The 72,089-nt window shown below is 40.1% G+C and overlaps 2 protein-coding genes and 1 non-coding gene across 8 annotated transcripts in view; 2 read left to right on the forward strand and 1 right to left on the reverse strand.

Moving 5' to 3' along the window:
* Positions 1 to 888: 888 nt before the first annotated feature.
* On the reverse strand, positions 889 to 52,789 carry PCGF2 (polycomb group ring finger 2). 5 transcript variants are annotated; one of them, XM_026686116.2, is made up of 11 exons: positions 52,567 to 52,780; positions 33,505 to 33,640; positions 31,544 to 31,640; positions 24,955 to 25,010; positions 24,600 to 24,650; positions 24,393 to 24,501; positions 19,424 to 19,472; positions 18,405 to 18,503; positions 15,981 to 16,061; positions 12,673 to 12,897; positions 889 to 3,024 (listed from the first exon to the last, which is right to left on the reverse strand). In XM_026686116.2, exons 2-11 carry the CDS (start codon positions 33,614 to 33,616, stop codon positions 3,010 to 3,012), a joined length of 894 nt encoding a protein of 297 aa, XP_026541901.1. In that variant the 5' UTR covers positions 33,617 to 33,640; positions 52,567 to 52,780; the 3' UTR covers positions 889 to 3,009. The 5 variants fall into 5 exon arrangements, with proteins under 5 accessions (XP_026541901.1, XP_026541900.1, XP_026541895.1 ...); XM_026686115.2 differs by lacking the exon at positions 889 to 3,024 and adding an exon at positions 8,164 to 11,453 and having other exon boundaries at positions 52,567 to 52,779; XM_026686110.2 differs by lacking the exon at positions 889 to 3,024 and having other exon boundaries at positions 8,164 to 12,897; positions 52,567 to 52,789.
* Positions 52,790 to 60,259: 7,470 nt separating this feature from the next.
* TRNAN-GUU (transfer RNA asparagine (anticodon GUU)) lies at positions 60,260 to 60,333 on the forward strand. The gene has a single exon. It is a non-coding gene; the product is annotated as a tRNA-Asn (tRNA).
* Positions 60,334 to 69,217: 8,884 nt separating this feature from the next.
* Positions 69,218 to 72,089, forward strand: part of PSMB3 (proteasome 20S subunit beta 3) — a 7,609-nt gene continuing 4,737 nt past the window's right edge. The window contains exon 1 of one of the 2 annotated variants that reach the window (XM_087945973.1): positions 69,218 to 69,402. Coding sequence is in view for 1 of the 2 variants with exons in the window: in XM_026686117.2 (XP_026541902.1) it covers positions 70,418 to 70,420 (3 nt within the window). In the remaining variant the exon portion in view is untranslated. Of the gene's footprint in view, positions 69,403 to 70,281; positions 70,421 to 72,089 lie in introns of those variants that run through there. The other variant, XM_026686117.2, reaches the window with a different exon arrangement.

Raw genomic sequence — 72,089 nt, forward strand, 5'->3', positions numbered from 1 at the left:
AGTGTGACAAATAGACATAAGTCACTTTTTTCAGTGTCATTGTAATTACAAACCATCACTAAATTGAATGGTTGTAATTGAGATTTATTTGTATGGATATAATCTGGCATACTTTACAAAGTTATTTATTTATTCAAACTTGATTACAGAAAGTATGACTTCTGCAACAGAGTGGTCAATGCCTGGAATGCACTACCTGACTCTGTTGTTACGTTCTCTAACCCCCACTCCTTTAACCTCAAACTAACCACTATTGACCTCACCCAATTCCTAAGAGGTCTGTAAGGGGCGCGCATAAGTGCACCATCGTGCCTACCGTCCCTTCTTATTGTCCCCATACCTATTTCCTGTATTCTCACTTATATCTATTATCTTATAAGCAATTGACAAATCAAATAAATAAAAATAAATAAGTCTAGTTTCTATCAATCATTTTAGGCTGTTGTGTGCTGCTGCGAGCATATTCTCCCTTATGGCGACTGGACATAATCTTCCAGAGCAATTGTGTCATTTGAGTTGCAGGAGAGAGGAGTCATCTGTATTCAGCAGAGGCATCAACCCAAATAAGGCCTGGTCATTGCTGTTCTTGTAAACAGGGATAGTGTTAGATATGGGCTGGATTGAAGAGGCAGGACAACGGTAGAAGGAAAAGATTTCTTTATTTAGCTCTGAACAAAAGACTGCTGCCTGGTGTGCCTGCTGTTCTTTTTACAGGTTGCTGTCCACAATTTCAGCCACTGATGGCTGTTCATTTTCCCTCCTGGAAAATGAACCAATGGGGAAAGTCTGACATCACTGATGTTTCCCCATTGAATATCTAACAGATAGTGTTCAGAAGCAACTGTTGGTTGAATTAGGATAGGTATTTAAGTCACACTACAAAAATGGTATAGTGAGGATATATTTATTTATCTGCTACAACACACTCTAAAATAACTCTAATCAGCTTACACATTTGGATTAAAACAAAGCTGTACAAAGTATAAACAAAAAATAGTACATAGCCATATATTAGGAGGATAACCAACTCAGAAGAATTAAACTATCAGAATAAGCTACCAGAGAATAAAGCATAACATCTAGGAACAGGGTTTTCAGAACATTATAAAAAACTGACTAGGATTGGAGCTATTCACACTTAGAAGGAATGGTATTCTGTTTGGCAGATGGAGCTACAAAGAAGGTGAAGTCCCACAAGGTGACCATACTTTATCGAAGGGACCTAGAATGCATTAAATCTATTAGAATTTACAAGATGGGCACAAACAACAGCAGAAAGACAGGATATAAATCATGTTGGATTATGTAAGTGATAACCACACTTTAACCATGCATCTCATAGAGCAAAGATGTTACTGCAGGAAAAGCAAAAGACATCTTTAATTACTTAGGTGGTCATATTTTTGATCAATTATATCTTTAAGTAGTTTTTTAAGAGTAGCTCATATCGAGCATGTTGCCATAGTCCACGTAAGAGGTGACTAAGGCATGAATGACTGCGAGACTGCCTCCAATCCAAGAAAGGATGTAACTACGATACAAAATGTTTTTGTGCAAAGGTCCTTCCTGGCCATAGTTTCCACTTGTGCATGGAACAAGAACTAGAGTCCATGAGGAACCTCAAATTATGTATATGTTCTATTTTGGGAAGCATGCCCTATTGTAATTGCTTGGAAGGAAATTTCCAATAAATCTTATGATATGCTATAATATAACTTAACACTACAAATATTGATATGCCTATCTTTTTTTAATTTGCCCAGGAAACTTAATCAGCTAATCAACTATTGCCACCTTTCAGTAGATACAATAAGTAGCTTTGTAGGCTGCTTGCAAGGCCTAACCCTCCTCCTGGGAATTGGATTATGGATGAGCTCAAATTTCTTCATTCCTTCATCCACATGAAAAGTATAAAAAGTAACTTCCTAATATTTTTGTCTCCTCAGCCCATGTTATACCATGTACATTTATATATCTTTGTGATGTGGTTTGCAAATAATAATTGCTTTCTAAAGATTGACTCTCTGAAATGTTCAAAAGTTTTGCTGAGAGTGACTGTGATTGAGATGACATGACAGCAAACCTGCATTCAAAAGCTGTTCAGAATACAGTGATGGCAGCAGAAAACCTGCTTAGAAATACATGAATGAACTGAAGAATATGGAGTTCACTTCCTTGATAAGATGATAAACCTCAAGAGAAACAGAGCGAGAAGTGATACAATATTTTTCCTGATTTCTGACAGAAATTCTATACTGTACAGGGTTGATGCTGAATGCATGATCTGGAAAGTAGAGGGTATAGTGGTGAGAAATCCTTGCCTCGGAAAATGGTCTCCTTTATGGGCTGCAGAATTAGCATGATAGGAGAATGTCAGCAGTGTGTTTTTCAAACAGAATTGCATCTAATCTCTGATGGGCAATCCAATCAAGGAAGATTAAAAAGACGATAATTTTGAAGGAGTTAAGCAAAAGTTTTCAGCTGCTAGCCCATTACAAAAGATGTTTGGATGAGAATTTTCCTTTTTAATTCTTGAGAAAACAGTATTCGGAGACAAAATATTAGTATGTTGATTATAGCTGTAAGCACTCAGATCAAATAATATTTTTGGATGTTCTGCTTGAGGGAAAACATTTGTGAATTAAATTAGAAAGTATTATATTGGATCAATATTTATTTCTGCCATTATACTCAATGTTTTGAATGCCATGGAAACATGGGGCAAAAATATAGTCTTGTTAGCTTTGCTATCCATGATTTAATGAAGGTATGGGGGAGGGGGCTGGATTATAATTGTGGCTCAATTAAATACAAAGGAGCAATATTGACAGATTTGGCAACTACCGGTACTTAAAAAGTGTAAAAAGACTTAGTTTTGCAGACCCTGACAACCTCTCCAACTATCTCATTGCTTATATTGTTGTGTGTTAATAGGAATGAGGGGATCTGCAGATATTTCATAACTGGAAGTGGTCAGGGCATTTAGATGGTTTGGATTCTTCTGTGCAATCATCTCAAGCATGTCTGGAAAAAAGAGAAAGAAGTATTCAGTTCAGTGTTTGCCTGGAACTAAACAACAAACAAGCTAAAAGCTCTTTTCAAGAGCGGCTCCCTTACTAAATTAAGCCCTGCTGCTCCCAAGAACAGGCATGTATAAAAGAGATAGGGATTGTGTATTGTATGTGCATGTGTGTGTGTGTGTGTGTGTGTGTATAGCTTTTTATTAAATGTATACAACTCTCAGCAATAAGATGACTCTGGACGATTGTATAGCCCTTTACATCTGTCTGAAGATCAGTTCCCAGCAGTTCTTACTTTTGTTCAGACTAGCGAGGATTACTGGGAACAGTTATATTGGCAACATCTGGAAGAATGTTGGTTGCCTCCTGTTGTTTCAAACCTCTGGAATGCTCTGAAGTGTTAGGCTTTGTTGCCATCATGTGGCCATAACTTGATATAAACTATTGTAGCTCTTTGTGTTGCAATTCCTAAGGCCTACATAGTTTTCCAGATCTGAATGGGACAGATCTTTTTTTTCCCTTCCTTCAACTGATTTCTTCACACGTGTTTTTGCCAAGATCTCCAGAACGAAAAAGTAACATGTGGCTGGGGAAGTGGGTAGTAGCAAGTTCTTGGAGGCAAGTCACTCAAAATAAGAAGGCAGCTCCTTCCATCCGGCTAGGGGCCCGGATAAGGGGCGTGCATAAGTACACCATTGTGCCTCCCGTCCCTGTCCTGTTGTCCCCATTTAATCGTACCTATTTTCTGTATTCTTACTCATGTTTATACTTATATCTATTAGCTTGTAAGCGATTGACAAATCAAATAAATAAATAAAATAAAATAAATAGGAAATAAGAGCTGGGCTGAGTCTCAGAGGGTATATGATGCCCCTTATTAAAGCCTAGGGCCAGCTGAGAGCAGTGAGGGGAGCAACTCCGCCTGCTCCCATTCTCAGCCCGGGGCACACAGAACCCAGTCTCCTGAGGGAACCAGTGAGAAAGCTGGTCTTCTGAGAGAGCCAATGAAGGGCCCTCTTTGAGAGGGAAGCAGGGCCAATTTTTTTTTTGCACACTTACCCCCAACTCTTCAGGTTAGAGAATATCATCTCACAGGGGGTGAGACACAAAAACCAGCCCCCCCCCTAGCATTTTAAGGCATGGGAACCTGCACTCTGTTTGGAGATAGCAGGAAGACACAGTTGTTCATTGTTGGCAATTTCGCAGGACTTGGTCTCTGTTGCCCTGAAGGGGAACTACAGGCTTGAGAGAAGATAACCCCTCCCCATCTCCCATTAAAATGCAAGTGAACTTCATTATTAATTGCACCCAGTAATCGTTTTAGCTTTGCTTTAATGCCTATCCTAGCGGAGGGCAATTGGGGACAAGGTTTTCCTGTTCCCAGCCTTTCAGGAGGTGGCCATCGCCTGTTGTGTTCCGCCTGGCTCTGCTCTGCACCCAGTTCTGTCCCAGTTCTGGTTTGGCTGTGGTTGGGGACCCCACAATGAAGTGGGTGTGGCCAGGCTGCCATGTTTAATTGTCCTAGGCCATTCCTTGGCAAGCTTTCTGTGTTGAAAATCCTTGGAAGGTGACCTAAACCTAAATTCTAAAACTTAGGATGCAAACAGTATTTTTCTCACTATCATGATCTTCCGAAAACAATGTGATATTCAATTTAGCCTTGATAAAGGTACAGCACATCAAATTGGAAGGGTTATTTATATCTAATTAATGTTTAAGAAAAAGGTATTATTCAGTCCCTGACAGAAACAGAAAGGTCATCACCATTTATTGCATATTTCCTGAAGCAACTGATTACCAGCCTCTAACATGGCAAGCAACTGAATCTTAAATAAAATAGATAAATGGTTTAGTGAATAGGAAGTAGTCAAAGAAAATGGCATTGCATATAGAAAAGGGGTGGGTCCCCGATCATAGTCACAACTGCCACCTTGACTCCCCCTTTCCATCCACAGACATCCCTAAACCTGTGGGGTCTTTTTGCTATGTCTTAGCAGACATAATAATTTGGCAAGGCAGACTTTTGGTGAAGTAACGTCACCCAGTGTACCTCTGATTCATGATTTATGAGGCCTGCCTTATGGATCAGCCAGCCTCCCCAAGACACGGTTGAAGACCTTACTGAACTTTAGAAATCGATGAAGTCTTGGCTTTTGTTAAGTATGAGGCATGGGTTTAGAAACGGAGACGAAACTGCTTCTCGTGAACTTCAGCTCTTTATTTGCAGCATGATAACAGAGACAAAAAAACCCGGATAGCAGCCGCCCTTTTATAGAGTGAACTGCTATCCGGATGACCAATGGATGTTGTTATAGGGTTTGAACCTCGTCCAATGGGACTCGGCCCGCTAATAGCCAATCAGATTGCTCGGAATGAACCAATCATAACTTGCCATTAAATGGGCCAATAGGAAGAGCAGGATTACGATCCTGCTATGCAAATGAATCTTTATTAATTACATTTCTTTAGTTCACAACAGCTTTTCCCCAGGCAATGGAGTACAGATGTTGATAGAACTGGCATAGGGTGATTAGTGGGTGGATGTGGATTTTATTTGAGTCTCCAAATTTTGTTTCCGTTTTTGTTGTACAGTATTGTGCTTTTATTTTGTTCGCCACCCAAAGTATCTTCTGATAGATGGGTGACCACACAAATTTGTTTCATAAATAAATCCTGTCTCTTTTTATATTTTAATAGTTTTGTTACAATAACTCTTTTAACCATCTTTTCTTTAGAGTTAGGCAAGAGGAATCTTACTACACTCGTTAGTACATGCTCCCAGAGAATGTATCCTATTGATCCACCATTGTTCTCCTTGCCATCGAGCCCCACGCTAAACTCAATGTCATCCCAAACACTCAACTGGACAGATATTGAATCTGTCTTTCCAGGTTAATCGAGATAAATAGGGAGGAAATTGCTATATCCCACTCTCTTTTGGGATATAGACTTACTGGAGGAGAAACAAATGCTGATAAATATGATTAGCATTGTACTGCTGTTTTCATTGTGACAGTATTTTGCAGAAACAATTGCTTATATATCAATACTACCTTTCCTGTCCTGGTGGATACATCAATGGTCTTTGTATCATTTTATCTGAGGATGCAGATAGAATCTTGGACAAATGAGACAGACCTTATGTGTGCTTGACCCAATGATTCAATGTAGAGAAAAGTAAAGTCCTAACTTAGGCAAGAAAAACCAAAAGTACACATATAGACTGGGTGAAACCAGGCTCAATAGCAATAACTGTGAGAGGGATCTTGGAGTGTCAGTGGACAACCAGCTAAATATGAGCCAACAGTGTGCAGCAGCAGCCAAAAAAGCTAATGCAAAAGTTAAGTTGCATTAACGGAGGGATAAATCAATATCAAGTGAGATACTAACACCACTCTATAAAGCCTTAGTAAGACCACACTTAGAGTACTGCATCCAGTTTTGGTCACCACACTATAAAAAAGATGTTGAGACTTTAGAAAAAGTACAGAGAAGAGCAATCAGGATGATTAGGGTACTGGAGACTAAAACATACGAAGAACGGTTACAGGAACTGGGCATGGCTAGTCTAGTGAAGAGAAGGACCAGGAGAGACATAATAGCCGTCTTCCAATATTTGAGGGGCTGCCACAGAGAGGAGGGGGTCAAGCTATTTTCTAAAGCACCCGAAGGCCAGACAAGGAATAATGGATGGAAACTTAACTTAGAAATAAGGAGAAACTTTCTGACCGTGAGAACAATCAACCAATGGAACAGCTTGCCCTCGGAAGTTGTGGGAGTGCCATCACTTGAAACTTTCAAGAAGAGATTGGACTGCCATTTGTCAGAAATGGTATAGGGTCTCCTGCTTGGGCAGGGGTTGGACTAGATGACCTACAAGGTCCCTTCCAACTCTGACTATCTGTTATTTTACCCCCCCCCCCTTTTTTTTTTTTGAAGGACTGAGCAGCCACTTAGTGTCTAAAGGAGGTGAATGTTTCTTGAGGCCAAAGTCTGAATCTCTTATGCAGCATGAGAAAGCAGTGAGAATTTGCTTAAAGAACCTTTAATTTTGGGATGCTTTCCAGCTGGTCACCCATCCCATTCCTCAATAAGATTCTGGAAAATGTGGCAACATCTCAGTTCCAGATTATCCAATTTTCCTAGGATTGGCTTTAAATCAATGCTGTCTGAAATTTCAGAAGTCTATGTCAGCAAGGTTGCTGAATTTGACCTCACAATATTAGATTTTGCGAAAGGAGTAATTATATCAGTTTGCAAATGTTCAACTCTCATTGGACTTCAATGTTGTTATAAATAGTAGCTTACCTTGAAAAGGTTCTAAGAGTAAACAGGATTTAGGAAGTATACCCAAGATCACAGTAGTAGGAACTCCATGCATTTTTATTGTCACCCTTAAAAAATACATTAACAGATACTAGAGGATATGACTTTTTAAAATCTGCATCCCATTAATTAGGCAGTGGGGAAAGGCCTTCTATGCTGTGGAGGAAGGGTCTATCTTTGAAAGGTATTTATATTGGGGCAAGTGCCTATTGCTGCCAAGGTGTGTTCTGCCCCTAGTCAAAATGTTGCATTACCTGCCTGTCCTGAGAAAGGCCTTTATCTTCCATAGCAACCACATGCATTATGTTTAAAATGTGCAGTTGAAAGAAGAAACACATTTATTACCATATTTAATTCAGTTCTCAAAAAAACAACACAACCAACCCATCCATATTATTTGAGCAACACATTAAAAAGGCAAATTGAGGTGCCAGGGATTATGAGGATAAAATATGAATATTAAATAGAGGATATCCAAATATGACAATGTTAAGTGGTCAAATCACAGTTTAAATTGCTACTTTTTATCGTCTTCCTGTTCCTAGTACCCTTCAGATTTAATGACATAACAACTTTTATAATGAAAAGGAATTATACTCATTACAAAGTACCAGACTAGGGGGTCATAATACCATGATCAGCACTTTAGATTCTACCACCACTTCTAAAATAATACCCATCCATCACCATTTTGCCTTTAATGAGCTTTTCCTCTATAAGTGCAATAGCTTATGATTCTTTTGCATAATTTGGAATCTGAGGAAAAAGCGAAATTTGCAACACACAACAAGCCATCAGAATATTCCAGACCACAGACTGAAGGACAAAATTGTATCATTTATTACCATTTACAAACTGCTTTATTGATACAAATGTTTTAACCAATAACAATATATGAATATCAGAATATATTACAGCACATTAAAACATCATATACGTTTGCAAACATACATAGCAATTTGGTTTGTACCATATTAAAAAAAATACAAAAAAGAGGAAGTAGTGAAGGGGAAGAAAACATTAGGCATCTTAATTGCCTTGGTCAGTTTATTCAGTATATACAAAGACAGAAAAACTTTCCCAATGTCCAAGTCCAGCAACGTTTTAACATGCCCTAATGCCCTGGAAGTACCAAATTCACTCTCAGCCAATAGGATAAGAAGAAAGGATCACTAGAATAAGCAAAATGTTGGCTGGGGACAATATAATCCAATGCACTGGGTTCAGGAAAACGGCTATAGTATTACCTTACCGCTTCTGAGTCTTCAGTACCTTGATTTGACAAAACATTAATGAATATATAGGACAGCAACTAGAAGCCCCAGGACTAAATGCAGCCCAATGAGAGACAGTGCCTTTTCCAGTTTACCAACTCAGCGGCAAGAGATGCAAAACAATTTGCCAGCAAGTTATGCTAGGGTAACAAAAGGTGGTTCTTCTAAAAATATTTTAAAAAGGACTGGACTGGACTGGTGAACAGAATCATTTTAGAATCATCCTGCTCGGAAACCATTTCCCTAAATATCACATGGGACTTGCCACTTCCACAGTAACAGATTATGCCTGGCATTGTTATCATGTTTCCTCTGCATACATTTACACTTGACATTATGGCACTAACACAAATGATGCTGAAAGCACAAAACTTTGATTCCCCTCTTCTTTACACATTAAATTTTAAAAAGTCAAGAAAATTAATTCAAGGATAGCTACTGCTCAGCATTACTTGGAAGACAGAATAAGCAACAAGGAGACAATTAAGAGGAGCAGGTATGGAAAGAATCAGCTTGACAGCAAAGCAGCCATATAGTCTTGCCTCTGGAAGGGTCTGGTGGAAAAGAGAGAATTTGGGGGGTTCTTCTTAGGGCAGAGGGTCTTTCTTCTCATTCTTTGAGCAACCATAAAGAGACAGCCAAAAGGGAAAGAATACACTATACTTCAAACATCATGTTGTGCAAGATCCACCAGTTCTCTTAAAATAGTAGCTGGAGAGTAGGAGCAGGTTTAAAACTGCTTTTCTTGTGCTGGCAGTTGATCTGGCTCACAAGTATAGGTTAGAAAAGGAAAGGCCTGAAAGGAACCCACCACAGGCTGTTAACACACCTTTTCTTTTCCGACCCATTCCATCTTTTTGCCCCCATGGCAAGCTGCTTTCTAACACTTCTGGTACAACTGACTTATCCATGCAAATTTATTTCCAAACATGGATTGCACTTGTGCGAATAGCTGCTTTTCAGAGAAACAACTACAGGAAAACCAAACAAAATCCCTGGGATTTAACTTTCAAAAATACAAAATGTGCTTGTGTTTAGTTAGCCCTTCCTACTGGGAAGAGAAGGGAAAAGACGGGAAGAGAGAGAAGAGGAGTAATTATAGGTACCATGTTTTTCTCTAGTCTAAAGGAAAAGATTGAAAGTGGCGGAAGAAATCTCTTCTCTTTGGAAGCTGTGCATTTCCATCTGCTGTCTTAAAGCACAAATTAGCAAAAGCAAAGATTCCACCCACACATCCCCATCAATTTAAAACCACAAATCTCTTTTCACTACCTTAGCATATTAGTAAAATTTGTTTTGGAAAGGCACTGTATTTATTTTTCCAACCCAAATTTACAAGATTAAACAAACATTTAAAAAAAAATGCAGAATGGGTTTCTATAAAGACTACAAAAATATTTCTCATTCCAAGAACTTGGAATAAGATAATTCTGGCATTCCCCAAACACATCTGCTTGTTGAATCAATGATTATAACACAGTGACTACCAAGTGGATTAGAGCGGGGGAAGGGGGGGTGTTATACATTTCTGGATTGCCAAAAGGTGGAAAAGTAGGAAAGCTGGGAATGCAAAGACTGCAGAGCTCCAATTCCTAGGGAAAGCAGGAGGGGAGGAGTTATAACAAGCAGAGTGCATGACTGATGAGAAAACATGCACGGTCAGGGGCCCTCTTCAAGCCAAGAAGAGAATGCACCACTATACTCAGCGTTTTAGGTAGCTGCTAATAAAAATGATAGCTGCTTCCACCACCATTGATAATACAGGTAGTCCTCAACTTACAACAGTTTATTCAGTGACTGTTCGAAGTTACAAGACTGAAAAAAGTGATTTATTACCATTTGTTCACACTGATGACCATTGACGCATCATATGATCAAAATTCAGACGCTTGGCAACTGGTTCATATTTATGATGGCTGCAGTGTAACCAGGCTCATGGGATCCTCTTTTGCGACTTTGTGACAAGCAAAGTCAGTGGGGAAGCCAGATTTACTTAGAAATCATATTACTAACTTAACAACTGAAGTGATTCGTTTAACAACTGTGGCAAGAAACATCATAAAATGGGGCAAAACTCACAGTCTTGCTTAGCAACATAAATTTTGGGCTCAACTGTGGTCGTAGGTTGGGGACTACCTTATTGTGGAGAAGAGGAAATCCCATGAATTAATTATTTTAGGCAGTCAAAGGTCCACAGAATTTGAGAAATATCTATACTATACTATAAACTGAATGCTGAGAATTGCAGCAGGTATTTCATGAATTCAAATTGTGGAAATTAATATGGTAGTTCTACTACACTACAAATTTATACCACTATCAAGTATCATAACTCTAAAAGCAAGAATTATCAAGATTATAAAACTACTTTTCTAATAAAGGCCAAAGAGTTGTATGGATGAATCATTTGCCTATTACATTAGTCAGCCAAATCTGCTTAGGAAAGTCACATGGAAATAATCAATTTTCTGAATGGTCCCTAGCCCATTTCTAGCCAGGTCCTCAGAACTCTGCAAACAGCCAAGAGATTTCTGATAAAGAACTGCTAGTGTGCAAACTGTCCCCAAAACATTCGGTAGGGAAATGTAAGACTGAAAAGATTTAAAACCAGAGCAAAGATGTACTCTGAAAACAGTGACATCATGACACATGTAAGAAAGGGCATATAAATAAAAGGTGAAGCTTCAAGACATATTATTCCAGCAACTAAGTGCTTAGCCAAGGCCACCATATTGTGATTAATGATGTAAACTGCTCCACACGAAGGGCTAGTGATGTTATGCCAGTCGAAGGCACTGTATCCCTTCAGCTTTCAACTGCAATTCTGCATTTTCTGAACAGAAAAACAAGTGGAACATTAGAATTAATTAATTCCTAGACCAAGGCCTTTCCAGACATTGATAGGATCCCCTCTTGTAACTTATGTCTTCCAGCATCCTCCTCCATTGCTGTGGAGATGAAAAACCTACCCTCAATATTGTTGTTTTAATATAGGATCAATTGATGATTACAGAAGATGTGGTCTTAAACCATTAATGGGGAACCTGATGCCACCAAAGAGGTCGCTTTAGAATCTATTTCTAGGCTCCCATTTAAGAAAAGAACAAGTAATTATTATCATTAATGGGAACTAGAACAGTTCTCATCCTCATCTGCAATCCAACCACTAAGCACTGATGTTATGAGATTCTGCTTCTTGCCTTCACTCCTTTCCCTCTGCTTTTGCTGTTAACCCTTTTCCCCCCCAGGCCATGTTATTGTTCTGGATACAGTGCATATCTACAACGTCTAGCACAACATCGCAAAGAATTAGCACATTGTTGCCCCTTTCCAAGCACAAAAATGTCTATTACTGTTTAACGGTAGCTTGGTTCGACAAGTTGGAACTAATTTAGTTGGAACTAAGATCCTTAAAAGAGGGATAAAAATATAGGACTAAAAACTACATGATTGGAATGGAGATGCATAAAATGGACTGGGGATGGGCGGGGAAAGGAAATAATCAGTGTCCTGGCTCCTTTTGACAATCATCTGACAAAAGGAGCCAGGAAAGCCATATGTGCTTCTACAAGAGCCTGGTGGATTTGGGACTGTGCATTTTCTCTCTCCAAGGCTGTGCATCAAATCTCACTACAAATCAAGGACATAAATAATTATAATAAAAGAAATAATCATCATCCAGAAAGGGCTGCAGTTTTTATACAAATGCCACCATGCAGTTACAAGACCACAATTTTGATTTGAAAAATTAAAAAAGTGTTTGGATTTTTTTTTCTTACTTTTTGGATTTTTTCTTAAATTAAATCAGATCAGTTGATAGAAAATAAGTATGCATAATTTCCCCACTCCATCCACCACAGTCCTTATCTATACATAATATATATAAAACTCAGGACCCAATAAAAATGATACTCCTTTTAAGTCAAGGCGGACATGACTGGACTACCATTGACCATTGTTTTGCGCCCCCTACTGGCCAAAGGTTGCACCGGGTGGCAGTTCGAGGTGCCATTTAGCATGGCACCAGATGCAGGGTGGGTTGGAATGCTTACAGTGGTGATATTGGAGCTTGGGGAGCCATGGGAAGGTGTGACAGGACTTGGCAATGAGGAGGAAGTGGTAGCTGGCAAGGTGGCTGGACTATGAGCTTTGTCACTGACAGATTCACACTCTGAAGCCCCACTGGTGTTGGTACACTCTGAGTTGGGAGGCTGAGAAGACAGTTTTAACCTCTTGCAGGCAGGTTGAACACGATATTTCAGTGGGAGAGGGCCATTCTATTGAAGGAAAGAAACAGGATATATTAGCAACTTGCAACTTGCTGTTTCTCCAAAAGAAAAAAAAATGGCAAAGAAGCACAGTAAAACATCAGACATAATTTTAACATTATAAAACAAAAAAGGCATAAAACTGCAGCTGTACAACAGTTAAAACATTTGTCAGTATATTTTAATATTGACCTAGTAGTATGGTCCTCAGGCAGTTATTATAACAGTGTAAATAACCATGTACCATCTTATTAAATATGATCTTGCTACTGGTCCATTCACAGAGACGCCCTATTCCAAATTCCACCTCATGGAAGATAAGAAATCCAGAAGCCAAGCTTTCCCAATAGAGGTAGACCTTGACTTGCAACTATTCATTTAGCAACCATTCAAAATTATAATGGTCCAAACCAGTCCTTGCACTTACAACATTGAAACATCCCTATGGTCAAAGGATTAGAATTTGGGCATTTAGCAACTGGCATGTATTTACAATGGTTGCAGCATTCTGGACTCATGTGATTGCTATTTGTGGCCTTTCCAGCCAGCTTCTGGTGAAGAAAGTCAGTGGGGAAGCTGGATTCATTTAATAATCACATAATTCACTTAACAACTGCAATGCTTTGCTACATTCATGGTGAAAAGGTCATATAATCGTATACGACAACTGCCTTGATTAACAACACAAAATTCTGGTCCTAATTGTGATGTTAAACTGAAGGCTATCTTTACTGGCTCTTCATGAAATGCACTATTTGCAAAGATACTCCTGGACATTTTGCTGACTTTTAAAAACACTGAAAACACTTTTGTGTCAAGCAGGCCTTTGGCCTTTAGGAAGGATTGTGAGTGAACAACTATTTTTAATAAACATCATGATTTTATACAGTGCTTATCGCATCTACTGGATTGGGACAGTATATAAATATTGGTTGATCGGTTGATTAGCTGGCTGACAGTCAGATGGATGTCATAAGCTTTTGTTTAAAACCAGGAATTTTGAGAACTGGCTGTAGAGAGAGTCCCATAATCACCACCACCACCACTAAGAAGACACATCTCCAATGAGATTATTTATCCAGTTTGGTCCAGTTCATGCACCAGGTTTTAATTTTTTAATGTTTACCAAGGTGAGGAATACTAAGCTATTTGGTACTTTTCATACCTCACAAGATGACTCCCCACAAAAGATAGGATGCTTTTGCAAATCAGTGGGCAGCATACTTTATAGGTCAAAAAGGCAGCAGCATAGCTTCACAGAAAGATGCCTGACGATGCCATGGTTCAGACTAAATATGTGGCATTTGCCCTCCATTCCCCCAAAAACCAAGCAACAAAGAAGTCACTACAGTGAGAATTTATCTCTTGAAACTATGGGTCCCACAGTCCCACCTCCTATTGGATAGTTTACTCTACCTCTTACCTGCTCAGAAACCAAGTTATGGCCTAATTTGATTGATGCTATGTATCTACTCAGAACCACCACATACTAAGCCAAACTTGTGATCATACAAAAGCTTTCTCCAACTAAACCTAGAATATGTTTTGGAAGTATTAAATGCTCTTTTTACATATATAATTTTTTTTAAATAGCCAACAATTAATGTCTATAGAGATTCAGTCATCCAGGTCATAGTTGTCTCAAAGGTGTTCCACCCCCCACCCCCCAAAAGGCAACTGGAGTGCTTTTTCCTTGAGGAAGAAGAAAAAAATTATTTTGCTTTTCATCCAAGAAGCTTCACAAACTGATGAAGCTTCTTGGGTGAGAAGCTAAACGTCATATTCTTCTTTCTCAAGGAAAAAACAGTTTTTAAAAAGAAGCATCTTTGAGTTATATGTCAACTTATATGTTTTTTAGTTGAAAAGAGACAGTTTGATATTGTATTAAGGTGCTAGGCTAGAAACTGGGACACTGTGAGTTCCAGTCCTGCCTTAGATATAAAGCCATCTGGTGGCTTTGACCCACTCTTTCACTCCTAGGAAGGAGGCAATGCAACCACTTCCAAAATCTTTCCCAAAAAACTGCAAGGATTAGTCCAGGCAGTCATCAAGAACCGAGATTGACTTAAAGGCACAAACAAAACAAAACAAAATAAAAAAACAAAAGTAAAATTAGTTGAATCTTAATTATTTCCTTTCCCATTTCGGGATTTGTCTTTGAATGGAGAAAAAAGTGCAGTTTATATCTGGTATGTATTTAAAAAAGCTTCTTGAACCTGGCATCCATCAGACCTTTAATTCATGGAATTCGTATTTTCATTCCAAATAAGGCTAAAATTTCAGAGTTGTTGGATTTTTTTGGTATAATTTATATAAAAATAAATAAATTTCCCACCCCTTATTTTTCTCTTCTGAGAAAAGATAAGCCAAACACATGGACTGGCTTTGTTTTATTCTGTTAAAAAAACCCCCAGTAGATTATATTCTTCATGGACAAGTATCACTCTAAAACAATTCAGTGAAATATGATTGTATTTTACTATAATTGTAACAGAATCCTTAACAGACCCTGTGGACAAAGAGGATGCAGTAAGCCTGTTACTGAAAAGATCCCTCAGTCCAGAGGAAGGACAAAGTGTGCAAAAGAAATGTGAAGCGAGTAACTCCTTGGGTGTGAGCTGATATGGGGAAGTATTTTGGTAGGCTTCCGAAATTCTGTTATATTACCTTACTGTAATGAAAATCATTCAAGAAATCCAAGTGGTTCTTGTTTCTTGAGTTTGCCAGCTTTAAAAGGCTGGGCAATAGTCTATTTTATTGCAAAATCTTATGGAGTAGTTCAAAATTTTATTAGCCTTTTGATAGATTATGTGTAAGCAAGGTAACTAAAATTATAGGGTACAATGGGGAAATGGGGTTACCAACTTTCAAGAGGCTGACTAAGCTGTTATTTATCTTTCCCTTTCTCCATTAATGAACATGTTTTAATACAGTCCCAGATGTTTTTTTTTTAAATTCTAAGGCTTTTAATTCTCATGTTGAAAGTTTGAAATTTAAAAATCTTCCAAATTTTCTCATTAGTGTGATAATTAAATCTCATTAAGATGATTCAAGTTAATTTTTTCAAGTAGAGGATTTTTTTTCTTACTAACCCTTCGCCAAGGATAGATATAAGTTATGTCCATGAGAGTGTAATATTCTTTTAGAGGTTCATCTTCATAGAGAACTTCCACCTAATAAACAAAGTTTAAGACATGCAGAATTATATGACACAGGCATAAATTTAAATATTTGCCACAGATTTCAGTAATCTGAATACCTCTTTTTGGTGGTAAATTTATTTAAATTTACAACTACACAATAGAAGCAAAAAGAGAGAATTAAAAAAATAAAGGGTGCAGAAAAGAAAACAATAGAAAGAAAAAATAAAAAAGGACAAAGTAAGAATATAGAAAAAGAAAAGAAATATATATTTCCCACCTTCTTCACAAGTATAAACAACTTTAATAATTTATCACCTTTCCTTAAAATGCAACAAATGGTATCTTCTTCCCATATCCCATCTCTTATCTATAAATAAAACCTCATTATTTCGACTCTAATGTCAGCAAAAGTCCATTAAGTGTTAGTAGGAATAACATCTATTTTAACCTTGATAAAATAAACTAGCTTTATATCCCTTCCTTCTCCTATGTTCCAAGACATCTAAAAATCTCAATCTTTAGTCCCTTTAATTATCCTAGAAATTGATTTATTTTCATTTTGTCCTGTCTTACAAAATTTTTCAAAGTTTTAACAAGCTTCCTTGATAAATCAAGTGTAGGAAAATTATCCAGGTCACCCTCTTGTGTTGTATAGTGGAATTTGTAGCTGAAGTGAGGGGAGGAGTGAAAAGACTGGCTAGCCTTGAACTGTTGATGGATGGAAAGCAGATCTTTCCTAAATCTTGTATTGCTTATCGAGCAATTTCCATAGTGAGTGCATTATTCTAGCTAGATTCCTGTCAATAGAAAAATAGCAATAAATGTATCATTTTGATCCATTCATTGTGTTTTCCTGCTTCCTTGCACCTGTTAGGGTGCTATTTCTTTGATATATTTCTTTTAATTATTAATACATCTGCTGATTTCTGTTGTATGTCCAATGCACTACCTTTTTCTATGTCAATCATATTTGTTTTGAAATCCACTTGCATGTCACTTTCAATATTGTAATGTAAAACTTGTTCCTCTTTCATAACAACTTTTAAATACAGTCCAAATGTAAAGCCACTCAGTAAATCAATTTCTAGATTCATTGTCCAAAAATATCATTCAGAATGTTAAAATATTTTTGCTTAATTCTGAATTAATAAATTGAGTTTGTATGGTGTTCTCCTTTAAAGATCATTTTTAGTTTCTCCTAGTATCCCCTAGCATCCAATTTTTAAAGTTTTATTATGTTTTTTAAGCATTCAAAATAAAAGCTTTTTCCCACATTAAAGTCCCACTATAATTAATTCCAAAAACTTATTTCAAATTTAACTGGACCCCTAATATGTTTCTAAATTTCTAAAATCAAAATTTTAATCATTCTTTTACTGTTTATTACAAAATCCCTCAACTTATATGTAAAACTTCTTTTAATAATGATTGAAAGAAACTCATCTGTTGTTATTAAACATTGTAATGAAAATTTGTAAAGGCAGAAAACCAGTTACCAAACAGTGATTAGAAAAAGATCTATGCAATTTTAAAGACCAAATGTAATTTGACCAAGATGGCTATTCCTTTGCCTCCCACAGCTCTAAAAACACTGTTGTCTGCTGTCTTGAGGTCTCTTCACGAGAAGCAGCTTTGTGGGTGATCTCAACTCTCCTTGGCCAAGAATTAATAAAGAGGCAGGTTACTTGCCAACTCTTCATTCCGCTGCAATTGTCTCCGCTTTTTGGAAAGCTATCTTCAGTCCACCAGTCTTCCCAAGAAGTCCAATCCAGTAACCTGCATTTCTTAATGACTCTCTTTCCCCCTACTCCCTCCCCTCTCCTTGTCAAGCTGTGAAGATAAGGAAATCTGTAAGCCACCGTGTAGTTCTCAGCTTAATTTCATGTGGAGTTATAAAAAAAGAAATGTAGGTTGAGTTTGGGGGAAAAATGCATATACATATCTTGTCTGCACCACAATAATCTAGACAATGGGCTTAGTTCAGAGTGAATGGGATGTAATAATATTGATCCAATAGGAGAATAAATAAATTCTGGTTGATTCCATGTGCATGGAAATATTTAACCACATTATTTTAATAAATAATTAGGAAAATAATGTTGTATTAAGTTTTTGTTAAATCCTTAAAATAACAAATTTTATTCTACTTTTTTGAATTTGGGTGAAGGGAGAGATAGAGAATATACAAACTACAACTCTAGCATCTTGATTTTTGAGCTTAGCCAATTTAATATTTGTAGAAACTAGAAAGAGGAGCTGCTGATTTGTTTTTTGTTTTAACCTTTAGCTATGAAGAATTTTAAATATACAAAAGTCCAGCAGCAACCTCAGCCCTTGGACCAAGAAAATGGTGGGTGCTTGCCTGAAACTTACTTTGTATTTGGTGGGAACATCCATCTTGTTCCGGAGGAACTTTGCCAGGTGCATGATAGTCATAGCAGCGGGACATCGGAGGAATCTCATGCTGTTCTTCTACAGAGGAATGTGAGAAAAGCGAGAGATGGTTTTAATTGGAGAGGGCTGGACTGCACAGCAGGAGATTGAAGTTGAAATAGGTATGGAAGTCACTGTATATCTGCCAAAGGGTTAGGAAACTAAGGGGTGAAGGTTGGAGGAGGAGTGCAAGAAGTTCTCAGGCAAAAGCCACCAGATGTAATTTGGATGTCTTTGTGGTATACAGCAAAGGAAAAAAAAATGAAGCCTGGGAAGGAGAGAGAGTCTTCAAAGGAGGGGAGGGGAGGGAAAGGGAAAATATAAAGAAACAAAACTGAAAAAAAGGAAATATGGAAATAATATTGATGGAAGAGAAAGTAGCAGAAACAAAAGCAAACAATGCTGACGTTTGTATGCCTAGGAGTTCACTTAAGCCCAGATTCAGGATTCTTTTTAATAATATGATTTAAGCTTAAGTTTCTTATACATATTAGAGTTTTTTCCACATCTACTCCGTATCCTACAACTTGCTTCCAAATAATAAAATACTAAGGCTACCCAATCTGAGGGTGCAAATTGCCACTAGATGGTAACAATTATACATAGAAAACTCTAGCTGTTTGCTCCTTTAAAGGTCGTCAAACTTTTTGCAGGTGAGATATGGTCGCCTTTATTAATATTAAAAAAAGAGTAGGGTTGCATGAATTCATTGCATGCAATGAAATTAAATGCCATTTTGTATAGCCACTTGAACCTTACATAAAACAATTACTATGGTAAACAAGGATTCCAGCTTAAAGGTTTTAGACAAGTCCACCCAATTAAAAATAATTGCTGTCATAACACATAAACAATGAATGGGATTAGATAAAATGTATACATTTCTTGCCTATTCAAATAACATTAGAACAGATAGCTATTTAAATTTAATAAAGAACCCATACCATGATGTACCTCACCTTATCTTTTTCTGTGTTTCCATTTTCAACAGTCCCTCTATTTTCGTCTCTGAAGAATTAAGAAGATAAATGAGTTGGTATACATATTTATGTATACCAATACAGATACAGTGGTTGACTACCTTGATAGTCAACTGCTTTGAAACTCAACAGATTTGGTATTCAATATATTTTGATGTGGAATGTTGTCCCTGTACTCATCATTTGTTTAGTATTCAATGCACAAGCTAGAATCTGTCTTGTGATTCATTATATTGTTCCTTATGGGAAAAATTTGTTTGGTACTCATAGTTTTCAGTATTCATCGTGCCTCCCAGAATCAATTAGCAATAAGTACCGAGATACCACTGTAGAGATAAAGGGATAGCTAGGAAGTTAATTCATTTAGTATGTGAAATATACCCAGGTCACCCAGAATCCAGAAATATGATTATTTCTGCATGCATTTTAGTTATATAAGCTACAGAGCATACAATTTTTTCTAACTGTATATAAAAAAAAAACCCTTCCATATAATAAAGTATTATTAGGCAAAATAAAATAATTATTTGGAGGAAATGGGTTTGCATGTTGCAAAGGGCTGAAAAGATGATGATGCATTTTTACTTCCAGAGTGAGGCAATTTTATTAGACCAGTATTAGCTGGTCAATATTAAAGACTAAACACCTTGATTTGTGTGAGAACACTGTTTGTGATTGTGGCTTATGCAGCAAAATATCTTCCTTTAGTGTTAATGGCATATGACTTTACAAGAAGCAATCTCAGAAAATAGGGATCTATCCTTAGAAAAAGGAAGCAATGGGATATGCTATTGATGACTCTACCATTAGTATTGTCTTTTCACCCTAGTTAGTATTTCTGTTGTTCAATAAGAGCTAGCCAAATATATATCTCTACAAATCACTGTTTGCCAAATTGTGCCTGAGAGAAGCTGTATAACCTCCTATTAAATTAACTTGAAGGGGATATAAATTAGCCAACTCTCAATACAAACTGATACAAACTGAAGATAGGGAATAAGACATAATAAGAAGTAGGAAGAGGCCAAGAACTGTACTGAGAAAGGATATAACCTTCTACATTAATGCCTAAACGTTTGTGAACCCTTTTGAATTTTCAACATTTCTGCATAAATATGACTTAAAACATGATCTGTTATTCTCATGTCCTAAAATAGATTAAGAGAACCTAATTAAACAAATGAGTCAAAAACCAAAACATTATGTTTGTTCATTTATTTATTAAAGAAAATAATCCAATACTACATATCTATGTATGGTAAAAGTATGTGGATCTCTAGGATTATCAATTCATTTGAAGGGGTTATTAGAGACAGATGTTTCAGTCAATAAGATGGTAATCAGATGACAGTTTGGAAATCCTGCCTTATTTAAAGAACAGAATTCTAGGGTTTCACTTTCTTTGCAAAAGAGGTATGGCATGGCTTGAACAAAGGATATTTATGAGGAGCTCTGAAAAAGTTGTTTGTGCTCATCAAGCTGAAAAACATTACAATCTATTTCCAAGGAAATAGGAAGATTGTGTACAAATGGAAGTGATTCAATGACATTGTTACCCTCTCTAGGAGTTGTTGTCCAACCAAGATCACATCAAGAGCAAGGTATGTAATGGTCTAGAACAGGGGTGTCAAAATTGATTTCATTGAGGGCTGCATCAGAGTTGTGTTTGACTTCAGGGGCCCCAGGTGGGAATGGCAAGGGTGGGCGTAGCCAGCTTGATGTCACTCGTCGGGGGCACCTGTGGTGGCCCGAGTGTTCTGCCAGCAAAATCGAGTTCCTGAGCTCCATTTTTGGCTGTGATGTCCTCCTGCAACCCTCTGCCAATGAAAACGGAGCTCAGGATGGCTGCCAACAGAAGCACTGTGAGCCAGTCCTTCACTGTTTCCAGGGAAGCCCCGTGGGCCAGATCTAAGCACCCTGCGAGCTGCATCCAGCCCCTGGCCCTTGAGTTTGACACCCCTGGTCTAGGAGATCTCAAAGAACACCAAGTTAACATCTAAGGAACCAAAGATCGCTACTCCTTGTGAATGTCAGTGTTGATGAGATAAACATCAGGAGAACACTAAACAGTGATGGTGTACATGGCAGAAAGAAGAAAGCTACTGTTTTTCAAAACAAATAGTTGCTCAGCTAGTTTACAAAAGACCACATAGATAAGCCAGAAGACCACTGGAAGACTATTCTGTAGACCAGTAGTGGGATTCAATTTTTTTTTATTGCCGGTTCTGTGGGTGTGGCTTGGTGGGCATGGCAGGGGAAGGATACCGTAAAATCTCCTGTCAGAGGTGGTATTTGCTGGTTCTCTGAACTACTAAAAATTTCCACTATCAGTTCTCCAGAACTGGTCAGAACCTGCTGAGTACCACCACTGCTGTGGACAGTTGAGATCAATATTGAATCTTTTGGTTGGAATGATAAACTTCATGTCTGGCAAAAGGCCAAAACTACATTCCAGAAAATGAATCTTATTCCATCTATGAAACATGTAGCAGCGGCATCATGGTTTGGACCTGCTTTGCTCACCCTAACAAGGATGGTTTGCCATCACTGCTGGAACTATGAATTCTTAATTGTACAAGCAAATTCTACTAGAAAACATCAGGGTATCTGTCCATAAGCTCAAAATAAAGTGGATCGTGCAGCAAGAAAACAACTCAAAGCACACAAGCCAAAGAATGGTTAAGGCAGAAGAAAGTTAATGCTTTGGGATAAACAAGTCAAAGTCCTGACCTTAATATTATACACATGTTGTAAAAGGACCTGAAGTGGGCAGTTCATGTGAAGAAGTCCAGAAATATCCCTCAGCTGCAGCTGTTCTGTAAGAAGGAATGGACTAAAATTCCTCCTATTGATCAGAGCAAGACTGATCAAGAGATGTCAGAAATATATAGCTGCCATTATTCCCGCCCCCCAAGGGAGCATACCAGTTACTTAAAGTAAAGATTCACATAGTTTGCAATGCACAAATATGTACCATTGGATCATTTTCCTCAATAAATAAATGAACAATTACACTGTAATGTTTTTTCTCATTTGCTTAATTGAGTTATTTTTATTTAGTTTTAGGACTTGTGTGAAAAATAGATCATGTTTGATTCATATTTATGCAGGAATATTGAAAAACCAAAAGGGTTCATAAACCTTTAAGTATCACTGTATCTGGTAAATATAAATGTAATGATTATAAAGGTTTGGCCAGAATTACTTCATTTTTCTAAATCACTTCTTCACTATTTGCTAACTAGATATCCACATACAAAGAAAAAAAGGATAAAAACAAATTCAAAAAAATCCTGTTGTAAAACAGAAGTAAAGATTGTTTTAAATAGATTTTTTTATTTTTACAAAATAAAAAAGAGCAATAACTTCAATGTCTATGTAAACAGTGTTATTTGGCTACAGTTACTGTAATTTGATAAAGATTTTTAATTGTGGATGATGGATAGTTAGAAAAGCCTCTATATACAGAAGGTACTTAGTTCAGTAACCAAAATCTCCCCCCAAAAATGACAAGTATTCTTGAAACCCCAGGGAGATGATATCAGTCAGCATTGATAATACTGTGCTAAACGATCTAACGGTTTGAGGTGGACATGAAAACTTTCTCTGTTGCACAGGAGCAAATCCTCAGCAGTCTGAAGACTTATTTGTCCTTCGCTTGTGATCCTGTGTTCTAAAAGGATGTGAGAAGGAAATGAAAGCTTGTCCTTGTGTCATATGTTTTAGCCTTCAGCCCACTAATTATCTTTGTTTTCTCTGCAGACTTTTCAGAATCTATAACATTTTTTTTTATAATATGGTGAGCAAAACTGAATGCAGTATTCCAAGTGTGGTCTGCCCAAGGCCTTATAAAAAGGTACTAACACCACATTATCTTGATTCTATCCCTCTGTTAATGCAGCCTAGGATTGCCTTAGCTTTTTTGGTGGCTGCCACACACTGCTGGCTTATATTTATAAGTGACTGTTCACTAGGATTTCAAGATCCCTCTTGCAGTTACTGCTACTGAGCCAAGTTTTACTTAATACGTACCTATGCATTTGTTGTTTCTTGCCTAAGTGTAAAATCTTACTTTTTCTCCATTCAATTTCATTTTATTAGTTTCAAGTCTGTCGAAATCCATCTGGATCTTGAGCCTATCTTCTTGTGCACTGTGTCCACAGCTTTTCGCGGGTGCTCCATTTGCCCCTCCCCCCTTTAAAAATTATTCAGATTGTAACATTCCTGTTGCTTTGGCACTTTCTTTCTTGTTAAAACTAATTCTTTTCAACAAATGTAAGAATTCAATGTAAAAATTAAATCTTTCCCTTGGGTCTGCTTTTGTTTAGTTCTAAACCTATACATACGTATCACATTCTGAGATGAATACAGACAAAGATGATATACAGATAGTCCTCAACTTATTACCATAATTGACTTCTGAATTTCAGTTGTTAAGCAGTGTGGTCATTAAGTGAGTCATTATGCATCCATTATGCATGGTTTTTACAACTATTTTTACCATGATTGTTAAGCAAATCACATGGTCATTAAACAAATCACGATTGTTAAGCTAATCTGGCTTCCCTGGTTGACTTTGCTTGTCAGAAGCTGGCTGGGAAAATCATAAATCACGATCACACAATCGCAACATGCTTTAACCATTATAAATGTGAACTGTTTGCCAAACTCTGAATTGCAGTCCTGACCACAGGGGTGGCACAACAGTCATAACTTTGAGGGCAAGTTGAAAGTCATTTTTTTCTGAGCCATCATAGCTTCCAACCATTGTTAAATGAATGATCAGAAATTGAGGACTACTTGTACCAAAATGATGTGGGCAATTAAATGACCCTAAGCCACTTTTCAAGTAACAGAAAACAGATAAAAATATTAAAACTATAATGATGTAATGTCAGAAAAAAATGTCAGCAAAATATCATTTCTTTTATATTCCCTAAATGGTTACCTGATTCCTTCATAGAATTCTATGGATAAGCTGACAGTTTCATCATCAGTTAGATTCCCTTTCTCCTGTTCTGAAACTTCACCCCTGTCTTCATTGGATCCATTGGGAACTAAACAAGTAAAGAAAGGGAATGAAAATCACACATTTTTTAAAAAATGCATATTGCTGTTGACATACAACAGAAGACAAATGAAACAGACATCATACCATCTGCCAGGGGATATGCTGCATAAAAATCACGTCGCCTCTTCATTTCATCTACAAATGAAAGCAAAGGTAATTAATTTAGTGGCATCCTTCTCTTTAATTTTGTAAATATATTTATTATTCAGAAACAATTATCATTTATGAATTATAAAAAAAGAACGGCAATCTGGTTTGCATTAAGTCCAAAGATTCTTTTCAAAATTCTTTTATCCCACTTAATAATTATGTACTATTATTTATCAGCTCCACGTTAAAAATCAGGCAAAATCAAAATAAAGATTGCTGCCTTGTGCTATGTGAGCTAGGAAACTCTGTCCCAAATTCTATTAAATTCTCATCATTCACATATGCATACCTTTGAAGAGTCCTGGCACCAGCTTATATACTATATCCTGTAGAGTTTTATCTGATCTGAAATAAGATAAGCAGGCTGTCAACAAAAAAATTAACTGGAGGTAAATAGAAATATAAAACTATAATAAGCGAATATCTCTAGCTCAGGTATAGGATGATGGTGAAAGTTTGTTCTCTGAGCTTGTGGATTGGTTTCCGAAAGTTTCATTGCCAGGTAACATCTAGGTAACATCTAGTAACATCTGGGGTGTCAGAAATGACAACCAGAATCTTCCAACCCCTAAGAATAGCAATAAACCCACAGCCACACTCCATAGGAACTATCCAGAACCAACAAAAAAATACAGAGGGATGAAAGAAACAATGTAACTACAAAATCAGCGGTATCCCGTGCAACCTATATGGGGACAAACAATGTCAACTAAAAACCAGCATCTACAAACACCAGCTGGCAGTCAAACACCACAATCCCAAATCCTTAATCTCTACCCACACTGACACCAAACTGCACTAGCTTGATTGGAACAACACAAAAATCATCAGCCATGCTACCATCCACCCCGGTCATGAGTTCATCAAAGCCTGGCACTCTACAAGCAATTCCATCAAGACACACATTGACCTACAACCAGCCTATGAACCCTTCAAAATCCAAATCAACTGCACAGTCAACCAGAGACAGCACTGACCCTCAACCAACCCATGCAACCCCTACCAGCAGCAGTTCACCTCCCAATGACGCTAGCCTTATGTAGCCTCCTTATCACAAAACCTGTCACAAGACTCACTGATGATTCACATCTGACTCATCACAAGACCCTCATGACACACCACACCTGAAGCCCTTATAAATAGAAGTACACTGATATCCCCTAAACTCTGCTGGTGATGTTACCTAGGCTGGTAATGAAACATTTGGAAACCAACTTACAAATTGGAGAATGAACCTTCACTCTCATATAAAACTAAATTCCTCCAAAAGGAAAAAGAACCTGTTTTATTGTTGTACAAATACAAAAATGCATTTTTGTCCCTTGTGAGTAACACTCCATTTAAATGTAGAAAGCAAGCTTGCATTCCCCCTGTACTGTCCCTCCTCAATTAGGCCATACCATTTTAAGAAATTAAGAGAAAAGTCCTCAGACAAAACTATCTTATGCAAGGCTACATGGCTTAACATACTAACACTTTAAATGTCAGTTTAAAAACGCACTTTATTTCTTTAAAAAGATTTGGATTTGTGGGATCATCTAGATTTCTAATGATCAGAAGCAGTGCTAAGGTACAAACTCATAGATCTCTGCAGTAACGCACAAGATTCCCTTCCCAATCACTTGCCTATTTGTAAAACTCATTTATTTGCTGCCCCTCTCAAGGTGATTCCTGTAATTATATAGCACCTTATAGCAAAAGCACTTAGACTTATATGCAACCCCATAATTCTTTACAACACACTCTGGTTAGTTTATAATGTCAGCATATTGCCCCTAACAATTTGGGTCCTCATTTTACTGACCTTGGAAGAATGGCAGAGTTAGCCTGCAATACTGCAATGCTGCATACTGACCACTGCGCTACCAGGACATGTTTTCCCTACAATAGTTTGTTGTTTATTACACGTTTTGTTCAAACAGTATGAATCTAAGCAGCTTATAGAAAGAGCATAATTAACAATAAAGTTCCTAGTGTTACCAATGGTGACATTCACTGTCCCAGTGCCCCAATTATAGAATCCTTGTTCTTCTTTCCTGTTCCTATTGGCCTCTTCCATTGGGTTGCACTTCAGATTTGTTGAGTAGATCCATTTCCTTGCTTTTTTTTCTTAAAAGTTTTCTCTATAAACTAACAGTGACTCTGGTACTGCTATCTCTAATGTTTTAAAATTGGATCAGTTAAGAAAAGTGACTGGTTGGTTTTTCTGATTCCTTTGCCCTCCTTATCTGCATCATCTATTGACTCTTTAAAAATATAGAAACTGACAAGGAAATTTAAAGAGTATACAGAAATTGGAAGAATGGGAATAAAATTGGACTGGTGGACTTATATGCAAGTACAAAGAAGATATAAAAAAGATAGTGAGGAATTTGGAATAGGCAATGAACTACAAAAACTAGATAAAATTTTGATTGGCCCAGATGAGAAATTATTATCAAAGATATATAAGCATTTATTAGAATTTGATAGAGCAGAAGAAATTGTGAAAGGAACAATGATTGCATGGGGTAGAAATTTTGGACATGCTATTGATTTGGAAGAGTGGGAAAAGATTTGGAATATGAATTATAAAATAACAAAATCGGCGGCTTATAAGGAAAATCAACATAAAATGTTCTATGGTTGGTATATGACACCCTCAAGATTGGCTATGATCTATCCAAATTTAAAACCAAATTGCTGAAAGTGTGGACAACAACAAGGTACCTTCTTCCATTCTTGGTGGTTATGCCCCAAAGCGAAAAAAAATATTGAAAAGTGATTCAAATGTGGTTAGAAGAGTTAATTGAAAACAAAATTGATTTTGTCCTGGAATTATTCCTCTTAGGAATAATAAAAAGAAGTTATAACAGAAAGATAAAACATCTTATATTACATGTATTAACAGCAGCAAGAATTTCCTATGCGCAGTACTGGAAGAAAAACTCCACACCATCTGAAGGTTTAATAATGGAAAAAATCTTCAAAATGGATAAATTAACTATGGAACTAAAAGGAAAAGCAGACATGGAATACAATGCAAAATGGGAAACATGGTATATATGGATTGACAATAGACATAAGAATAGAAAATGAAAATAATATATATAATAGATATGAGGGTATGGAAATAGTATGTATTGAAAGTTTGGATAGGACACATAAATGTATATATAATGTCACAGCACTGTTTAATAAGTAATGGTACTATGTATAAATGAAAAACCCAATAAAGCATTGGGAATACACACACACACACACACACACACACACACACTTCGGCTTTGTGCTTCTTGGAGTAATGTGAGCTTGCAGCTGTTTTTTCTTTTAACTGCCAGTGGGAGTGCGGCTTGACTGGGTGGGGGCTTGGCTGTATCAACTAGTTCAAACTGATTCAATCCTCCAAACTGATTTCATCAAAGCCTCTGTTTACCTGCTCCCTCTGTTCTTTCCCATCTTCCCATTTTCTCTCTAACCTAGTAAAATAACCTTCTTAACTAACTCAGGGAATTATTCTGTTAAAACTCCTATTCTAAAAATCTTCCCAAAGACTAAAATATACAGTGCATGATAACTATCCATCTGATATTAGTTTATGTTGTGAGAAAGCAGGCAATGTAAGAATGGCTTCACAGATTATACTCAGCCATAATGTGGTTTGAGGAAGTATTTGTGCCCACCAGCTGCCACTTGTATTCCCTACTACTACAAAATAGTACTGAGGAAATCTAGTAGCAAAATAGCTCTACTTCAGTATCATTTTTTAATTTCCCTTTTCTTAAATAAATGTAGGAATGTCCAGTTAGAGTATCTGAAAAATCCATTGACATGTTTTCATTTTTTTTTCCTTTTGGCCCGTTTGTCTTCAGAGGTATCCCTATTCTATTATTATCCTTAAAATCACCACAACTGCTTCAAAACAGGTAAAAAAAAATAGGTTCTGCCCCTTTTGGGACACCTCTACACTATTATTATTGAAAGCCTCTTAAGGCCTTTTCAAGTTACCCTCTGTTGGCTTAGTGGAATATGGAAAGACACCAATAACAGGAAGGAAGGAAGGAAGGAAGGAAGGAAGGAAGGAAGGAAGGAAGGAAGGAACTTCCTGATAAATAATTCCTGTGGTGACCTGTCATTATTGTTAGGATTTTTTTCTAACCACCAACTAGAAGCTGTCTTTCTATAATGTAGAGGATTAAAAAAAATGTTTGCCTTCATGATCACAAATAAAGTTGAAAAATTGGTGGTACCTTTTTAACATTGTAGTATCAAGGAAACTAGAGGAAAGCATTTTTCAAAATGTCATTTGTATATCTGTGCTATTGTATGAAAAAATAATGGAGTATGATTCAGATAAGATGCAATTGAAAACAGGCAGTCACATATATAAACTACAGAAAATCTGAAATGTAACCATTAATCTACTTCCTTGCAATCACATTTTTTGCAATAATAAAAAGGTTTAACAATTCTTCAGTACAGCTTTACTGGCTTGACATCTCAATATTACAAAGGATACTAGAAGGCTCTAGTGACACAAATGACATTAATAAGATACTTCCATTTTTACTTGGGTTTTTCCCCTTTGATCATTAAATCCTACTGACATTTTGCTGCACTTTTAACCTGCTTGTTGATTCCCTCCCCCCTTCCCCCACAAACACTTGTTTCTACATATTAGCAATTTATGTCTGTTTAGAGTTTAAATCTGAATAAGCAAATATTTTGGGTGCCTTTCATGAAAGACCCATTGGAGTGAGGCTAGTAAATATTTCTCAGGGAGACTCAAGTGTTACGAGACAAATTAATTTACACAGACTGTGTGCTAAAAATACACTCAGAAAGATGTATCTGTGGCAGGTTGCCTACTTGGTTTCTATGCCAACCATCATTAGAGTTCATTAAAGTGCATCTGGTTTCCCCAAAAACCAGCTTTAAAGGGGAATCAGTAAGATTGCCATTCAAGGCTACAAGAGAAAGAAGTATTGGCTTGATTCAATTGTTGCATGAATATGAACAGAGGTAGTTTACTAAGAAACAAAAACAAAGAAGTCTTACAATCAAGCCAAAGATCTAGAATTAAAAACTGCAGCATTATTATTATTGTTGTCGTTATTGTTGTTTTCGTCATCGTCATTAACATTATAAAACTAATGTTGTAAAGATTAAAACACTAATGGAATATTTAGTCTATTCTAGTAACAGAGAGCAGAGCCATTATGGTTAAGGTACCAGGCTGGAAACCAGGACACTATGAGTTTTAATCCTATCTTAGCCACTTGGGCCAATCCATCTCTCTCAGCCCTAGGGGGGGAATGGCAAATCCTTGTGAAACCTTACCAAGAAAACTGAGGGATTTATTGAGGCAGTCACCAGGAGTCAATATTAACCCATAGATTCCCTCCTCAAAAAGCAGCAAGGAATTGGACAAACTAAAAGACAGGCCAAGTCTCTCTGTCCTGTATAGTCATCTGTCCATCCATAAGTTTAGTAAAAGAAAATAAATTAATATAAATAGACACAGCTGTACATATATTTCGTATTTGAATAATTTATTCAGACTTTTGTCCTAGGATTTTATTTCTTAGGAAAGAGAATTCAGGCTGAAGCATGCCTCTGGCAGGAGGTTAATATAAAAGTTCCAAGTCAAATTGATCACTATATCATAAACCACAGTTGTACTCAGGTTAAATAATTATTGTAGTTTCATGTAAGAGCTAAAAACTCCTTTAAGAGCTCTGTCTAGACTATAATTTACAGAGCTCTTTAATTAATATTCAAATTTTACCTTATCATACAGTTTGCCAACTACAGAAAAACATAGCAAGGTTATACAAATGCCTCCTCTCTCAATATCCCTACCCATTTCTACCTGGAGAAGTTGGATCTACTTGTCTATAAAATGTCAGGTTCAGAAACAATCTTTTTAATAGAGGATAAGCTGAGAGGAAAAATATCCAACAACGTATTTGTCTTCTGCCTGTAAGCTCCTTTCAGAAATTGGACACCTGGAATGCAGAGAAGCCTTTGGGCTGATCAGAGAACATGTAGTCATCGCCAAAGCAGAGGAAATATCTATCATTTCTAAATAACAAACATCTTAAATTGTAAAGCTGTCATAGGCATGACATTCTGGGAAGATTTTTCTGAAAACAAAGCAAAGGGCAAAGTGGAGCCCCTTTTGTATTTGCCTGATCACTTGAAGGCTTGAAAGTAGGCAGAAATGGAGCTGCATAAAGTTCCCAATCTTTACATAATGAACTGGAATCCTGAATGGAAATATTATTCGCACTGGGTTTGTGTGGAAAGGAAATTTTCTGCCACAAAATAATGTTCAAAATTGCAGAAAAAGCTGAATTTATATTCAAACAAATGTAATATCAAGATCTCTTCAGACCATTTCATCAAATGTGAGGATGCCTGAAAAGAGTGTTGGATCTTAAGCTTGGACCATGTGAAGTAAAAAGAAATAGCATGTAGTGATACCCTATCTCTCAACTCCAAACATGCAGAACTGTAGGGAAATGAAGAATTGGTACTATTGGACTCCTGCATTGTAACAGTACACAAGAATCCACTGTAGACAGTATGGTAGACACCATATTGCAAGCTTTTCAGTTACTACTATATGCTACCAATTGAAGAAAATATACTGTGTGTAATCAGGGTTGAACTGTAGAGTACTTTATGCTCTCTGAGTGTGATTGTTTGCTTACAGTTATTTTATTACCAGACAAGGTAACATAATTTCATTACTTACTCTAGTAATGAAATGTTTGCAAGCAAACAACCAAACTTAGAAAGGACCAAAGTCTCCAAGCTAATATCTGGCTCCACCAGACACCATCTGTGGTAAATACAAATAGTCTTAAACTGGAGTATAAAACAATATATAATACCTGATACTGAGAAGAGGCCTTGTTTTATGAACTTGTACATCACACATTGGGCAGTATTTGTTGGTTTCCAGGTAATGGACAATGCAGGTTTTACAAACTAAAAAAAGAAAAGAAAACATTGGTAGAAAAGGGGAGTCACAGAGGAAAATTAATCTGAATTTATGAAATGAAGAGATATCCAAACCTGGATTTACTATGAAGCAAGACAGTGGTTACTCAAGCTAGCTAGAAAACTGTCTGGAGTCAAAAATTATTCCAGGGCTGCAGATTTTGCTATATTAGTTGGAAATAAAAGGAATCCTTTGTCTGATTTTTTTTTTAAAATGCAGAGCAACAAAGACAAAAACTAGACATGCATTGTAAGATATGAATAAAAATTGTCTACTCAAATCTAGACAAATGGTTGATTCATAAACCATATGCAGGTCCCAAACCCAGATAAATAGGACCGCTACGGAAAGCAATGGTGAACATCCTGTTAAAAAAACAACTCAACAGAACACTTTATTGCAATAACTTAACATGATTCAGGTATGGATACCCAACAGTGGAACCTCCAGGCTGGATAGTAGCCCGCAAGCTATTGGGAAAAAGCAAGGGCCAGTTTTTAGTAGGTTTTCATGGCATTGTTGGATTGCTGGAGGAAAGTCTTTGTGAAGTTTAAGAATTGAAGATGCCCATAACAAAAGAGGTTGCCTACACTGTATAAAGTTATATCAAATTGGAATATGGAATATTAAAAGCATATCCCTTGGAAAACTCAAAATTGTAAATAGAGAAATGATTAGAGTGAACATAGACATCCTTGGCATCAGTGAATTACACTGGACAGGAAGTGATGAATTCAAATCAGTAGAGTTTATGTTTTATTTTTCTGAAAATGATATCATCAAATGGAAAAGAGTTGCATTCTGCATGAGCAGACGTGGCTAAATGTGTTAAGAATCACAGAGCATACAGTGATCGCATGATAGCTATTCATATTTGAGGCATCACTATACTACATATCTACGCTCCAACTGTAGACTCAGATGATGATGGAAGTGAACTTTTTATAGTGAACTTCAATGTGCTCTGAAGCAAATATAAAAAAAAAGATATTTTTTATATTATGGGTTGAGCAAGAGTTGACTAGAAAACCTCCAAGGACCATTCCAACTCTGTTATTCTGAGGACCATCTATAATTGCAACAGTTTTCACTTTTGAAACAATGATTTTACTAGCTTTCCTAAAATCACACAATCCCTTTTGCTAAGAATGTAAGCATATTTGCTATGAATCTGAATGAGAAATTGTACTCCAGAGGATGAGTATGTAATAACTTCACGTCTCAAGAGTTTTTGAAGGCATCTTTAGACTACTTGCTCTTCATAAAGTAGAGCCTTAATTATATCAATAACTGACATTTAACTGTATTCAGACATGCATCATATACTGTATATAGTCAAATATATAAAGCATTAAATAATAAGAATATTATTGTGCTAATGATATTGTGCTAAGTGATAACTTTCCCGCCTCTTTTCTCATTCATTGATGACTAACTGGCAAATAGCATTGAATGTTTAAGATGAGAGCTCAGACTTAATTAAATCTTGCCTCATAATTTTAACTATAAGCATCTTGCCAATAGGAATCTTCAGTCTATTAGCCTTTAGCCTAACTCATCTTTCATTGCATTAAAATAATACCTTACTGTTTTAACTGTCACACATGTCCAGTCTTGCTTACACAATTATCTTCATTGGACAGTAGAGATGGAGAATATTTTGAAAATCAGGGAAATCAAGGTTACCAGGACAATCTGAAGAATGGGAGATTAGCTACCCTGTAGTTAAAGGAATTTGTGTTCTGAACGGATAACATGGTTATCCTGCACATTTGAATTGGACCTTTGTCAACGAGAAAGTCCAGAGATTCTGTTAAATTCAAATAGGGAGCTTCCTTGTTTGGCACTTACATGAATGTAAGCATTCCACAATAGTTGTGGCATCTATAAAATAGCCTCCACATAAGGCACACATTAAGTGAGGATTCAGCTCTGTGATTTTTATCCTGGTGGTTCTGTGCATCCTGATGAATTCAGGCAACTGTCTCTGGAAAAGAAAAGAAATAATAACACAAGAGTAAATCCAACAGCCTCACGCATTGTGAGAAGATAATGGTTTGGCAGAAATCTCACTTTACAAACTGATGAACAATAGCAGGCTGCAGTATTGAAGATAATAACTGTTATCCCATAGTGATTATCTACTATGACCAAGGTGTTCTCATAGGCAAGGATTATCTGATGTTGGACTAAGAAAAAGCTTTCATCTTTTCCACATAATCTTTGACTGGTGCTATCAGATAAAACATGGAAAGGACAATGTCATTCCCAGCATCCATAGGGCCTTAGATGTCACACTTCCGTCACACTATTTGTATAAGATAAGTACAGAAATTCTATCAGCTATTCTCAAGAACAAATTCTTTTTTCAGTTAATAAAATCCCATTTCTCTTCACAAAAAGGAAATCCAGGTGCCTAATAAAATACATGAAGCCAAACTGCTGCACACAAACCCAACATTTATAAAAAAAATATAAAATTTGGTAATTATTTTGAAACTGTAACATAGACAATTTATTTACTTATTTTATTAGGCACTTATATCTGCTGTTTATTACTTATTTCTTTTAGCTACATGTACCTTGTTATTTCATCAAGTAGACTCAGGCTATCTACCATAAACTTTTCAACAGAATGTTTAAATACAGCAACATAAAAAAAAACCAGATACCACACAAAATGCATAAAAATAGTTGCCATTTATTTATCTGTAATAATCTTTATATTGTTTCAATAGCTACTTTAAGCACTCACATAGAAATGCAGGATATAAACTGAATAAAATTTATATAAACTGTTTGAAAATAACCAATTAAAATATCAGTAAAGGTGAAAAGACCATACCACAAGAAGATAAATCAGTTCCAAGTCATAAACCCTTTGACCATAGAAGTGCAATGCCACCCTTGTTCAGTGATGACAATCTGGTCATCAAATTAAAGGACACGAATAGAGACTCTGTTTTCCTAAAAGGAGCTGTTCTTTTGATGCAGATGCGGGGGGGGGGGGCCCTCCTGACCTCCAAGGTGTGCCACTTCTTTTCCAGGGCATGGGTCTGGCAAAATGATTTCCTGTGCCCAGTGGAACAAGGAATTAACCTTGGGGAGAAAGGAGGGATTCAGTTGCAGAACCACTCTGTTTGAATGGAATACACACAAGTCCTCCCTTATGGAGAGGGCTGCCAGCTCCAAAATCTGTCTGGCCGAGGTAATAGCCACGAGGAAGACTACCTTGCAGGTGAGGAAGTGCAGGTTGGCTGCCTGTAACAGCTCGAAGAGTGCTAAGGAGAATGCCTGCAAGACCTTGGGTAAGTCCCAGGTGGGATACCTGTGTACCACCAGAGGCTTTAAGCTGGTTGATCCTTTAATGAAGCTGCACACAATAGGGTATTGTGCCAGTGATTCCAGATCCCCGCATGACAACACCGACAGCAGAGCTGCCACCTGCTTGCGTAAGGTGTTAGGGGATAGGCCCTTGTCCAGCCCCTCCTGAAGGAATTCCAGGATCTGGGCTACAGATACCAAAAAGGGTTCAAAGTTGCCCTTGGAGCACCAGATAAAGAAGGCCTTCCAAGTCAAGTAATAGATTCTGTTAGTTGATGGACTCCTGGAGGCCTGGATTGTTCGGATCACCCTTGCAGACATTTTGCCCTGTCTCCACTCAAATGCCATATGGTCTCCACTCCACTCTCCACTCAAATGCCATATGGTCAGTTGAAACCATTGTGGTTCTGGGTGGACTAGAGTCCCCTGGCTGAGGGATATCTTGCCCCATAAAATCCTCCAGGGCCTGGATACGGATCGCCTGACTAGATCTGCAAACCACGGCAGTCTGGGTCAGGGGGAGAGCCAGGAGTAATACCTCTGCCTTCTCCACCAAAACCCTCCTGATTATCCCTGGGATCAAGGGAAGGGGGGGAAGGCATATAAGAGGTCACGGAGTGCAGAGTGCATTGATCACCTCCACCTCCGGTGTTGCAAATCTGGAGTAAAACCTTGGCAACTGGCTGTTTAACAGGGTAGCGAATGAGTCCAGGACTGGGGTCCCAAACCGTTCTGACAGTTCCCTGAACAGTTCTGGATATAGGCACCACTCCGAGTGATTGACTGTAGTCCTGCTTAGCCAATCCACCTGTACATTAGTTGTCCCTGATATGTGTTCCAGCCTTATGGAGAAAAAATGCTTCTCTGCCCAGAGACTCTGCCTCTTACATGAGAGACCTGAAGTGGGTGCCCCTTTGATGATTGATGTGGGCATTGGTGGCTACATTGTCCATCAGAATGAGAATGTGATGGCCAGAGATCTTGCCCTGGTACCATCTGAGGGCCTGATGGACTGCCCTGAGTTCCAGCCAGTTGACGTTGTTTGTCAGGTCATCCTGTGAGCACTGCCCCTGTGCCATCTGTGATTCAAACTGGGCATCCAAAGACGCTCACATCTATGGCTGGACTCTTTGAAGGCACATCCCTTTGTCATGGCCCAGGACATTAACCACTAGAAAGACTGGAGTACCCTGTGTGGAACCTGAACCTTGGTAGATGAGTTGCTTTTGCCGGACCTTTGGTGGGGTAGGAGGAACCACTGTAAGGTTCTGGCATGTATGCATGCCCAGGGGACGATTGTGATGCAAGATACCATCTTGCCCAGGAGCTGTGAAATGAGACTGACTGGATCATTCGGACCCAATTCAATGCTTTTATGGTGTCCTGATGCTCCTGTGATAGGTAAACCTTGCATAATGAGGTAGCTATGATTGCCCCCAGGTGTGATAAATGGGTGGTAGGAGCCAGGTGGCTCTTCTCATAATTAATGGAGAATCTGTGGTCCTGAAGGACCCAGATTGTGACTTTTAAATTCTCTGCCACCTGAAAGTGAAAGTGATCAAGATGTCGTCCAGGTAACACTGGATGTGGATTGGGATCACCCTGAGGTGGGCCGCCAGTTCCACCATTAGTTTGGTGAAACCCCTGGGCACTAAATAGAGGCCAAATGATAGGGCGCTGTACTGATCATGACATCCCGTGTAGTAGAACCTGAGGAACTGGTGGTGGGACAGTAGGATGGTTACATGGAGGTATGCTCCTGTCAGGTCTATGGATGTTAAGAAATCATCCTCCCAGATGCTCTCCAGGATGGATTGGAGGGACTGCATCTTGAACCTCCTATAAACCAGATGTCATTTAATCTTTTCAGGTCCAGAATTGCTCTCCACCTTTGGGACCATAAGGCCTTTGGGACTATAAATAGGATGGAGTAGAATCCCTGCCCCTGTTGTTCCACCGGAACCGATTGGATAGCTTGAATGTCCAACACATGTTGGATTGCAGCCTCCTCTTTTTGTGTTGTCTTTTGATATGGGACAACGTATGAAGAATCTCAGGTGTGTGGAAAGAAATTTGAGTGTGATACCAGTCTCACTGTGTTTAGAACTCAGGTGTCTGAAGTAGTTGCCTCCCACTGATTTGCGAATAGCCTAGGCGGCCACCAATGGGAGGGTTGGGGTCACTTGTAACAACAGAAGGGGCAACCTCCAGAACCATGAAATGGTCTCTTGGCCTGGAATTGTTGTCTGCTCCTATCCCAAGATCCGGTTCTATCCGGTTGGCGGTCAACTCTATGAGAGTACGTCCTCTGGGAGTAGCCCAACCTGGTATCTGTTGGCCGAAAGGAAGGCCTGCAAAAGTAAGGCGAGGAGCGACAGTCAGCTCATCTGTATAGACAAGGTAGGATCTTTCTCCTGTCCTTGGTTTCCACCAATATGGGCTCCATGGACTTTTTGGCTCTGAGGAACTCTTGTTAAATTTATCTCTTTTTTGGCTAAGACTGAGTCAAAACTGGGACACAGACAAGAAAGTCGTGGCTACAAAGTTTAAAAGGACTCTGGGCAGAAAGGTGGAGTTAACTCATCCTTTGGATTCTCTGCTCAGCACACTGGAGAATTCTGAGAGCTCTATTGTATCTTCAATGTATCTGAACAGTATCGCATTTGGGACGGTTTCAGTACAAGGATAGGGTTTGGCTTATGGCAGAAAGGAAATCTCTAATGCATGTTTAGTCTGAGAACGAAACATTGCCATTAATTTTTTGTGGCCCTAATAACTCTAGCCACCTTTAATGAAAATTAGGTCATAGATTGCCTCCACAACACAGGGAACCTTGCAACTAGGTACTACTTCTGCACAAACACATAGAACAATAGTAGCGATTCCCTGAATCTCTAGACCATTGTTTTACAAAATCCCAGAAAAAGTACAAATGATGTAAAAAAAAAAAAACACAAAAAGTTTTTCTTCCCATAATACATAAAAAAAAGAGAAAGCAAGTTATTTGCCTTTCAGAGTTGATAAAAAATATAGTTATATATTGGATGTTTTCAAAAGGGTGTGGCAGGAGAATATGGTATGTTTTTCTTTCCCCTCCTTCCTTTCTTTGTTGTAAGAAATTCATTCTTCATCTGGTACCATTAAATGCAGGACGGTGTAAATTCTATAACCATTTCTGTCTGTCTGTCTGTCTGTCTGTCTGTCTGTCTGTCTGTCTGTCTCTAGCTTTCTCCCTCCCTCCCTCTCTCCGGCACACTTGAACATAAGAGGAGATACGAGAAGCCACAACCCTTTCTGGCTTGCTCAGGCAGCTTTACTGTTTCCATAGTAACCTTTATACTTGGCAAGGAGCCAGAATATTATTACAACTTGCCAAAGTAGAAAAAAAAGGAAAGTGGGGTGGATAAAGAGGGGACAATGAGGGCAAACAGCTAAACATGTGCAGTGTCTTTGATTTAGCAAATTGATTTGAGATCTGCACATTTTCTGAGGCTGGATGATTCGATCTTAATAGTGTCAAATGAAAACAAAGAAAGGCCCCTATTTAAGAACAATGTGTGGATTTCCAGTCAGTATCTTCCAAGAAACAACTATGGTGGTTGATTTATTATTTTTGTGGATGCAAAAAAAAGCTCTTGGAAATGAGTAACAATGGAGAGTACCCATAGGGAGGAAGCAAATCTCAAAGGCAGGATTATTAGAAAAGAAAGCAAATACAGACACGTGTAACCTTATTAAAACAGGGAAGAAGTATTTGGATTTTTTTGGACTGGAAAATTTCCACATACTGTAAATCTGCCTCTCAATTCTTCAATGAGAAAAACTTTTGCTTAAAAAAAAAATCAAACACATTAATAAAAAACATTCCCCCAGTATCTCCTATGAGATTATTATTGATTTCTTTCAACTGTCAAGGTAGGCCTTAGCCTAAGTTTTAGTCTCCTTTTGGAAGGACTGATTTCCTCACTAGCAACTTATTGCAATCCAACTATCCTTGTGCCAAAATAACTGTAATACGGTATGTAAAAGACGACTCCCACTTCCACCCCAGCAAGTATAAACAGTTAAATATCTTAACATCTTCTCATATCTCATGCTTTATTGATAATTAAAACTGCAAAAACTAATCTTTCAGCCCTAATCAGCAAAAGTTTATTAAGACCTTCCATAAATAATATAGTCCTAGAGTTATGACTACAATTGAGCTCAAATTTGTGTTGTTAATTAAGAATTTGTTAAGTGAGTTTTGCCCCATTTTACAATCTTTTTTGCCACAGTTGTTAAGTGAATCATTGTAATTGATAAGTTAATAACATGGTTGTTAAGTGAATCTGGCTTCCCCATTGACTTTACTTGTTGGAAGGGATCACATGACCTTGCAACACAGCAATGGTCATAAGTATGAGTTAGTTGCCAAGAATCTGAATTTCAAATCACATGATCATGAGGTCAAAGGTCTTAAATATGAAAAATGGTCATGTCACTTTTTTCAGTGCTTTTGTAACTGAACAGTCACTAAATGAACTGTTGTAAGTTGAGGACTACCTATAAGGTTTATATTTTAGTGTTCATCCAAAAAAAAAAAAAAATCCAAACGTGTTGCTTTCCTAAGAAATAAAGCTAAAGAAATCTTTAATCATCAATTATAAACAGATCATTAAAGTCTCATCATTTTCTCTTTTTTGACTTTTCTTTTTCTTTATTTTTTATATTTTTCATAGTTTGTAATCTTTAATAAAATTATTGCAGAGAAACATTTTTAAAAAATTAATGTTATATCACTTCAACAATGGCTAATGCTGTAAGCTTCTACTGAGGCTCTGGAGAATGGAAAATGTAGAGGGTAAAGCCAAGGGGACATATATTTTCAGTAGTGGGCTGCTGGGTGGTCGGTGAGGTTTGGGCGAACTTCTAGCTGTGATCTCTGTCTGGGCCCACCCACACGCCCTTGTGTTATGCTTTACCTAAATAACTAACTCCCCCCACCCCAGGCTGCCCAGGTGAGTATATATATATTCACTGAAGCTGCCTGAGCCAATTAGCTGCCAGTTTGAAGCTGCGTTTCAGTCCCAAAGCAGCATGTTTGAGCGCTTACAACCAGCAAACCCCTTGCCACCGAAAGTGCAGCCCACCTAAAAACACTGCTCTAAAGAAAATGAGAAAAAGAAAAGAGTGGGAGTAATGGCATAATAAATAGACTTTTGGCTTCTTCTGTTGGAAATGTCATCTTCCTCTTCTCCCTATTGTGGAGCTTTTCCTTTTGAAAAATGGCTTTTGGGTGTTTTTTGGTCATGACATTCCAGGAAATACCCAAACTCAAAAGAGATAGACTATACAAACAGTCCCGCCCTCCCTCCCTCTCTCTCTCCCTGCTTCTGTTCCTCACTTGAAGTAGCTATGCAAGGGACAATATTATGGTCTTCTGTAAGAAATGAATGGGAGTGAAAATATTGGCAGCGAATGATCAGAAATGGGAGACGATCTTGGAGTTTGTGCTTCCAATGCCATTTTGGGGAGTGATGAAACTAATGTTATAGATATAAGGGGTGTCAGTCATGGTATCAAACAAAATACCGTGTTTCTCCAACAATATGGCCTCCACCAATAGAAAGGCCCAACATGATTTCTAGGCATGAGGTGAAATTAAGCCCCATCCCCAAAATTTAGGCCTATTTAAACCATGCGTTTCCCCGCCATTTCTCACATCGTTCGTTGGAACTACATGAGGTGAAGAGAAATGGGGGGGGGAAGGGTGGGGGTGGGTGGGGAGAAAACTTGCCTTTAGGAGTGCCCTGCAGATAGCCTAGGCAGAATACCCCGATCTACTACTAATAGAACATCAGCCGATAGAAGCTCCCCGAAGGCAGAGTCACCACTTCGATCGACCAATAGAAGGGGCCTCGGAGCGAGCGCCCACACACAATCCCCTCACCACGAGGCCGCTTCTATCGGCCAACGAAAGCTCCCTGAAGGCAGAGTCCCCAGGCCCTTCAGGGCGAGGCGTGGCTGCCTGTGTCCCTTTGCCGTTAGGCAGTGTCTTTTGGCCGATGGAAGCTCCCCAAGGGCAGTCACTAACCACTACGATCGGCTAATAGAAGCGGCCTCGCGATGAGGGGAGTGTGCATGGGCGCTCGCCCCGAGGCCGCTTCTACCGGCCGATTGAAGTGGCTGGTGACTGCCCTTGGGGAGCTTCCATCGCCCGAAAGACACTGCCTAATGGCGAAGGGACATGGGCAGCCAAGCCTCGCCCGAAGTGGCTGGAGACTCTGCCTTTGGGGAGCTTTCATCGGCCAATAGAAACGGCCTCGTGGAGAGGTACATGCGCATGGGCCGCTCTAGGTGGGGGAGGAAATTAAGTCACCCCCGAAAAGACAGACTAACCATTTTTTGGGGGGTCAAAAAAAAAATAAGGCCCAGCCTTATTTTGTGAGAAACACAGTATGCCCTCAAGAGCATGCTGGCTGCAGGAATTCTTAGGGTTGAAGTTCACACATCTTAAAATTGTCAAGTTGAGAAATACTGTTTTGGAGAATAAAGTTCTGGTTAAGGAGAAGTAAATGGGGGAGAAATAAACAACTCTGAATAATGGAAATAAGAAACGTTTAAAATAAATATTTCTAGCTTTACCTAAACCTATCTTATCTCTATGTGGAAGAGAAAATTTAAAAACCTTTCTTTCTTGGCCTAGTAAGTAATGTTTAATCATTTGCTGAACTATGTGATACCTAGAACATAAAACAACCGAATGCATCCACCTTATCACTGCTGGCCTTATGCAGGAGCAGTTCTCATCAAAGGTCAACACAGAAGTTTTTCCTTGTAATTAACCCCCTTCTTCCTACTTTCTTACTCTTCTTTCCTACTCTTCATGGGGACCAAAAAAGGTAAATGTTGGGTAGGGATCTTCCTCCTCTCTCTTTTCCACAGCATCTACAAGTAGCTCTTTTGTGACTTTGTTTTCAGGTGAGGTTGCATTTTCTGGCTACTGAAAGAAGGTGATCTGGTTTCTATAGTTTATGTATCTGATCCTGATGGCCCAGTGCCAATACCAAAAAAGAATTATTAATGCTTAAATTTTACATTTTGGGGAAGGGGAACATATGAAAACTCCTCCTCTCTATCAATTCCCATCAGAAGGGAACTGAATGGACAGACTATTTTTTCCTAAGCCCTGATACATTTGTAGATAGGGAATGGGCTTTCAATTCAAAGGATATGGTTTGAACGCCAATTCTAACTTTTTCCTTTTTGAAATAAAAATTAAACAGTGAAAATGAGCCAAAAGAGCAACCTGTGAGCAAGCTGACTTTAATAAAATCCTGATGTCCAAACTCAGAATCTCATTCACAGCACCCAGAATACTTTTAAATATCTCCCTCTAAAAAAAATGATGAGGGTCAGTGAATTGGTCCTGATTTCTTCCTGCACCGTCCTCCCAATAGCATACATATAAACATATAATCACCTTTCTCCATAACAAATTCATTCTTATTTAACAATTACCCAAAAGCACATGGTTGTTCACAATAAAAATAAATGAATAAAATAAAAATGAACAACTTTTTCATATGATGGAAGCACCTTTCATATGATGGATGCACATATATTACTTTATTCATTAATCTATATTCAGCTGTGTATTTTCTTTGAATTTATTACTAGTGACTCTAAGCAAAAAATTTCAAAATTATGTTTTAGAAAGCAAAATACTATAAACAGAATTTATTCCATATTATGCCACTTAGGTACAAGTCACCCACTCATATCTGAGATTAAAAATCTCAGAGGATATCAGATTTCTCCCATGTTTAAATGATTAGCATAGTTCTGGAACTTTAATTTTTACAATCAAATTGTTTAACAATCAAAATTTTAATTGCAATTAAGCAGTAAGACCAAGGACAAATCAGCATGTCAGTTCCTTGATCTTTCTCTTCCTTTATCTCATTTGGAAAAAAGAAGTAATAGAAGACAGGAAAAATGTACAGTTCAGAGGGAAGTCATTGGGGCTTATATTTTACCCATAAAAGTAATTGCAATAAATTATAAATCAAAGAATTATTGTAACTTTAAATTGGATCTTCCACAATATTGCATTTGTTTTGTAAATGATGTTGTAGCAGCATGTATATATATTCCAAATTTCTAAGTAAGGAAAGATTTAAGGATAGGAAGATCATTTATCTTCCTGTCTGAAAACTGTTACAAATTATATAAATTGAATATTAAATTAAAAAATTATGAGTCACTATGTTTTATATCATTCTTAAAACTACTTCAGTCATCACTCTGCACTAATCTAGAAGTATTATATGTTTACAAACTGCATGATTATTTCATGGGGAAATTTCTATGTTGTACTTAACTATATAGGTTGAATAGCATTTGTGTTAGCCTTCACAGCTGAGAGTGACAGATCCTTCCTTCCTTCCTTCTCTACCTCATCTTTCTTTTCTCTCTCTCTCTCTCTCTCTCTCTCCTTCTCTCTCTCTCTCCCCCCCCCTCTCTCAAATGCATTGCCTTTCTGGAGAAAAGCATAATATGCTAAATGTGCTTCTTCCAATTTGGGGAGAAATTTTACAATTTCGCCCAGAAACGTATGTATCAATTTTTGGTTGGTTGCTTTTCTTCCTGAATAAAATGGGAGTGCCAGAGAAATTGATAACACAATATGTATATTGCAGAAATCCATCATTGGTACTCAATTTTCTTTATCCACAGAAAGTGAAAATTCATTGATTCTCCATGGATGCACACAGAAGGGCTGAACTGTAAGGTATGTTGAAATACAAGATAGACAATCAATAGTGCTCATAGTAAAGAGTGATGCAAGAATTATATGTACAATAAACAATCCATGATTCTTTGGGATCAGTTCAGAAATATTTTCCTACCAGATTCCTCAATGATTTCACAAATGCAGTGTTTCTAATTCACTTGAAAAGTTTTTTAAAATTCAGGGAAATACTTCGAGATGTATCTGCCTTGAAAATAGTCCATGCTGAATTGTGCAGCAAGTTAAACTTCAAGAATTGAGCTCAGGAAATGTTTTATAATATTTTATGCTATGTCATAAAATGCTTTGTAATAATTTTTATGTCATAAAATGTTTGATACAATTTTCCAAATTTCAGTTCAATGGGAGACATGGGTCCTGGGTTTTGAACAATTCTGAAAGTTAGCCCATTTGAGCTATCTTGATTCAAAAATTGTTGCCCTGTGAGGCACTATTTCGGCCAGCTAAGGATTACAGACATCGGAGTTTTAGCAATATATAAATACATGGTGATACTTAGATGCAAAGTTTTATATCCTGCATTCCAGTGTTTGGGGTACATAAATCACAGTATTTACATTCTGATGCCCTACAAATATTTATTTAGCCACATATTTTTAGCCAGCTAATAATCTAATCCAGATTATTAGTTGATGGTTCAGTCTGTTAAACAGGTTTGTATTATAAAAGGCCTTATAAACTTTTTTTTAAATCCCCAAAACTGTAATACATGAAATGGTTTAAACTAAGATTTTTATCAGTTGCTGGGAGTTGTCGCCCAGGCAATAAACTAATTAAAATTGCTATAAAGAACCTTCCTTTATCAACCAAGGAATAACATACATAAAGGTATGCAGAAAAAAATGAAAAAAATTGACCAAGTAAAAGGATGGATTGCTACATAGATTAAAATAGGAAGGTGTCTCACAAAAACTTTGCTAGAAATGGTAAGAATCACTTTCCCTCCCATAAATGCAGAAATTAGAAATAAAGGTGTCCTACATCCTTGACCTATTAATTTTATATAGTTTTCAAATATATTTCAACCAACCCAGGACCAATTTTCAAGCCACAGTTGAAAAGATCAAACAATTTTCCCTTCTAGATATAGCAATGACCTATAAGGACGAGATCATACCTCCAAAGTTCTTCCTTGCAAGAAAGTCTCACTGACTTCCTTTTACTGTTTACTTCTGAATAAACATACCTAAAATTATCCTGCCTCTAACCATAGCAGATAAATGTTTTGGTTAATAAAGAGGACTGAAAAGAGTTTGAGATTCTGACCACCATCTTTAGCATTTGTCAGTCACAAAATTTTGCCTTTAAAGAACAGAATCACAGCTATAGGCTGCACTCCCAACCAGGCAATCAAAGAAAGCCAGGATACACTTCTTCCTTCATAGTAGACTCCAAATTAGGCAGGGGGGGAAAGCCAGGCCAGGGATTTGAGCACAATACACATAATACTTAAGGGGCAATTTAAGGAAAGTCTACTCAGAGGCAAGTGGCCCTTTGATCTCAAAGCAGTCTCCAAAGGGTAGGAAGGAAACTATAGAAAAGGACAGCTCTCTTTTTGTGCCTTTTAAGCACAGTTTGAAAGTATGCTTCAAGGGTGAAATATTTTAGACTTTGCCAGATGATTAAATGAATATGGGTACTGTACTACAATCATCCCCGCTTTGGATCAATGGTACCCTTACGGCAGAAAGTCATGGGGCCCTAGCGATTAGAAAAGCGGATGGGTTCAGTACCAGTCCCTGGCTTGGTCTAGGAAACTGCAGGCTATTAGAAGTGCTACTGCTCACAATATGCCTGATTTCAAAAAACATGTTATAGGCTCGTCTCATTATTTTTGCTTCTAGTATTTGCTAAGCGTATTGCTGGTAGGTTAAATTGAAAAAGAGTGACTGGCCCTCCACTGGCTGAGGATGGAGCAAAACCTGAGTTTCCCCATCTTAGACCAACATCTTGACTTCTTCCCCACACAAGAACTGATTGCAGCATGGTACCCATATTCATATTCATTTCATCATCATGCAAAATCTAAAATACTTAATTATTAAAGCATACTTTCAAATTCCTTTTTCCTTATCAGCAAATCAATCATTTTCGGATTTAAAATTACTTTTCCACGGCAGAGTGATATTTACTTGATTGATACTCTGCCTCCAGGAATCTTTCTATTATTTTTTTCCGTGAGAACAAGTTTGTGATATAGGTTGGGTTAAAAAAGTGTGACAGACCTCTCCACTGGCTGAGAGTGAAACAAAATCTGGGTTTCCCCATCCTAGACCAATATCTTGACCTCTTCCCCACACAGGGATTCTCTCCCTGCCTTGAATTCACTGGGGCTTACTTATAGGTAAGGGTGATATTAATTTCCAGGATTAATGTAAGGGGAGAAAGATATAATATATATATATAATTTTTGTTTAACCTACATATTTTACAAATATAGTCTACAAATATAGTCAATTGATCTCAATTGCTGTTCTGGAGTAACCACTGAAGTGGGATAGAACTTTTTATAGAAAATATATAGAAAGCGAATATTACAAATGTTGCACATCTGTTTTGAAAAAGGCACAGTCCCCCCCCCCCCAAAGGATTTTGGCTGAGGCATTGGTGTTATCCTTCTTAATGGGACTAGATTTCCAATTAACAGAACCTTCCAATTGCCAGCTTGGAAAAGTTTTCAAATTAAGATACAGAAAATATTTTCCCCAACCCCCATGGAGTTTTTTGGGGGGGGCCGGGGGGGGGGGAGAAACAGACCCTTTCCCATTCTTCCAGCTTCTATAAGCCACCATCTACCTTTTACAAACTCAGAAGAAGAAAATTAGTTTAACACCAAAAATAACATCATCCTGGGATCAAACAAAACAAAAGGGGAGAATATTTCAGTTTTCAGGGGCTGACTCAATAAAGGCAGTTTTCTTTGCAAAACAAGTGCACTAGCATACATACAACCCCATTTTTTGTGAATTAAATTTGAAGTGTCCTATCCCATAAAATGTGCTAAGGATACTGTTCTCATACTTTACCACTGCTTGTTTAAAGTCACTCTGCATAAATTTCACAGATTCCCTCTTTTTTTTACTATTTACTTTTATTTATTTATCTTTTACTATTCCATTTCCCCCAACATGCGTGCACATGCACACCAGAGTAGTTCTATGTATATGTAACACCAAGCTTTCCAGACTAGACTTCCAGGTTTGATGAAAAGGTTGTAAGCCACCAAAGGTACATTAAGAGACAATTAATATTTTCAGATTGCCACAGGATTATTCCTGAAACTTTTTCCCAACCTGTGAAGATAGATTAAGACAGATTAAGATTACTCTAACAGGCCAGCAAGATCAGAAGGTGCTTGTGAGTCATGTGCATGGTAGTTCAACTCATTGGGAGCACTTTACCTTCTTGGGTCTGGAGTTATTTTCATCCAGTTCTTTGTTCAATTCGTTTCTCCCACCAACACCTGCCAAACCCTCATTCTCATCTAAAACTCACAATTATAATTGTTCCATAAACTGCTTCAAAAGACTTCTTAAATATGCACCCAAATCCAGTGCCATTTACTTGCAAATAAATGCACATTGGATTTTTTTCCTTCCATCTAAAGAAACAAAAATAAATAAATAAGGAAGTTGCTGTTGCGGTTTCCCTACGGGACCTTTTTACTCAGGAATAAACTCCCAGAGGCTGATTCAGAGTAGGCAGTGAAGAGATTACAGAGCTTGGTAATAGAAACGAATGTAACTTGACCCTGTGGCCTGGAAGCGAAAAGCACGTCCCTTGTCTTTTCCAACCAGAGGCAAGCTTGCTTCATCTGATTTCTAAAATGGCTGGAGATGGAGTCCCTTAATAAGTTAAAGAAGGCAGGAAAGGATGGGCTCGGAAGGTCCAATCCGGCCTTTTGATGATATCTTCTTTTGTTGTCGGGTTTTAGTTTCACTGAAACTGATTAGTTTGGATCTAAGCAATGGGATGCTCTGAACTAAGGGAAGTAATGTCATGATGGATTTGTTTGGGGGTATCTGAGTTATGCGTTCCCTAATCAAACATGCATATTTGGCATGTTGGACTAAACAATGTATATCCTCTTTTACAACCGAATATGGGATGCTAAGATTTTTCCCCTCTTCCAGGAGAAAATGTTTTGTTAGAACAGAATTCAATTTAGAACTTTAGAAATACCACCAAGAATTAACTAAATTCCCAGTTTGCATCACTTTCAGCACACAGAAAGCGAAGACATCTACCCCTGTTGAAAGGCAGAAGTTCCTTTCCCAGTACAATATTGTTGACAAGAAAGAAAAATGATGGTGCTTAACAGTCACTAGTTGTAGGTCATCAAACTCCGCAGTTTCCATTCGCTTTTTCCCCAACTGTAACAAAGTTCAGCATAGGATGGCGACAAAGCATTTGCTTTCAAGAAAGCATTTGCTTTCGACCCAGCCAAATCCGAGATCTTCAGCCCAAGATGGTGCATATTGTCTCACAAACAAGCACATAATCCCCCATATACATTTCTCCGCAAGAGGAAAAGGGACGCCATCCTTGGACTGGACCCGTTTCTAAAAGAACCCATTGACAAAAAAATAATTAGTTGGATTTATATCCTGGGAAACCAGTGGTAGCAATTCCAAATTTAAATAGTATCGCCCTCTGCCCTAACTCACCTGGAAAGCTGTCGGATTGAAAGGCGAAGTGCAGTCCTCAAAATCAGCAAACATACGACCCACTTCCGCCCCGTGGAAGCGAAAGTTTAACAGGGCGAGACGACGGGGGAGGAACTGTCTGGGCTGATTCAGGGCCAAGGGCTCTCCAAATGTTTGGTCTTCTTCCTCTCCAATCTTCAGGAGAGGGAAGCGGCAGCCTAGCCTGTTTGAAGGCACCTGGGTGCTCGGCCCTGCCCGCCCTGACACTGTGAACGTTTTTCAACGAAGTGGGGAGACCTCAGGTCGGTGAGCCGCCTCTACCGGGAATTTCATTGGTTGAAAAATCGCGGGTTATTTCATCCAGCGGGGAGAAAGGGATTTGGAAGAGGCTGCGGCTGGTTTTCTTGGGAGGGGGGTGGAAAGGAGAGTTGGACTTACTTACCAGAGTTCCGTGGGCGTCTTCCTGTAGAATTGTATGCCTCGCCCCAACACACACACACCCGGCGACGAGAGACGGGGGTCTGACCCCGAAATGCCCCCTCCAAGAGGCTGGCTGGTCCCTCTTTCTCGGGTACCCGCTCCCAGTGATTCGCAGCCAAAAGGCGATTAGCGGAAACCCTTTGAGGGGGGAGAAGGAGCAGCAGTTCTTTCTCCCTGCATGCGATCCACTGCCTGACTCCGAATACCGCTTTCCTTCCGCAACTCTGGTAAAGCTTCCGATGCCGAGTGCTGCGTGATGCCCATCCTCTCCTACTTCTAGAGATGCCCATTTCCTATTGGCTATTTCTCCCAGCCAAGTGGGGAGGGTGGAATCGGTCGGCCAACGCTTGGGAGAGGAGACGATTGACCCGCGGCTGGGATCATATCCATCTAACCTGGCCGTCGTGCCGACTCCAATAATGCGCGGCTAGGTGTGTATTGGCGGGAGAAGACTAAACACGGAAGCTCCACCGACTTTGGTTCTGTTTGATCTCCACTCTGATTGATCCTCCCGTTCCTCACTGTGTGGACGGACCTCTCGATTTTGAAGCCCCTCATCCAGAGCATATATGACTGCGATATTTTCCGCAATATGTGCATTGCGCCATCTGTGAAATCAATCACCCGCCGCAGAGCCGAGGCTATGTTAGCCCCTACCCCATTTATTCTTCTGGAAGAATTCTACCTGGCCTTCCCGAATCTGATGCAAACTTGGATTGATGGACAAGTAGCCCAACACATCTGGATAATATCAGACGGGAGAAAGCTGCTTTAAACAAACAGCCTATTGTTTCCTGGAAGGCCGCATCCAGAGTGGGATTGACAGCGCCACTTCCTTAATCAATTATTCCCCCACCAAACCTTAAACCCTTGTTCAGTTCCCTGACCTATCCATTTCCATAGGTGTCAGTCTAGAGTTCCAACCAATTCCATGGCCCTGGTTTTCAAACATGATGGGAGGGATAGTTTAAGAACCTGTAGACTCAGATTGGGGAAGGGTTGATCATTTTTCATCTCACCCCAGAACAGAGTACAGTAAGTATTTCGTGGCTTCTTTCCAGATCTGGAATTACCTCTTTTGTCCATCTCCCCCAAACCACCATACAAGGCAAACACTACTTACAAGTTTACCAGTGTGTTTGTGTGCATGGGTGTGCATGTATAGCTGAACCCATTCATTTTCATGGACTGTTTGATCTTGTGGTGGAAGGGAGAGGGGGAAGCAGAGCAGGAGAAGAGGCACCCGCAATAATTAACAATTGAATACATCTGTCAAACTGGAGCACTAGTCCTTCTACTATTCTCCCTCAGCTTTCATACAGCAGGTTCAAAGGTGGAATCCAATCCATGACATGAGGAAAATCCCAAGAGCAGCAACAAACCTGGGATGGTGCTATTAAACAAACCTCATCTTCAAAGCTGAAAAGGTAGACTTGAGACAATATTGGGGGCAATAAGTAACAAAGAAACAATAACATGGGTTCATCTTCATTAAGCACAGAACTTTGGACTGTGATTTACTTGTGGCAGCTGGAATTTTGGATGCTTTTTAAATTTCTGGAGAAACTGCTCTTTCTACAGAGAAGGATTTCTAAAAAGACTTTATAGAAAATTCTTCCTTTGAAATTTAAGGCAAAAGATGGGAGAACTAGCCAAAACATTTTCCCTTGAAAGTTAAACAGGAGCTGATTGGCAGCTTAGATTCAAGGACATTCACTTCAAGTGTATCCCCTCTTTCAAGTTAAGGGGAATAATTGAATGAGGATGTTGTAGGCACTTAATTCCTTGTTTAATTCTAAACTTTAAAACAGCCCCTAACTTTTCAAAGAAAATCTGAAAGATGGTATCCATTATTATATCCATGGATATAAAAAAAAATGGGCACCTATGCCTCCTTTCAATGCAAGAAAACTGTTGAATACTAGAAAACAAGATCTATTTCCACTCTTTAAATTAACTTATTGCAACAAACAAAATGTTTTCCATAATAAAGCAGTAGTTACTACTTCAGCAAAAAAAAAAAAAAGGATCTGAATCCAAGGCAGGAAAGTGAATTTTGTGAGGAGGAATGGATAGCCCATGTTTAGGAAGGTAAAATATTTCTGTTCCCACATCTCTGTTGATGTTACTTCTGTTTCTCCATTCGGAATTTTCCTGTGGTGGGATTTATTAGAACTCACATCCATTTCTGGCCTTGAGAACGAACGCGGTCGTAGCCCAAACAATATCTGGAGGGACGGGGGGGGGAGCGAAGGACAACAGCACACAGCGACCGGACCCACATTAAACAGTCGGCGCCCTTGAAAAATTTCCACTAGCCCCTCCCACATCGAGCCATTCCTTCTCTTTTATTCCTTCAAGCCGGTCTTCCAGGCAGGGACGCGGGGAGGGAGAAGGTGGGGGGTGTTTCTCTCTCCCAGTCCTTACTTTTCATCCTATCTTCAGACGGCAAACCTCGCGACGGTAAAGGCCCACCCTTACTCTGCCTTCTCCCGCTTCTTTCACGAGTCTTCCTCATAAAACCCCCAGGAAGTTTCCTTTATCTCTCATGTACACCCCCTCCCCGAAAAGCGTGTTCTCACGTGATTTAGGAATGACAGACACACACACACCTTTCTCGCTCCAGTCTAGATTTTCCAGATCAGACTTTAACCCGCTGCGGCCCGAGGAGAAGGAAAGAAAGTCAGACAGGCAGGCATATCACAAAATTTTCTACTTCAACGCAAAGGGGAATTTTATATTCTTCCTTCCCCCATTTTCTCGACGTAATGCGCCATATTGTGGTTGTAGCCCCCCGCCCCCCGCGTCCCTTTATCAAATCCAATCCACCCTGGCAATTCCATGCGCTGTGGACTACACGCTCCTCCAGCTGTGCAGGTGGCTTAAGATTATGGGTATTGTAGTTCTGGAAGGCACGAGCTTTGGAAACCCGTCCTTTTAAAAGAGTTGATAACATTTCTCCTCCTCACAAATCCACCCGCGCGCAGGGAGGGAGGGGGAGAGAGAGAGAGAGAGATCACTCAGGCCTAGGACAAACTGCGCGCATACTTGCTCGCCTGACATTTGGATCTCGCAAGCTGCCCCTCTCTTCTTCTGTCAAGGCTTAGTCCCAGCTCAATGGGCTTTCTAGCGCCCACTGGACATTCAAGCGAGCTCAGTTCCCGTCGTTCCCGCTCTGGGCGAAAAAGCCTCTCGGGTTCAAAGGGTCTCAAAGCCCCCAGATGCTGCCGAAAGGCACCAGCGAAAGAACAACCGGAGCTGCCGCCCAGCGCCCTAGCTGCAAAGCCGGGCGGGGGAGGGCGGCGAGGGGAAGGGGCTCCTATGATTCCAAGATCAGGGAATCCGAAGAGGCTACTTTGGAAAAATCTTCCGCAGCCTCCCTCCCAGCAGCGAATAAACCCCCCGCCGACAACCACCACCACCATAACAAAGAAAGCCGAGAAGGGCTGACAAATTTCGAGAGAGAGAGAGAGAGAGGGATCGGCCATTTTGAAAGGGACACCGAGAAGTGAGGAGGGGGAAAGGAAGAAAACGGCGAACAGGAGCGACGGAGTGACAAAGAGAGAAGCGAAGGGGAAGAGGAAGGGCACACTGCCCGGGGCCAGCTAAAGCTCTCCCGGGTGAAAGGGGGATTGGTTTTGGGAGCGGAAAGTGTTCCAGCCCTACCTGATCGCGGATCCTTTCTAGGGGCGCACCGAAGCAGCAAAATACGGGACAGAAGAAAGGAGTGGGGGGAAAGCACACCCCTCGTCCCGTTTATACTGCTCAATCTCCAATTTAAATATATACATATGTATATAACAGACTCCAAGCAGAGCTTCTGGAAGCAGCCGTCCCTCCTCCTGCGGCTGAACTACCAGAGGAAGGGCAGGGGAATCAACAAAAGGGCCCTCCCCCCACGTCCTCTGGACAGCAAGCCCCGCCCCCTTTTGTACCCACGTGACATCGTTCCTTAGGGTGTTTGCCAAGAGCCAAGTCCCTTTAAAAGACAATAAATAGAAGCGGCGGCGGACGGCAGGAGAGAAATCAATGGGTCTCCTCGGTCTCTCCGCCTCCAGACAAGAGAAAAAGCTGCTCCAAGCCCGCAAGCTACAAGCCAGATTATAGAGGCGTCAAGTTCCTCTGCCCAGCTGAAACAAAACCGAACCGGAACTAGCCAGCCATAGTCAGCTGTACCGGTGAAGAAACAAAAGCCGAGGCGTTGATGCGCCCTTCCCTTCCCTCCTCTTCTAGTCCCTTCGCCCGGTCAACCCTCGCGTCGCCTGGAGAAAAGAGGTGCCTATGCGAAGGCGAGGGAGAAAAGAAGGATCGAGAAGACGTTTAGGAAAATCTGCTAAATTGCAAAAAAAAAAAAAAACCCACCAGTAGTCTTTGGATATTGAATACACAAACACGCGCGCCTCCTGTCCTACAGCCTTAGATTAATTTAGCGACAATAAACTCTGCCCGGTTCCAGCTCTGTTGAATTCCAGGACTTTTATTTGAAATCTGAACAATTGCCGCGTAGATAAAACATGCATTTCCCCCCTAATGTAGCATCTCGCGACAATTTCGCTCCATAGGTCGAAGCATTTACGAAACCTGACGCGTTACGAATGTGAGAAAAAACGCGAAGGAGGGAATACTATCTGAATAACAAAATACAGTAGTAATTTACTGTATTTTCCCATGTGTCTGTATTCTTGGACTGGGGCATGTTTAAGACACCATACTCCATACTTAATAGTAAATAGTTTTCTGAAAACCTAAATCCACACGATCCAATTTTTATACCCTTGGTAGCTTAAGGAGATATGAGAGAAAAAACGAAAATAAAACAAAACACAAAATAAAAACCGAGTAGGGGGATATTACGGATTATCTTTCTTGACAGTGATAAATGAACCAGCTAAAAATTAGGGACAGAGGGATACCAGTCCAGATGGGTTTTGCAAACAGGCGACTTAATAAGGTATAGTGAGGCAAGGAGTATACAGGAAGTAGTTTGCTTTTCAATCAGGAGTTCAGGATTTCGGACTGTGGAGTCTGCTGGGTCACAAATGATCCTTTTTGGAACTATTTTATGAGCAGAGTTAAATTTAAAATAGGATTATTATTTTTTCTTATGGGCTTCCGATTGTCAGTTCTTTTGAGGAGTGGCTGGAATTTGCTTTTTGGGGACTTTTGATCCTCTGCTTTTGAGCTTCCTTTCCAGAGGATGGAAAAGGATAGTTCTACTCTACTGTTGCGCTCAGGATGGCCTGGTCAGTTCAAAACCAGCCTTCCTGAATGGATCACATTTTGTAACTCTCTCTGGTGGTAACGACGGCGAAGAGTTGGTGGCATTCTAAAATCTATCCGTCTGTGGATCTACTGTGTACTGTCAAATTCCTCAACCCCATTTAGTTCCATGAAAAGTTACTCATATCACAGGTAAACCCTTCCTCGTGTAGTTAACTTCCACGTGGTCGGTGCGGGCCACCTGGACTCAGTTGCTGCCTGCCTGGTGGCGAAACTCCGCGCCTATTCGCGCATGTTTTTTCTACACTACCGAGTAAGCTCCTGGACAATCAGGCGGATTCTTTCCTTGCTTAAGAGTCCTGCCGGCGACTCAAGAACGTGGTTGGGAAGAGCAATGCCCATTTCAGATCTATCCAGTGGCTGGTGAATGAATTAAAAAGGGATAAGAATCGGAAGAATTAAAGCCTCTTCGGAACTTTATATCGGCCTAATTAGAACATATTACCTTTTTTTCCTCAGGAATAAAGTATATTTATTTATATACGTATAAAGCGCCGCTGCTATTTACGAATACTGTCAAACTAATAGCTGTCTTTACCCTTCCTCCGCAGTGTAGGAACTTCTGTTCGACCTGCTGAGACCAGCCCTAGAGTGTCTAAGGGCTTTGGGCGCAGCCAGATCCAAGTACCTCAGCCAACTGGGAGCACTCGAGCTGGACTAACAATCGCGTCAGCCAGACGTCACTCCTCCTGGCAGGCGTTTTTGAATGGGGGAAACTGTTCTTTTCTCTAGCCCCAGTGGTGGCATTCAGCAGGTTCTGACCAGTTCTGGAAAACCAGTAGCGGAAATTTTGAGTAGTTTGGAGAACCGGCAAATCCCACCTCTGACTGGAGATTTTACAGTATCCTTCCCCTGCCACGCCCACCAAGCCATGCCCACAGAAGCGGTAGTAAAAGAATTTGAATTCCACCACTGTCTAGCCCTCGAATATTCCACCGTCAGCGCCAGAAAGGAGATTAAAGCGGGGTCCCCGAGTTGCTTTCAGAGAGATCAGTAGCCGAAACCGAGTTCCTTCGAAAAACAGGGTTCCCCCCACCCATCAATGCCGGAGTAGAGCCAGCTAGTTGCTGAGGAATTCCACTCCCCCTTCTAGCTCCTCCCTTTCCTCGCTAGAAAACCAGGCCAGCGAACCTACCTGGAGATCTGTCACGAGTTCGGGACGCAGAAACCGCCCCTTCGAATCTCTTCACTCCCATGCAGACGTCTCTCTATTCGTTCACGTATCTTTTCGGCCTCCAATTGAAAGCGAAGAGAGTGGGTCAGGGAGAAGCGATTCTTACCTTCGAAGTGCCAGATTTCCCCCCAGCCAGTGCCCTCTGGAGGGTTTGGACTATGAGTCCCATCGTTCTGACAAGGCAGGGGCCCGTCGTTTGTGTCGCCTCCTCTGATTCTTTTTTAGGCTGGCGCGGGGGGGAGCGTATGTCAAAGCCACGTTTTTCTCTGTTTCTCTCCTTCATTAGATCAATGGCCCAATATATATATTTTAAAAATCTCAGAAGTTGGAATCTTTCTGGGTTCTACTGCTTAATTTTGTCCCTCTGCTTTGAATGGGACTAACTGATTCTCGGTGTTTCTTCAAATATTCGATCGTGATCTGCGATGCGGCTTGCCCTATCCGTGGTACACACAGCGTAGCCCAACCAGCCGGAGGAAGGCATTTCCCATCCTTTCTCAGCACGCCGCGTCGTCTACTGACCAGAGTGACTTTGCCACAGCCTCCTCCGGAGACCCACTGAAGTCTCGACCTTCCTGTGCCTGGATCGAGAGGAGCGAGCGATCAGGGGAGCGGCTGGGTCACTAAAATCTAGAACAGGAGGCTTTCTCACCCTTTCTTGTTTGCTCTGCGCCGGTGCTCAAAAGTACAGGACCCCCACGCCTTACTGAGTGCGGAAGTGCGGGTGGAAGGTAGATAGATGGCAACCTCCAGTCAGGGACCAGATTCGTGGAGGGAGCGGGAACTTGCAACAAAGCACCTGCGATCCTGCCGCATAAAGAAAGGTGGCTGCCTCTCGGTTCCCCCTACAGCAAATAGGTGATTATGCTTCAGAGTTGATGCCGATTTATTTTTTGTAGCCTTCGGTCTAATTTTTCGAACCCTGCATTTTCTTAGGTGTGCGCACTAACCTGCATTAAGAGTGCAACCCAAGAGATTAGTCCAGGCGAGATTAGCAGAATCTTACTGATGGTCAGATAGACAGAATAAAACTCCAGAAAGCTAAGGGGACACGTTAAATAATCCGTTTGCTCCCTACTCCCAACATACAAGATGTTTGTTCTCTTTCACAGAGATACAAGTTATGTAGGAACAATTTTGGATACATCTACCAATAAAATAAAGTTTGCCCTGCAATGCCAAACTTTGCATATTTGCAAGAGACTATGGCACACGATCCTTATACAGGTTTACAAGTTCAATGGGTCCAAGAGAGCTTATTCCCAAATTTAACTATGCCTACAAAATCAGCTTTGTGGTTATCTTGCAGAAATCTGTTGTATTTCCAGTTGTTGTTATGCTAAGAGTTAGTATAATATGCTAAATTGAATTAAGTGGAAAATCTTTTTTTTTAGATGGTGCTTTTTAAAATTTTACTATACCAAAATTTTCAGCAGATTTTTTTTGCCCACTTTCTGCCTAGACAACTTGTTCCTTTCCAACAGAGTTAAAGTATAGAACTAGAGATACAGTAACAAAGGAAAGTAGTGAAAACTTGTGTTCAAGTAAAATGATTTAAGTTTTTAAAGCAAATTGTAACCTTCACTGGTTTAGTTATTCCTTCCACATTTAACTCTACTTTAACATGAAGAAAACTGTAGCTGATCTTTTCCCTCTTATCTTTATATAATATGTTAAATACAGGTCAGTTCTCCTAGATAAGAAATGGGCTAGTTATATATTTATTTATTCTCTCTCTGTATTATTTTTTAAATAACTCAAGCCATATATAATACTCCTTTCTCCTTTTTCCCCACAAGAGCAACCCCATGAGTTGAACTGGGCTGAGAGAAAGTTACTAGCCCAAAGTCACCCAGCTGGCCAAAGGGAGAACTGGAAGTTATAGTGTCCTGGTTTCTAGCATGGTACTTAAACCATTAGGCCAAACTGGGTCGCAAAATGTGGAGAGCCATTATTGGTGAACATTACGATTCACAACATTACCTAACTACAGGTGTTCTGATACAGCACTGCCTTTTTATTTCAATGCCTTCAAAAAAGACACATCAATAGCAATATGAAGAGGCAACTCCTCATGTTATGGAAATTTCCAGGATATTATAATAATCCTGTTTACTAAATAATTCAGATCTGATATTTCCAGCACTACTTCATCTTTCTCTAGAGGCAAGAAAAATAAGGTATTTTGGTTAAAACTATTGGTTGTACCTGATGAAAAAATGTATAATTTCATGTCTTTCCTTGCCCAGGAACATGTGGTTCAACCCTGAGCAAGTTTGTCAACAAGCTCATTTTAACAAGCTAAGTTTAACTTAGATGAAAGAAGGTTATTTTCAATGAAGTGCCCCCAGGATTTCTGGTAAACAGGGTTTTCCTAACAGAATAACAGACACAAGGTATTTTTAAGACGGCTTGGTTCCTAAAGGCTCTTGTCAGAACTTTGATTTGTCAACTACTGCCAGACTCTGGTTTGGAACTTTTATTTTAATGGACAAAAATGCATTTGAGTTAACCCATTTTTGCAAATCAGGTTGTTTTAAAGGGATTTCATTTCTAACTCTCTAACAAGTTTAAATGATTATATAGGCTATTATTTGCTAATCCCATTTTAAGATGCATCCATAAGATGCATCTAAAATCCTTTCAACTGCGGGCAGGACAATAACCTCTTCGACTTTATTCTCCGATGAATCAGTGTGGTTGTATATTTTCAGCAGAATCCTACAGAAAGATTTTCTCTGAACATATCTGAGTTACAACAGAGAGTATCGACTCATCGCCCCTCAGAAAACGGGAACAGCATAGGGACATCCAGTCCTCCCTTTAAAATGTTTTCCTCCCGCCTAACTGCAGAAATAAGTCTTCGTGTAATTTACTTGGCAGTCTCATTCCGAAACCGAGACAGAACAGTCTAGAGGAAATCGTGAAAAACTAAATTCTTTGTCTCTCTTCGTCTTGCCAATAAATAAAAATCCCGCTCCACCCGACAGGTCTGTACATGAATTTTGAAAACTGCTGGCCTGGGGATCTGCTTGACGAAAGAGGAGAGGGATCGTGTGGGGGGTGTTGGGCGCCGCCCTGTGTTATTCTGCAGGGCAAACTCTTTTGGAGATCACGGAGAGAGTTTCCAAAGATTTGCCAAAAGGCGACTGCGGGGCAAAAGTCCCGTTACTGCTCGCATCCAGTCCTCCAGGTTGTGAGAAAAATGGGTGCTCTTTGGAGACACTAAAATGATTGACCCACACTTTTCACCGGACGCCTCGGTAGGGAAGGTTAGATTCGAGGGAGAAACCCGAAAGGGTTCAGGAGAATTGTTGATGGGGCAACCTGGTTCCTTTTCGAAATTCAGTTATGCTGTAATATAAGTTGTCACAATCCTACTTATTTCTCCTCTTTTCTTTGGGTGGGACAGGCGCTCCTTTTTTTCTATCCCTCATCCGAAAGAGCGTCAACCTTGGCTGTGTTCGCCCGACGGCTGGGAGAAACACCTAGCGGCTGCGACGGCACAATACACAATTGGCTTCTTTGAATCTGGGTTAGGCTTGTGTTTTGGCAGAGTGATGAATCCAGCCCGTTTGGTTAGTTTTCGTCTGTTCCCAATAGAGAGTCGCTAAGTCGCTAAGATTTTTTCCACTTAGAACCTCAACAAATTGACTGTTGCTGGTACTCATTAAGGTACCTTGGCAACAGCAGTGTTGCTTTCCCGCGTCCCTCTCTCATTTCCGGCTCATGGAAGCCAATGCCAATTTTATTTTCCTTGGCCAGAACCCTTCCTCCCCCTTTACCGCCTGGTTTCTTCCAAGTAAGAGAAAGCCTAATTCTGAATATCTTGATACCACTCTGTGGGGCCTCTCTCAAAGATGTCGCCTGTCTGCTCTAAAAAGCCCCAACGACTCGCATCCGAACCCAAAGAGTCAAACAGCGCCGAAACAACGCGCAACCAGCGGAAGAGACCCACAACTCCGAATCCCTTGGGGATCCCTGCGCTGAGCGTGCTCCATCGGGATCCAGCCCGTCCAGCTCTCACGGAGAGGAAAGCAAGTGGAAGCGACAAAGAAACGCCCCAGAGGGACACAGTTACGCGGCGCCCCAGACAAATCTGGCTGCGTTTGGTTGGAGGTGTTGCGCGGGGCGCCTCAGTCGCTGTCAAGAAGCGGCCTGTCAGTTTTGGGCTCTTCGAGTATGTGGTGTTACGATAGCCGCTCTCCCCGGTTAGCGAGGGGCAGCCAAGCCAGTCCGACGCTCGCTATTGGGGACAGGAAGCAAGGCAATAAACGAAACACAAAGACAACTTTTCCGACCGGCAGATTTTCGCTCACGTTGTGGGGTGGAATGGCTTTCCCCAAATATTGTCACCCATTCAGGCCCCGTAATCCTTATAAAACGAGTATCCTCTTCTGACTCCAAGCAAATTTAAAATGCCGGTTTATTTCAAGAAACGATCCACCGCCACTGTTCGCGAGGTCTTTGTATGGGAAGATTGACAGTTGCCCAAAGAGCAGGCAAAGCTTTCGAATTCTCTCTCTATAGCTTGGATAAATCTTTTCCAATCGGAAAACTCAAGAAACCGAGCCTGGAGAGTCCCCGTCTTTTCCGGGAGAGGGTTAAACAAACAACATATATTTCAGTAAAGGGAGGGAAGCAGAGAGACGATTGAGGCAGCGCCATTTGCAGGGCAGTTGCAAATCACTTAAGTTCCGCAGGGGGCTCTGAACCATGCATCTGATGTGGAATCATCTCATTTGGAAAAGGAGTCGAAACCAAACGAAACCTTTATTTTTATTCCACTCTTCTTCGTATCTTCCCCCTGTCTTCCTCACGATTTACTCTGCCTCTGGTGGCGGGATATAGAAAACATTTTTCAGGTTAGAAATGGCTATCCATAACAAAGAGGCGTCGGAAGCTGTCTCTGTGGCGCAATCGGTTAGCGCGTTCGGCTGTTAACCGAAAGGTTGGTGGTTCGAGCCCACCCAGGGACGCACGTTCCTTTTGGTACCTGTTTTCAGTTGTCTTAATTTAAGTCCCCTCAAAATAAAGGGACCTCAGAATTCTTTGTTGTCCATAGCCCAACCTACCAGCTTCTGCTTGTTCCATTGGAAGTGCATTTTAGTACAAATTCTTATAGTAATTTTATTAAAAATTACTAATACATACTAAAACACTGAAAAGAAAAAAGAAGGCTCAGAAAAGAAAAAATAGAAATAAAAATGGAAAATAAAGACAGAATAAGAGTGTAAAGAAAAAGAAAAATATATAAAGAAGTGACTTCCTACCTTCATCACGAGTATAAACAATTATAGTAATTTATTACTTTCTCTTAAAGCACAGCAAATATCCCCTCTTCCCACATCCTATCCCTTATCAATAAACAAATTGATAAAATATCATCATTTTAGTCCGGGTGTCCACAAAAACCCATTAAGGGCTATCAGTGGGGATAGAATTCTCCCAATTTGGACTGGTTCAGGCAAACCCCTAGCTGCCATGGTCAGCTCCGCTGTACTTACCTATATCTGCTCAGCTGATCTGTGTGCAGAGTTGGATTGCAGTGCCTCAGCTGTTACTTCCCTGAAGTAACATTGAAGATAAGTAATTGCAATAGCTGTGCACGTGCATGCAAAGCATGTGCATGCGAGCATGAAGTGCGCAATTAACGAACAAGTTGTTACACTGGGTGAATCCCACCCCTGGCTATCAGGGATAACAATTTAACTGTGATCAAATAAATCAACTATACATTCCTTCCTTTTACTTCTAGCAATCTTGATTTTTGGTTCCTTAAAATAGGGTGCTAGAATTTGATTTCTTTTCATTGTTTTTCTTTCTCACATCTTATAAAATTTCTCAAAAGGTTTAAGAAGTCTGTTTTAAACATTCAATATAGGAAAATAATCCAGGCCACATTCTTGGGTTAGAAATAATAACCCAAGAATGTGATCTGGATTATTTTCCTATACTGAATGTTTAAAACAGACTTCTTAAACCTTTTGAGAAATATCCTGTTTAATTATTAAGACATTAGCTGATTTCTTTCATACATTCAGTGTAATATCTTTCTCAATGTCATTCTTTCAGCCTATCATTTTTAAATTGATTTTGAAATTTATCTCAATCTTGTCAGGTAAAACTTGTTCCTCTTCCATAACATCTTTTAAACACAGTCTATCTATAGAGGCAGACTCTTAAAATTTACATGGATCTATTATTAAAAAATATTCTTATGTCCAAGGGTGGGATTCTACCGGTTCTGTCCACCTTTGTAGAACCGGTTGCTCTGAAGAGCAGCAGACATAGAACTGGTTCTATGTCTGCTGCTGTTTTGGCCCACCCGCCCGCCCGGGCTCTTACCTGTCCTTTATTTCCTGCTTTTTCAAACTCAGCTGCTTTGTGCTGGTCGTTGGAGAAAAGGGCTTTTCCAATCACTGCACACCCGCACGCAGCACTGCTCAGCTGTCCGGGCAGCTCAGCAGGTCCTAAATTGCACTCGCACGATTCGCGCATGTGATGCAGAGCAACAGAACCAGTAGTTATACCGGTCAGATCCCATCCCTGCTTATGTCTAATGTTAAAATATTTGCTTCATTTTGTATTATAAGATGAATTTAAGTGTGCTTTTCTTGTAACTGTAATCTTTAGTTCATTCCAATTCCCTCTAGTGTTCCATTTTTAAAGTCTTATGTTTTTTTTAGCAACCTTCCCTTGAATTTAAAAGTGCTCTATTAGACTTACATATTACACTAAGCCAAATGTACTTTGTTTTGTGGAAACCAGCTATTGTGTTTACACATTCACTTTTACTCAATACATCAATCCCTTTCTTAGTAGGCAATGCTTTCAAAAGCACAGAAAAGAAGTAAGGGACTCAAAGAAATTAAAAGTGTAAAAAAAAAGAAGAGAAGATATTCCTCAATTTAGTTTAGCTGTCTACAAGTGGGAAGGCAGTGCACTGTGATTTTATAATGCAATCTGTCGTTTATATAGTTGCATCTGATATTGGAACCTACATATGAAAGGCCAGCAGTTGTGAGATTGTTATCTCTCTTCTGTTATTTTACTTGCTTGTCATTAGAGTTTACACACAGTGGTGGGATTCAATTTTTTTTGATACCAGTTCTGTGGGCATTGTTTGGTGGCCATGGCAGGGAAAGGATCCTGTAAAATCTCCAGTTAGAGATGGTATTTGCTGGTTCTCCAAACTACTCAACATTTCTGCTGCTGGTTCTCCAGAACTGGTCAGAACCTGCTGAATACTACCTCTGTTTACACAGTCTTGCATGCTTGTTTTCACCATCTCCACAGAGGGTTTCCAGCAATGCCTTTCATTCCTTTAGCTTCTCACTTCTCTCTTTTGCAGAATCTTACCTACTCTATCCATAAAGTAATTCACAATTCCTTCAATATTTATTGACAAGGGAAAAGACAATATTCATCCTACAGATTATAAGCAGAAGACTAGAAATAAAGATGACCAGTATATCTATGGTATGATTATTCTTGGAAATGATAAATAATGAATGGCTATCTTGCAGAAAAGTGGCATTGTATTAAAACTATTCCAGATTTGATGTTTTCCAACTGTGCGGGACTATGATCTTCATAAGTTTCAGCATATGTGATGTCAAAGACATATCCATGCAAAGTCCCTGTTGGTCAGAACAACTGCTACCATCTCTTCAAAATGGAGCTTTTAAGAGACATAAACGAATGATTGTTGCAATGTGAAAGCCATTATTTATGAAAGAGTTCAATATATTCATCTAAAATTTAGTAGCCAACTAAAATCTGAAACACTAAAATTGTTCTGCAATATTGGAATGCTGTATTGTTTGTCTGGAAAATGAACAATTATCTTGTAAATAGGTCAGCTGTTTCAAAATTTGAAATATTAATAGCTCTTAGAGCATAATTTTTGAATCACAGCTTTTGAATCACAGCTTGATCTGCCATATTAACATAACTATAAATTATTCTTCCATCTGATCTTTATTCTCCCCTCCCCTTTGTTCCCTCTCTTCATCAGCCAATCAGGCAGTGTGACTTTTAATATTTACAAATCAAATAAAAATAAAATTTTCAGACCAATAGAAACTTAGCAAAGATATGTTCCTTTTTAGTCTTGGCTTTAATAAGGCTACCAATCTGGACTGTAATGCTGCAAAAAACTATGGGGCCTTTGTATCCAGACTGCAACATAGAGATACAAAAAAACCCCTATCTCTTAGTTGTCACCTGTATACTGCAATGTTTGCCATTCAAATCTACCTTAATATAGAAAAGTTGCTGAAGTTGAGATACATTAGTCTACATGAAAGACTTTTAAAAAGTATTAAAGGCAGAAGTATATCTTGGTGCAATTCTCCCATTCTATTGTAATTATCTGCTAACAATTTTTTATTCAGCAAGTACCTTCCTCTATCATTTTTTTCTATTCCCAATTAAGGGATTACAGGGTCATAAAAGGATGTTTAGTCTAAGGAGAATATCAATCATGTAGTTCATAGATGTCCCAAAGATGCTTTTCTACAAGGCAACTGGACTTCCTTGGTTTTTTTCCTTGAAAACGTTTAGCTTCTTAAAGAAGCTTCTTCAGTTCTTTCTATTGTTGGTAGAAATATCCTTCTGGGTTCAGTACCAAGTGGGGAAAAAGACACTGGAAACATGGAGGGTATTTGGAAAGATGGTTTAATGGTAGACAGGAACACATGGCTTGAAGCTCCAAAGAAGGATGATCACATGCTCCAAGGTGAAGGAAAAGAGAACAATGGGCCGGCCAAGATGCTGAGGGACCCTTATATACCCTCTGTTGGGCCCTACCTTAGTGTTTCCAGAAATGTATCCCATAGGCTGTCAGACTCCCAGGGGCGGGTGTTCTGTCGCGGGAAAGATCTGACTCGAGACCAGTGTAATTCAAGCTCTTTATTTGTAACCAGTAACTTCAACAAAAACCGGAGCTGCGGCAGCCTCTTTTATAGTGGCTGCTCGCGGCTCGTGGCCAATGACAGTTCTTTAAACTTCCCGCCATCAGGCAGACCAATCACAAGACTTTAAGTAGCCAATCAATAGGCGGCAATAGCGGTCCAATCGGAATGCAGTATTTCAAGTATGTAAATGACTATATACAACACCCCTCCCCTCTTGGTTTGGTCCAACCTACGTTACGTAGTCACGTAAGTAGGTGGGGCTTTTATGGTTCCTACTTGACCTGCGCAATTCAGTTGCGGTGTTGTCTTTGGCTGGTTCGGACGGGATCGCTGACTCTCCTGTCCTTCTCCTTCGAACCTCCTGGAAGGGTGAGTCAGCCATGCCGCTCCCACCCAGTCTACCTGGGCTGGTTGAATCGGCTCTGCCGCTCCTGCCTGGTTCACCCGGGCTGGTTGAGTCGGCTAGGCTGCTTCTTCCAGGAGTGGTTTCGTGATGTTTTTCTGCTGCCAGCTCCCTTCTTCTGAAGTCGCCTGCAGGTAAGTAGTTTTTACTTTTTGATGGGCCTACTGTTGGTGTTGTTTGGTGATTTGTTTTTTGTTGTGTTACTGGAGGGTCTCCCCCTCCCCTTTTATTTGCGTTTGAGGGATCTCCCCCCTCTCTGGTTTTGCTAATGGCGGTTTGGTGTGGTATCTGTGTGTGTGTTTGTTGCATGTGCCTAGGGATGTCAGTGTTTCGTTCTATTGTCCTAGCCCTTAGTTGGTCTATGTGTCTTTTCCAGCTTCTGCTGTCCTCTGTTTCTAGTTGGTATGACCGGGGCCCCGTTATTTGGGTTATTCTAGCTGGTATCCCAAGTGGGTCTCCTGTAAGATTTTTGGCATATACTAGATCTCCTGGTGTAAATGTGTGGTATTTACTAGAGGAGTCTGGTGGCTTTTCAGGGTTGTATGTGGGGTGTAATCTATCAAAGTGCGACCGTAGTTTCCTGCCCATCAGAAGTTCTGCTGGGCTCTTGTTAGTCGATGTGCTCGGTGTTATATGTTGGATGGTTAGCATTTTATCGATTTTTTCTTGAACGTCGCCTGTGTCTAGCTTGTCTAATGCCTCTTTGGTATACTGAACCATGCGTTCTGCCTGTCCGTTTGTGGCCAGGTGAGCGGGCGCTGATAGGGCATGCCGTATGCCCTGTTCGGCGAGGAATTTTTCAAATGACAACACCGTGAACTGCGGGCCGTTGTCTGAGACTAATAGGTCCGGTAACCCATGCGTTGTGAATAATTTTCTTAACTGTTTGACGACGGCTTCTGTCGTCGTGGAATGCATGACGCCGACCTCCAGCCAATTGGAGTAAGCGTCGACAGTTATTAGAAATGTATACCCTTTTGTAGGTCCTGCAAAATCTATATGGATCCTCAACCAGGGGCCCCTGGGTGTCTCCCAGTCGAGGATCAGTGCAGGAGGGGGGGTAGGTCTGGATTTTTGGCATTTAGTGCATGTTCCCACCCATTATTCAATGTCCCTGTCCATCCCAGGCCACCAAACGTAACTCCTGGCCAGGGATTTCATTTTTACAATGCCCGGGTGTCCTTCGTGTAACATGCACAGTACTTTTTCCTGCAGTCTTTCCGGAATGACAACCCTATCCCCCCACAGTATACATCCCTTCACAATGGAAAGTTCAATTTGTCGGTTACGGAAAGGTTTAAAAGTTTCGTCAGTAACAGTTTCTGGCCAGCCCCTACCTACCCAGTTCAAAATCCGCGCCATCTGTGTGTCTTTTGCTGTTTCTTTCACGATGTCTGATGTGGTGATGGGAAGGTTCGGTAGTGTCTCAATTTGTAGAGTGGTCGTGGTAGGTGCCAGGTCATCATCCAGTTCTGGTAGGGGTGACCGGCTCAAGGCGTCCGCATGGGGTATGTCCTTTCCTGGTCGGTGGATTAGTTTGTAACTGTATGCGGCGAGGAACTCTGACCACGTTGTCATCCGTGGTGACAGGATGTTGGGGGTGGCCTTGTTCCCCGCGAGTATTCCCAATAACGGCTTGTGGTCTGTGATTAGAGAGAATGTCCTACCGTAAAGGTATTCGTGAAATCATTTGACCCCCGTTATTGCGGCTAGAGCTTCTCTGTCCAGTTGGCTGTAATTTCTTTCAGCTTTTGACAGCGTTTTGGAATAGAAGGCGATTGGTGCCTCTCTGCCGTTGGGTAATGTGTGGCTGAGTATGGCGCCGACACCGAATGGAGATGCATCACAGGTGATTGTTAGTGGCAGGGTGTCGCTATATTGGATTAACACAGATTCAAATGTCAATAAGTTTTTAACTCCCTGGAATGCGGCTTCCTCTCGTCGGCCCTAGGTCCAGATAGCTTTTTTATCTAGTAGTCTGTGTAATGGTTCCGCTATCATTGCCTTCTGCGGCAAAAAGACATTGTAAAAGTTAATGAGTCCCCCAAATGCCTGTAAGTCAGCTTTGTTCTTGGGTCTGGGTGCTTCTTTGATAGCTCTTATTTTTTTTCTTGGTGGGGTGGATCCCTTCTTCATCTATGAGGTATCCCAGGAACTCAACCTGCTTTGTGGCTAGTTGGCATTTTTCTCTTTTGACTTTGAGTCCCGCTTCTCTAAATCTTCGCAAGACTTCCCTCAGTCGGTTTTTTAGTTGCTTTTTGTCCCTGGTGGATACCAATACATCATCAAAGTAAGAGACCACCCCCTTGAGTCCTGTCAAAAGGTGCTCCTTCAGACTTTGGAAAACGCCTGGGGCCACGCTGACGCCGAATTGCAGTCTGTTGCATTTGAATGCCCCCCTATGTGTCACAACAGTCTGTGCCTCTGCTGTCTTGGGGTCGACTGGCAACTGTTGATACGCTTGCGCAAGGTCGAGCTTCGCGAAAACTTTTCCTCCCCCTAATGAATGTAAAAGGTGCTGGACTACCGGAATGGGGTATGCGCTTTGTTGTAGTGCGTGGTTAAGAGTGGCCTTATAGTCACCACAGATGCGCACGGACCCATCTGGCTTAATGGGAGTCACAATTGGAGTTTCCCATCTTGCGTGATCGATGGGTTCCAACACCCCCTGTGTGATGAGTTTGTTCAATTGCTCATCGATTTTCGGTTTTAGTGCAAAGGGAACTCGTCTTGCCTTAAGTCTGATTGGCGCTATGTTAGGATTCAAATTAAATGATATAGGAGTCCGTCGGTACTTGTCTAGCTTCCCGTCGAATACATCTTGGAACTCCTTCATCAGGCTCTCTTCCCAGTCCGTCTCGGTGACACTGTTAATTCCGGTCACTCCGATTCCCAGGGGTGCGAACCATTCGAGTCCAAGCAGGCTAGGGTGATCTCGGTCGACGATTGTCAATGGAAGAATTTCGGTATGTCTCTTGAACTTGACTTGGAAATGTCCGAGTCCAACTACAGGGATTTTGTTTCCCTGGTAGTCTTTCAGAGTCAGGTTTTGCCTTTCTAGTTCTTCTCTTTTTATGTCGGGTATCAAGTTCTTTATGGTATTTCATGATACCATGGACAGATATGAGCCGGAATCCACCTCCATCTCACATGGTTGTCCTTCTATGTTAACGTTGATGCATACCTTTCTTGCATCGGTTGCGCTTGAGTAGCCAATGATGATTGTCTGGTGTGTTTCTTCCTTCTCGTTGAGTCGCTTACTTCTGTTCTCTCGGCTCCAATGGCTACCGGTCTCTCTCTCTCGGTTCTGGGGGGAGTGCTGCCTTGTCTTTTTGGGCTGTAGTTCTTTCTGTTCCGGTAGACTCTGGCGATGTGCCCCCGTCTTTCGCAGTGTCTGCAAATGGCGTCAAGGAAACGGCACTCAGAACAGGGGTGGTCTCCTCCGCATCCAGCACAATGGAATTCCGATCTCCTCTTCCTCTTTCCTCGTCGGTTCCACTCCGACTGGAGCTTATGTATTTCTTCCTCCTCGTCATCGGTGTCGGTCGAGGAATTGATGTCCTCATGGTGGGTGGTTGTGGCGGCGGTCTTCTGGTTGCCCTCTGTTTCTTGTCTCGGGCTTGGTTCGGGTCGCCCTGAGTCTCTTGGGCAGCTGTATTCATTTGTCGCATGGTGGCTGCTGACTTTTTCACTGTTTCAGCGGCGGTGGCTTCAGCCATGGCTTCGATCATGGTGATATTGGGTCAGGTCAGCAGTCGGCTTTGTAGAGTAAGGTCTCTCAGTCCGAGGACCACACGGTCTCTCATGGCTTCGTCCATGTTGAGAAAGTCGCATGCCCCTCCAATGTCTCTTAGGGCCGCTACGAAATCTCTGATGCTCTTGCCTTCTCATTGATCTCGTTTGTAGAATTCGTGTCTCCGGATAAGGCTGGAGACAGCTGGCGCGTAATGGGCTCTCAGTAGCCGGTTCAAATCTGGCCACGCCATCTGTTTAACGTCCTGGGGTTTGGCCAATGCCTTGGCCATTTTGAAAACCGTGGGGCCACAGTGCGTCAGGAATACGGCACTCTTCCTTTGATCGGTTATCCCCTGAAGTTCGTTGCTTTCGAGGAACATGAGGAATCTGTCAATGTACGATTCCCAGTCCTCCTCTGCTGGGTTGAACGGTGCGGGTGGCGAGTTGTTACCGGCCATCTCGTTGGTTGCTTGGCTCTTGTTGCCACGTGCTTACTGGTCTCCTTGTCTCAGCATCCCATCCTCGTCGCCAGTGTTCTGTCGCGGGAAAGATCTGACTCAAGACCAGTGTGAATTCAAGCTCTTTATTTGTAACCAGTAACTTCAACAAAAACTGGAGCCGCGGCAGCCTCTTTTATAGCGGCTGCTCGCGGCTCGCGGCCAATGACAGTTCTTTAAACTTCCTGCCATCAGGTGGGCCAATCGCAACAGACTTTAAGTAGCCAATCAATAGGTGGCAATAGCAGTCCAATCGGAATGCAGTATTTCAAGTATGTAAATGACTATATACAACAGCAGGGGTCTTAGCTAACTTTGTAGGCTTTCCTGAGTTCCAGGCTTTGTTGAGCCTTGCTGGATGATGATGCACTGAAAGGGCTCTTGGGCAATTGCTATAGCTTTACCTGGAGATCTTTGTTATGTTAAGTATTCTGGCCCAGGCTTTAATGGCCCACCCATTAACAAAGGTGGGGGTGAGCTTCTGCTTCTGAGGTGAGTTTCTGCTCTTGAGCTTCTACTCTTTTTAGGGGGAATATTCTACCTTTTTAGTATTTCCTAGGATATTTCAATTTTCTAGGAGAGGGGTGGGTTTTAACTTCCTACGCTATGTGGAACCCAAGGTCTGAAAAACGTTCCATTCCATTCGGAGTCGAAGGAGCAGAGAAATTGTAGATGCACACAAGCTTCCCAATTTTCCTTCGCTTGATTTGTGTTACTGATGTTTCTTCTCACTGGTTGTTTTTTTTTTAAAAAAAAAGGTCTTTGTAGAACGAAGGAAGAGTTGCTTATTAAATATAGAGAATAATAATTTCCTTATTTCCAAAGAATCAGAAATGAGACTTTCAATAATAAAATGAGCTAATACATAATTGTCTTTTTATTTATTTTATTTATTATTTATTTATTTATTTATTTGATTTGCCAATTGTTTACAAGATAATAAGTATAAATGTATACATAGTTGTGAATACATGAAATGGTTACATACAAGAAAAATAAAAGAATAGGAGAAACAATAGGACAGGGACGGTAGGCACGTTGGTGCGCTTATGCACGCCCCCTACAGACCTCTTAGGAAAGGGGTGAGGTGTATTTCTGCGGCGTATTTTCTAGTTTATTTTTTTTTTTCAAGAAAAGTTAGGTGTACCGGAGCTCGATTTTTTCCTTTAAGAGGAACTTTAATTTCCGAATTGGAAAAGTAGGGATTATCTAAAAATGCCCTTTAAAATTCGAGCTACAAACCCAGTGTTCATAGACTGCAACGAACTACTCTTCTATTTTATCTCTATAACAAACAGCTATGACTCTTCATTTCGTGTACCGAAAGCCCATCTCCGGTCCTAGATTGGCAGGGGCAGGCTGTCCAATCGCAGGAGTTTATGTTAAAAGTATTACGTCTTGGTAGAGGCGGGGCTTAGTAAGAGCCGCGGAAGGAAGCTGGTCTTACGACGGTGGTGCGTGAGAAAGGGTTTTTTTTTTTTTTCCTTCCTTCCCCGAGGTTTTCATCATGGTAAGTCTTGATGTTGGAAAGAAAGAGCGGGGGAGATGGAGGTAAAAGGAGAAGGAGAAAGAGCTAAAATCCGGGGAGGGATCACCGGCCACTCTCCTTGATGACAGTGTGCGATCCCCTCCCCTCCCCCCGCGCCAGGATCAGAGACAATGAGCTTAGGAGGAGGAGGAAAAGAAAATACCGGAGTCACCGGGTCTGTGGCCCCCAACTCTTGGGATGGACTTGTCAGCGGTGCCTGTCATAGAAGCTGATCGCGGAGTGAGGGTGGGGTGGGAAGGCTTTTGCTTCCTTTCCTGAATTTCTGTGAAGGCGATAGTGAAAGCGCTTTGCCCGCATGGCCTTGCGTGATCATTGCCGTCCCGGGACTTGCCTTTTTTTTAAAAAATAAAATAAAAATCTGTTTAAAACAGACGTTTTCACCATGCTTTAAAGCAGGGGTTCCTCAAACTCATCAGCACATTGGGCTCCTTTATGTTGTTTCAGATTGTTCCTCGACCACCACCGCTCAACGTCTATTATATGAAAATAATAAATACTATTTTAATAGATTTACAAATAATAACTATGTAATGGATAGCCCCTCGGGATTAATATTAACCATTTTGGAGAATTCTGCTTGGAAAATAAAAATCGTTATCGAAAACATTGTGGACTTGATAATAGTGATTTGGATAATAGTGGTTCACTGTAGTTAATTTATATCGGGAGATTTAAATCAGGGACTGTTTGATTATAGCTCAACCTTACAGAATGCTTTCTTTCCACCTCTGAGTCAGCAGTAATCTTAAATTGGCATAGATTCTGTTGTCTCTGTTGCCAATCCAGATTGCTTCTGTTGTGCGGCAAAACGATGATGCTCTCATTTGCTCTGCAAGGGGATCTTGACATCTCCTCACTTTCCTAATGTCCACCAATTGGATTTGCCCATCCCTGTACTACTGGAATTTTGTCTTGTTTTTCAAAGTTATGCAGCCTCTTAATCCAGTAAGACTCTCTCAGATAATTTGCATGATTTTGACAAGAGGCTACACCTACAATATTAACCATTTATTAGAACTTGCCCTGGCTTCATCTGCTATTTTTCCCAGAGTGGGTATTGGCTGCATGGGCTAGGGAAAATGGCAAGTGTAAGGAGAGAAACATTTTATTCACCAGATTTCCAAAATTATCACTGGTTTAGAGACCCAGATTGGCCCAAATTGCTGATAGACCAATTAACAGTTTACTGATAGGATGGGGGTTGAAGTAGCAGACAGAAGTCTCCTTCTCCCTCCCTGTTTCTGGAGGATGGTGTCCAAGGACTAGAAGTGAGAATACACAACCCTATACTGGCCAATAAACATCAGGCTGACCCCACTTTCATAAGGTGATTTTATAGTACCATCAGTTTTATTGGGATTTGTAGAATTATATTCGTAATTGACTACTTAGGGGTAAAAACATTTTTAAAATGGGAAAACTAAGGGCAACTTAATGCTGTCTGGAGCATGGATTAGCAATTGGATGAAGGCAACATCATGGGAACTGTGAAAAAAAAATGTTTACCAGAGCTTGTTTGTACTGTGATTACAATGAAGTGGAGAAAAACTCTTAGTCTCTCTGTGAACCAAAATAGAACATTTCTTTTAGTCCATTCTGTGTAATGGCAGTTAAAATTTGGAATTTAATT

This window comes from Notechis scutatus, chromosome Z (assembly GCF_049901735.1).
Source record: "Notechis scutatus isolate UNSWTSFEM ecotype Mainland chromosome Z, rNotScu1.2, whole genome shotgun sequence".
NCBI lineage: Eukaryota > Metazoa > Chordata > Lepidosauria > Squamata > Elapidae > Notechis > Notechis scutatus.

Excerpts from the sequence above, each read along its gene's own strand:
- PCGF2 (XM_026686110.2), bottom strand. The coding sequence starts at position 33,616 with ATGCACAGAACCACCAGGATAAAAATCACAGAGCTGAATCCTCACTTA. Across the intron at positions 25,011-31,543 it reads AGGCCTCTTCTCAGTATCAG|ATCAGATAAAACTCTACAGG; the intron begins GTATTATATATT and ends ATCTTATTTCAG. Across the intron at positions 16,062-18,404 it reads ATGTTCCCACCAAATACAAA|GTGGAAGTTCTCTATGAAGA; the intron begins GTAAGTTTCAGG and ends TTTGTTTATTAG.